Source organism: Castor canadensis, chromosome 2 (genome assembly GCF_047511655.1).
Source record: "Castor canadensis chromosome 2, mCasCan1.hap1v2, whole genome shotgun sequence".
NCBI lineage: Eukaryota > Metazoa > Chordata > Mammalia > Rodentia > Castoridae > Castor > Castor canadensis.
The window spans coordinates 7,767,574-7,837,163 of NC_133387.1; the positions used below are offsets into that span (position 1 = coordinate 7,767,574).

Sequence of the window (69,590 nt, forward strand, 5' to 3'; positions counted from 1 at the left end):
TGTGCTCCTCCGCCCCCTTTGGCTTCCAGCCCTCAGGGGGCCCACTGGGTTGTCACAACCTCCCAGCTCTCAGTGCTACACTAAGGACACGTGCTCTTCCTGCCAAGCTGGGCCGCACGAAACCTAGTCCCGTCCCGCCCATTGCACCTCCAGCCAATCGCGTCCCTAGACGTAGCCAGGCCCCGCCCCTCAGGTTCTGACCGAACGCTTTTGTTCTCTTCTGTTTTCGCATTCCGCCTGTGCGCTCCCAGCAAACCGAGTGGCAGCCACTGATTGGTGGTCGCGGCGCAGCCAATCAGAAGGGGGCACCTCACGTTAGGGCTCGGAGTTTTAACCATAGGGTGGAGGGGCGCGCGGATCCGGAGTGCTGGCACCGCGGAGTGGGTTTGGCGAGCACGGGACGCCGAGGCTCGCGCCCGGAGTTGTGCGGGGATTGGGTGACCCGCGGCTTCCTCCGCCTCCAGCCAATCGCCGGGGAGGACTTCCTGGAGGATTTTCCTGCGCTGGGGTGTAGCTCGGTCCTTAAGTACGCGGTGGCCGTTGGTGCCGGGAGACCGTGCTCTTCACCTGCAGCCATGAGGCTCCGGAAAGCCTGCCTGCTCGTCCTGCTCTTGGCGATGGCGCAGCTCCTGGTCGCGGCGAATGCCGGGGGAGCGGACGAAGGTATACGAGCGAGCGGGAGGGCCGGGGCTGGTTAGAGAGAGGGCCGCGTCCCTTCCGAGGTCTGGGTGACCGGGCGGGCTTCATGCACATCCCCTGCAGAGCTGGCAACTGGCGTCGTGCACGGAGCGGACTTGATGGAGTTTTAGAGGCGATACCGCGGGCTGATGAGCTCCTGATCGTTTTGGGGATCCCAGTAGAGGAGATCGGGTCCTCATGAGCCCCGACTCTCTGAAAGCCCCTGTTATGCAGTGTGCCTTCTTTGCAACCAGCTTCTTCACCCTCATTTGCTCAATTTTGTTTCTCTGCCCTGGAAAAGGGAGTGCAGAACTGGTTAAAACTTCCAGGCAAACGCCCTAGGAGTGGAAAAGAAGAGGGGTGCCACACTATTTTCAAAACAGGTGTCAGAGCGGGGCCGAGGGCGGGAGGACCATAGTGAGAGTTCTCCGGGCAGTCTCGGGCAGCGGGCAGTTTCTTAAAATTTAAATTTGGAAATAATTAACGCATGCATTCTGGGTTAAGAAAGAGAGGCTTGGCCTGGTTTGCTTTTTTTTAAATGGAAACCGGGGCTAGCACTCGTTCTGCCAGCGTTTATTCGGCACCTACTATCCGCCAGTTACTGCGCTGGGTCGTAGGCGTCAAGGCTGGTCAGGTGCACACTCGGTGTAGCTCTTAGGTCTTCATTCCTGCATTTTTCCTTCGAAATTAGCTAGCTGCAAACATGAGAACTTTGAAAATTAGGAAGTGCTAGCTAAAATTCCTAGAGAACATAGCACCCAGTACAGTAGTATTGGTCTTAACCTTGCTCTTCTCTGCCCTTCCTCTTAACTACCAGCTTTTTACCTTATCGAGTTATTTCCAATATAAATAAACCCTCTTTTCTAATATTAGTGCTTAGGGAGAGGTGTGAATTTTACACTCTTTCAGACAGATTAAGTAACTTCGTGTGGATCACTGATTCGAAAGTCTGCCCAAGTAAAAAAAAAGTAATAAAAACCAGCACTAGGTGGAAAAACACCTGCTAATAGAAACCAGGTATCACTGCTGCCTACAAGTGTGTCTTGGCACTTTTATCCAAATCACCTGGGTACTCATTTAAATACAGAAACCGAAAATACCGGAGTGGACCCTGCAATCTGCATTTTAAACAAGTTTTTCACAGCCAGTTAAAGTTTGAGGACCATTGTGTCTTGGTAGGTAATTTTGGAACATAGCTAAAAAGCAAAATAGCATTGTCTTGGTTTTAGTCCAGTGGTCTATTTTGGAATGAATTCTTGAGGGACCTGGGAGGGAGAGTGGCACACTTAGGTGGACTAAAAAGGCTATTGGGACCAGCCAGTTTATCCTGTGGGTCACAGGTCACTAGGGCAGTAGAGACCCTGGGAAGCAGTTGTCTCTGGAATGAGCCCAGAAATCCCTGGGAGTCCTGGCTAAGGACCGTCTTCTGGGACAAGGCTTTTTCTTCTTACCTTGACTCTTTCCCATCCCTTGGAGCATCCTTGGCTCTTCATTTTCACAGCTTTTTATGGATAACTTGACCAACAGATTTGTTTCAGGGCTGCACTATGCCTACCACAGATATTCTAAATCTTTAGCCCTTTTTATCCTCTGTCATATTTTAGGTTCAGCACCATAGTGGTGTCTGGACACCTAAATGCCCCTCTCCCTGTGTGGAAATTCACTTGTGTGTCACATTAAGAAGCTTTTAAAACTGCTTTTCTCTTTTCATTCCTAAGAAGCAATTCTTTTCAGAGCCTTAAAAGTGGAAGACCTAAATGATTACACCTAAAACTGGGCATGTTGCAAAGAAAGCCTGTGACACATAGCAGTAAGTTGTCAAGACTTCCCTTTCACTAAGTAGCTTGGAGATCCTCCAGCAGGTGACAATAGTTCCCTGGGCTTATTTTCTTCATCTGTAATCGATAGGTAATACAATTTCCTCCAAAGGTGAAGTGGTGTGTTTAAGGGCTGGGATGTAACTCTGCGGTGGAGTGCTTGCCTAGCATGTGGGAGGCTTTGGGTTTGATTCCCAGCATTGCAAAAAAAAAAAAAAAGTGTTGGGACGAGCACAGAGTTTGGCACAGTGTCCTGTCTATAGTTGATATTGTCTACAATGAGCCGATCCTTAATCAGATAGCAACTTTCTCCCTGTTTACTATTAACTGTTTAGCATTGGTCTGATGGTAGTTTGTCCAGCTGTTATGAGCCCCTCCTGGTGAGAGTTAGAGGTAGTGTGTACATCCTTAAAATAGCTGCCTGTATCTGGCTGGGCAGGGTTGCAGTGTTGTTGTCAGGTGTGTTCAGTGGGAGTATTTCAGGAGTGGGCTGAGCAATGTGGAGGTGAATGTGTGTCGCTTCACTTGTCTTCTACAGAGGAAGATTGCACCCTTTCAGAATGTGCTGGTAGGTTTTGGATTTATTTTCTTAGTGTGTCCAACTTTAAAAGTGAAGGCCAGGACTGGGGATGCGGCTCAAAAGATGCTGAATTCAATCCACCAGAAAAAGAGCAAAGCCCAGTGAAAAGCAGTGTTCTCATTAAGATCTGGGGTATTTTAAGTTGCAGGGATGTGTAGATTCTAGTGGATAAGAATAGAGAGGTAGGGGTTAGGAATATAGCACCCATGACAAAAAGGTGAGGGTGGGTGGGCATAGAGCCAGCCCCTTGTCAAATTACAGAGGAATCACCAAGGTTATTTATGAGTTGGGAGGAATAGAAAGGTAAGGCCATGTCTTAAAACGGTTGACAGTTCTTAATTTTACAGGGGATGTCCTGTCATTTAAAACTGTAATGAGAGGCCTCCTGGTGCTTACCACAGGCTGTGTTCTTACACTGACTATAGAAAGAGGAGGAAAAATAAACCCACCCTGTATGTACCTCAGCCCAGTTCTTGTGCCTGGTCAGTATTGTGAATGGGGAGAAATGGGAGAAAAAAGAAATAAAGCTGTAATGAAATTCATCTTTTTAAAGGAATATGCCTCTTGGGAACGCCCTGACCCATTTGATCAGGAGGTCTCCTTTGCTAGCAGTGTTGAGAGTCCACTTCATGCTACACGTAGGCAAGAGAACATATTTGTGCTTCCTTTTTTGTAAAATTCACCCAAGAAGGACCGTCCATGCAGCCCTGTTTTAGGTATATTCACTGTACACATAAATCTTCCACCTGTGTAACTGGGAGGACTATCAAGTTCTCCTTCCTCTCCTAGCCGTGTTTTCTAGCTTGAAGAGTGGAATGAGTCCTCTAATATCTTCTCTGTCCACGTTTCCTTATCTCCATTCTTTCCATCTGCCTGCCAATAAATTCAGTTCTCTGACTGGGCCTAGCAGCCCGGGCAGTGAGTGTGTATGGAGGGTGGTCCACAAACCCTACCTGTGGAGCACACAGAAGGAGGTGGTGTGCTGTGGCACACCATGCACCTCATTGGATCAGAGAAGCTGTGTGACATCCCTGCATCAAGCCACCAGGCCATCTAGGGGATCTCTCAAATGAGGGGTACAGTTAACCTGTGGGAAAGCCAGTCATTGCTTTTTTTCCCTGCAGGGTTACAGTGGACTGGACACCTGAGGTAGCTTCAGTAGTGAGCCCAGGGAACCAGTATTATACTCAGAGGGTGGCAAGAGAATTAAGTTCCGTGATTCTGGAGGACCAGGCCATATCGTGTAGGCTGGGAGGGGATTCAGTCTGATGGGAGTATAAAGGAGTGTAAGCCACCAGCCCTGGAACAGGAGTTAGTTACCACTGAGTAGGGTTAATGATACCAGAACAAGATACATCTTTTGTTTTCACATCGTCTTTCAAAGAATCACATCAACAGACCAGGCACCATTTTTCATAATTGTTCTATTTTTGTCATTAGTTATTACTCTCTTACTGTGCCTCATTCATTTGATAATTTGTAAAGGATTTCTTTTTGGCAGCACTGGGGTGTGAACTCAGGACCTTGTGCTTGCTAGGCGGGCTTGAGGCTGACGTCCAGACCACTAATTTTAAATTCACTGCTTGCTAGGCAGGCGTGCCATCCCTAGAGCCATACCCTCAACCTAGGCACCAGTTTTTGAGTTCCACAGAGCAGAGTTCTTTCCATTCCCAGTCAGTGATCAACAAAGATTTGAATAGGGAGGCAGTAAAACCGTGGGAATGCTGGGTTGTTCTCTGGGGTGAGGAAGCTATCTCCTATTCCTTAGATTGTTACCCAAAAGCACATGCCATGTGGGCCAACCAGGTGCTGTCACACACTCCACCAAGGGCTTAGGGTCTTCTCTGCGCCCTTCCCTTCCTGTATACCCCGGGAACCTGGCCCTTTGTTTTTTTATTATTTATTTATTTATTTTATTTATTTTATTTTTATTTATTTTTTTTCATTCATATGTGCATACTGTGTTTGGGTCATTTCTCCCCCCTTCCCCCACCCCCTCACTTACCCCAAAAATAATAGTTATTATTTTGGGGGGCTATTGGGGCTTGAACTCAGGACCTCATGCGTGCTAGGCAGATGCTCTACCACTTGAGCCACTTCACCAGTCAAACCTGGCCCTTTGTGCTCGCCCCAGCCCTGGCACCTGCGGATGGTGCCTAAGAGGGTTTCCTGCTGCCATAGGAGGTAACAAAGGGCAAGAGAGTCACAAGCTGGCTTGGTTTCTTCCCTTAAACTCATGGGCATTTTAGAGTTCTTTCTCCTGCCTTCGACAAAGGAGGGGTGGAGGGAGAACTGTGCAAGGAGGGAAGAGGTAGTGGGGAGGGAGGAATGGGAATTGAGTGATAGTGGCTAGTGGGAGGTGAAGGTGGGATTTTTGTAGGTAGTTTGCAGATTGGTAGATGTGAACGATAGTTATCAAAGCGTCCACAGAGTGCTAGAGAGGGAGTGTGATGGGGCCGTGTGCAGGGTCTCTTTGTCCCCACAGCTGCAGAGCCAACGCTGGCTTAGTACTGTTGGCAGGTCCCAGGGGCCTCAGGATCCTGAGAAGAGGTTTTTCAGGCCCTGATCACACCCTTAGCCCCAAACAGTAACTAGCAGTGTTAACTGAGCTCCTGGGAAGCAGCTTCAGAAAAGAAGAATAATTGGCCCCTTGAAACATTCTGGCTTCAGAGTTAATGAAATTATCGTGCTTACTGCACTCAGATCTGTTTGCTGCCATGACTGTAGGTGGAGAAACTGGTTAATGAGAACTGGGGGTCCATGATCACTTATGTCCGTAGTTTGGCAAAGAATTAACTTAAACTTGACAGTAGGGTAGGCTCAGTTTCTCACATTCTGGGAAGAACACTTTGCTAGGACTGCTTTCTATTATGAGTATCAGGTACATGCCACCCCCTAAAATTAGTATGTGGCCTGCAGAATGAAAAGATGAGAATTAGTCCTTGTTTCCTGGTTGTACTATTTTGGGGCCAGATAATTCATTCTGGGGAGGTTTTATGGAGGCCCTGCCTCTGGAAAGCATCCAGAGGGATGTTACCCCACGTCCATCTGGGGCATTTGAACTTTAAATTTTAGAATGGTAGTTTTCAAACATTATGAGCTCCCTTATATGGAATCCGAAGTGACCATGCAGTATGTAGAGTTGAAACAGAATTTCTGGTGAGAGGGGCACCCAGTGCTCATGACACATTTTGAGGCTTTGAGGTTCTTGCATAGTTTTAAAGAGGAGAGTCACCAGTTTCCTAAATGAGTAATTTCTGCTCAGATTCTTCTGATACAGAAAATGCCATTGAGGATGAAGATGAGGAGGAGGAGGAGGAAGACGACGAGGAAGAAGACTTGGAAGTTAAGGAAGAAAATGGTGTCTTGGTCCTAAATGATGCAAACTTTGATAATTTTGTGGCTGACAAAGATACAGTGCTACTGGAGTTCTATGCACCATGGTAAGGACCAACCTTTTAGTTCTTGTAGCTGGACAGCCTCTATACAGCATGCTGGACCCCTCAAGGTCATACAGGCCCCAGGGAGCGAGAGGGTATGGCTGCAGGAACTCCAGCTAACATCAGTCAGCCTTGAACCAGCCCTCAAAGAAGAAAGAAGCCCTCAAGGAAGAAAGAAGAAACTCAGGTTTCCATGTAGGTAGTCCAGAGTGCTTGCCCCAGGTTCAGGCTATTGGCCTGTGGGGTGTTGTTTCTTTTTTCTTTTTTTTTTCCTCTACACGTGTAAGCCCTGGGGGAAACAAGCATCACACTTCTGCCCATCCTAATGCAATATTTCTTTTCCCCTTTACTTCTCATACTACTTTGTATTTCATAACCCCTTGTTCTTTTCTCTTTCCACTCCTTCCTGTTTCACTTCTGAGACAAAATAGGTTATTATTTAAATAGTCCTTTTTAACAGGTCTATTTCTGTTTTATGGATCAGCCATTTTGATACTTTTTTGGTTGCAAGATCCCCTTAACGCTTTTAAATCAAGGACCCCAAAGAGTGTTTTATGTAGTTCAGTGTTTTTGATAAATACTTATTAATTTTTAGTGACTTCTTGTGGTATTGAAGATGGAATCCAGGGCCTTGCACATATTAGGAAAAGTTCTCTACCACTGACTATATATCCAGCCCTATTGGTTAATTTTTAAATGATAGCAGTCTCTTACATGTTAATATCAGAGTGCTGACATTCTTATAGTCAGGTAGCCTCTGGAAAACTCCACTGTATACTGAGAGTGAGTGTAAAAGAATCACTGGATGAAACTTTGGGTTGTCACTTGATGTCTGAAGGGGATTAATTCTAACCTTCCATGTCACCTACAGACAGCAAGATTCACAGATGCTTCAGCCCCTTATGTCTAATGGTATAGTAGTATTTGCATATAACCTACATATATCCTCCGTATTCTGTAATTCATTTCTTTTTGTTTGTTTTTTTGGTTTTTTTTTTTGGTGATACTGGGGTTTGAACCCAGGACCTCACACTTGCTAAGCAGGTGCTCTACCACTAGAGCCACTCCACCAGCCCCAAAATCATCTCTTGATTGTTATACCTAGTACAAGATAAATACTGTGTTAGGTAGTTGTTATAGTACACTGTTTAGGGAATAATGACAAAAAAAAAAGTCTCTGTATTCCATAGAAATGCCTTTTTCCCCCACCGTCAATGCTGGAGATCTAACCCAGGGTCTTAAACATTCTAAGCAAGCTCTCTACCACTGAGCTACGTCCTCCAGACCTTTTTTTAATTTTTTTTTTTTTTTGTGTGTGTGTGTGTGATACTAAAGTTTAAACTCAGTGTGTTGCACTTGCTAGGCAGGTGTTCTGCTGCTTGAGCCACACCTCCGGTCCTGTTTGCTCTGGTTATTTTAGAGGTAGAGTCTCTCAGGCTGGTCTACTCTGCAATCCTACTATTTTGCACTTCCCACCATAGTTGGGATGACAGACATGTGCCACCACACTTTGCTTTTGTTCAAGATATTTTTGGGCTGGGATGTGACTCAATGGTAGCATGTTTACCTGCTAGACCTGCTTGATTCAAAGCTCCTGCGGTCTTCTTCGTGGTGTTACATGATGTCTCTTTTTAAGTGCATATATTTCCCAAAGCCCCCATTTTTGTGTGAATGTTGGATTTCCGTCTCCATGAGTGCAGTTAATCTGTTTCCCTTCTCTAACCCTAATTCTTAGGTGTGGACATTGCAAGCAGTTTGCTCCAGAATATGAAAAAATTGCCAGGACCTTGAAGGACAATGATCCTCCCATTGCTGTTGCTAAGGTTGATGCAACTTCTGCATCCATGCTGGCTAGCAGGTTTGATGTGAGTGGCTACCCCACCATCAAGATCCTGAAGAAGGGACAGGCTGTTGACTATGAAGGTTCCAGGACGCAGGAAGGTGAGTCAGTATCTGAGCTGTTAAGATGTGCTTGGACCCAGGATTCCCTTCTCTGAGAACAAAAGCAAGAGGAGAGGGCCTTGGGCAGTGAAGGAAGGAAAGGCAAATGGACTTGCTTCCCCAGGAGCACAAGCTCTGCTGGGGTGCTTGGGATGACTAAGGTTGAAATCAAACTCCACCTTGGCAGGAGGGGTACCTCCAACATTTTAGACCATGTCACTAAAGATTCAGAGTAGGACTAGGAATGTGGTTCAAGTGCTAGAGCGCCTGCCTAGCAGATGCTAGACCCTGAGTTCAAACCCCAGTACTGCCCACCCACCAAAGGAAAGAGAAAGAAATGACATCAGCTGAGTAAGGTGGCTCACATCTATAATCTCATTTACTTGGGAAGCAGAGAGTGGTATGATCTCAGTTCAAGGTTAGCCCCAGCAAAAACTTAGCATGACCCCATCTTAACCCATGGTGGTACATGCCTGTTATCCCATCTACATACAAGGCACAGGTATGGTCCAGACCAGCCCAGGCAAAAATGTAAGACTATTCGAAAACCAACTGAGACAAAAAAGGGCTGGGTGCATGGGTCAAGTTAGTAGAGTACCCACCTAGCAAAGCGAAGGTCCTGAGTTCAAATCCCTGTAGTCCAAAAAGGGGAAAGAAGGATCATAGTTCTCCGTGTTCTACAGCAGTGGTTCTCCATCTTCAGCGTGCATCTAGAGGGCTCATGAAGACAAGTTCCTGAGTCCCAGCCCAGAGTTTCTGGCTCAGTAAGTTCAAGTTGGGCCACATAACTGGCATTTTTAGAAGCAGCCAGGCCTTGCCAGTGCTGTGGTGCAAAGCCATACACTGACAGCTGCAGTCCAGGGACTCTCTTGACAGCTTCTATACTCAGGTCTGTTGCCTGGCTTACATCAGGCACTGCGTAAGTTTTATTAAATGAACGAGTAAGTAAAATTGTTTCCTTTAGGCAGTGGCATATTTTTTTAGATCTGTTAAAGAAAAAAGGGGGGAGAGGCAGGAACTAGGGATTCGCGTCTGTAATCCTAGCTACTTGGGAGGCTGAGATTAGGAGAATCACAGTTTGAGGCCATCCCTGGCAAATAGTTTGCAAGACCCTAAATTCAAAATAATAGAGTGCCTGCTTTGTAAGCATGAAGCCCTGACAAACTCCAGTCCCACCATTTAAAAAAAAAATAGGGTTTAGGTTGAATCTTAATAGCTATGAGATAGGTGCATGGCCTGGACAGTGCCTTCCCCTTGCTGGGCCTCAGGTTCTCATCTGAGAGATCATTGCACATGATCTCAAAGTTCCTTTTTATGAGCCTTTAAGTAGGGGAGCCAGTTGTGGGTATCCCCCCCCCCCCAAAAAAAAAAAAGTGCTTCCATTGATGCTTAATTTCACAATGTAGATACCTGTCCACTGACTAGGGAGTATTGTTTATGTGCTTCATAATTTGCAGCAATAGATTAATTAATAGTCTTTCTACCTGACCCAGGGCGATTCAGCTCCCCTCCAGGAAGATGGCTAATGTAGTCAATGTTTTGTTTTGTTTTGTTTTTGGCAGTACTGGGGTTTGAACTCAGGACCTCACACTTGCTAGGCAGGTGCTCTACCACTTGAGCCATTCCGCCAGCAAAACGTGGTGTTTCTTTTTTTTTTTGGCATCTTCTGTAGTCTTCAAATATACTTTTTTTTGGTATGCCAAGTATGTTTGTGAATAATTTTCTTTTTTTTTTTTTTTTTTTGCACAATGGTCAGCAAATCTTGTTACTGTTCTGCACCTGTTTTTATTTAACAAATATGTCTTAGCCACACATGAGGAACTTAACCCCAAAACAGGTTGAAAATAGTGTGCATTCTTTCTAAAAAGTGAAATAGAGGTATTTGGAGGTCTACGCCATGTTAGACTGCAAAGAATCTGGCTCATTTTGGAACCTTTACAGTAGCACATGCCACAGTGTGCTTCTCAGCCCTGGCCCTCTCCTCCGGGTAAGTTTTAATACATGAGCCTCCCCTAGGTTGGCTGGCTCGGGACCTCGGGGTGTGGGCAGGGGCAGGCAGTTCATGCTGTGAGTGTGAGAGAAGTGTATTTTGTGCACCCTGCATCTTAAAGTCTGCTGCTTTTCAGGAGTGGTTGTCAGACATGATCCTGGGTGTGATCCATAGTGAAAAAGAGGGTTTGTAACCAATGGTCCTAAGAACCGCTTGGCACAGGTGTGCACGCGCTCACACCGTGGCCTCATGCATGGTAGGCAAGCATTCTGCCACTGAGCTACATCCCCAGCCCCGGCGTTTTTTTGTGAGAATACATTCTGTGTCCCCACCCCAGTTGTTGACTCCATTTCTGGGGAATGAGGCCACAAACAGGCATTTGTTAGAATGTCTTCCCAGGTGCTGCTGTAGATGGAGCAAGAAGAGCTACCGCTCCTTGTTAACATTTTTCTTGATTTTTTGCACATATTTTATGATGCATGTAATACACTAGTGCTAGGTGTGTATAGTTAAATACATACACGATCTGTACATGCTAAGGGGATGTCCCAAAATTGTATTAATAGGCATATATGATCAAAACATGGTAAATGACTGCTCAGGTTCTCCTGCAGTTAGTAAATAGTTTGGGAATAAATAAATGGTTGAAGTTACTCATCAAGTACGTTGTATACCATCTAGAGAAGGCTGCAGGTCAGGTGAGTAGAAATGCTACAGACACTTGTTGGAAACAAGGAACCCTCTGACTTAACTTTGTTCTTAAAACTTTGTGGGTGGCCCTGGTTAGAAATGCAGTCCAAGTTCAGGAACTCCCACAGTTCCTGCTCTCCTTGTGGACCCTAGCTACTTTCTCCCTGTTCTCCACCTGCTTCTGGAGTAAGGTGATGTACCGGCTAGCTCAGGTCTCCATGTGCTCAGTCTCGTTTGATGTGTCTTGTTTTGCTTCTTCAGAAATCGTTGCCAAGGTCAAAGAAATCTCCCAGCCCAACTGGACACCTCCACCTGAAGTCACACTTGTGTTGACCAAAGATAACTTTGATGAAGTTGTCAGTGATGCAGACATCATTCTGGTGGAGTTTTATGCTCCATGGTAAGATGGGGGCTCATTTAATGTTAGTAAGATACGGATTTTTCAGCACCCTGCTAGGCATAGGTGAAAGGTGGCAGAAAGGGACAGTACAGGTGGACACAAGATGAGGCTAAGGCACCAAGTCTTCTAGTAGAGAGGTGGTCATGGGGAACTGTCAGAGGAGCTGGTGTGGAAGGAAGCAGGTAATCCTTTCTTCAGGAGGAAAAGGACCCATACAGAAAGAGTGGGAGAGGGGTCCATGGAGTGACTCAAGCGTGCCTGCCTAGCAAGTGTAAGGCCCTGAGTTCAAACCTCAGTGCCACCAAAAACAAAACAAAAAATGAATAAGTAAATAAGAAAGAGTGGGGGAGAGTGCAAGTGGCTGATCTGTAAGGTTCCCAAAAGCTTGGGAACAAAGTGGCTGCCATTCTTGAACTTTTTGGGGAGAGGAGGAACATGCACAATTGCATGGAAAAGCTGGAGTTGAGAAGAGTCAAAATGGAACTTCAAAGGGAAAATAAGTGTAGCTCTAGGAGGGGCCTTCAGCCTCTCCCGGAAAGAGCCTGCAGCACCATTTTATCTTGGTGAACCTGTCACCAATCACCCAGTGGTTCTGACTCCTGAGCAGGCTTGTTGTTTGTCAGGATGGGCCATATAGACTAGAAATCAGTGAATTATGAATCAGGATTGTGACCATCAGGCTAGGAAGAGTAGCCCCAAGTTGCTATATTCTGTGGATGAGCCCCCTGGAGTCAACAAGGTGGCAAAGCATGTGAGTCTAAAATCATCCAACCAAGGCTGTTCTCACCTTCTGCATGGCAAGGGTCAGGGCATCTTGACTCTGGGCAGCGACTGGACAGTCCCAAGCTTGAGGCTCTTTGGATTCTGTAGCAAAACCTCTACAAGCTACGCACCAGTGACTCACACCTATAATCTTAGCTTACTCAGGAGGCAGAGATCAGGAGTATGGTTTAAAGTCATTCTAGGCAAATAGTTCTCGAGATCCTATCTCAAAAATACCCAACCCAAAAAAGGGCTGGTGAGGTGGCTCAAGTGGTAGAAAGCCTGCCTAGCAAGCCTGAAACCCTGAGTTCAAACCCCAGTACCACCAAAAAAAGAGAAGACAGATGCATGGTGGAAAGTAAAATTATTTCAGAGAGAAAAAAGAAAAGCAACCAGGCCCATGGCACCCTCATAACCCTCCTTCAATGCTAGAGAGATGCTAGCCCTTTTATTGCTACAGCAGGGGTCTTGGGTCTTGGTCCACAGGGTGGGAGCAATGGGAGGAGTTTAAACAGCATGATTACACCAATGGATGCTCAGCAGATTCTACTTTATGACCATTCAGGAGACATGATAGTGCTGGTTTGTCCGATTTATGATGCTAAAGAGGACAATTTTTCTTTCACTTGAAAATAGTGTACATGTTTCAGGATGTATCCTTTAATTCATTTGGATGTCCTTACACCTGAACAAGAGTGTCTTACCTTAACTGAGCATCGGAGAATGGAGGACCTATGTTGTGAGGTCCTGGCCAGGCACGAGTCACTGGGTCTTATGGAATAGATGGGCTGTTTTAAATATTGTGTGAGTATGAGCTGAGGACTGAACCTGGGCCTCGCGTATGATAAAGGCACATGCTCTACCACTGAACTACTCCAGCCCCTAGACAGGCTATGTTAAGTGAAGTAGTGTTAATCCGAGTTCTCTGACTCATGCTCATCTTCTCCTGCCCTGCGGTTTATGCAGTAAGAGATGATCACTCTGCTGTTCTCTGTGCCTTTGTTCACATTGTTACCTTGCTTATGCGCTCCTGTCTGATTGCCCCCTGTCCTCATGTCCCAGCTTAGCTGTCACCTGTCTGTGAGGTCATCCCTAATTTGTATTCTTACCAGGTCCCCAACCAAAAATATCCTCTCCCTTAGGACACTGGCTTTCTTGGCCTTTCTCATGTTTTACCTTTTACCACAGTTGTGATGCTCCTGTCTGCATGTGCACATTTTTCCTACATACAAATGCTGTGGTAGGAAGCTCAGCTTTGGCATGTCCTGGCTTGGCACCTTCACCTGGGAGAGTCTAAAGTTTGGTAAATGTAACCAAGTTGCTCAGAGACACAGAATGAGTTCCTGTACCTTGTTCAGCTGGGAGATGAGTACTCACTGGGACAGGCACCTGACAGAATTGGCTTCCTCCTGGCAGGTGTGGACACTGCAAGAAACTTGCTCCTGAGTACGAGAAGGCCGCCAAGGAGCTCAGCAAGCGTTCTCCCCCAATCCCTCTGGCCAAAGTCGATGCCACTGCAGAGACAGAACTGGCCAAGAGATTCGATGTCTCTGGTTATCCCACCTTGAAGATTTTCCGCAAGGGAAGGCCTTTTGACTACAATGGCCCTCGAGAGAAATATGGTATGACTACTCCCTTCCTCCTATCCTGTGGGTAGGAAGCAGTTAGGGAACTGCCTTGGAACAGTTGGAGCTTGAGTATCTGGGCAGCTCACAGGGCCCTCTTCAGACTTGTGCTCTGCCCTTAGGAATTGTTGACTACATGATTGAGCAGTCTGGACCTCCCTCGAAGGAGATTCTGACCCTGAAGCAGGTCCAGGAATTCCTAAAGGATGGAGATGATGTCATCATCATTGGAGTTTTCCAGGGGGACAGTGACCCAGCCTACCAACAGTATCAGGATGCTGGTAAGTACTGGCCCTCTGGGCTGAACAAAATGTGCCTGAGGCTGCTGGGAAATACGCTGTTTTGCATAAATGTCCAGGGCTGACCGTGTGAAAGTGGCTCACACCTGGAATTCTAACTGCTTGGGAGGCTGAGATCAGGAGGCTCTTGGGTCAAAGCCAACCTGGGGAAATAGTTTGCAAGACCCCATCTCCAAAATAACCAGAGTGAAATGGACTGGAGCTGTGGCATAAACAGTTGATTGACTGTTTTGCAAGGACTGGAGTTTAGTTCTGGTAGAATGCTTGCCTAGCATACATGACACACACACACACACACACACACACACACACACACACACACACACACACACACACACACACCCCCCCCCCCCCCCCTGGATTTGATTCACACACACACACTCTGCATAAAACTCCTGGGGGCGTTAGTGTAAGAGATGACTTAATAGAAGAACCAAGGTAGCATCTGTGAGAATGAGCTTTCTGGGCTGGGGCTTAGGTCATTTCCTTATCACCTGTGTTGTACATAGATGGTGCAATCACATACTCAGTGTGCAAGACTGGCTATGCCATGTGTCCTCTTCCCCTCTTCCTCCCACCCCACAGTCTTTACAGAGAAGGAAAGGGCATAGTCAATCGCCCAAGTTGTCTGTCTTCCTCCCTGCAAGAGGGAACAGCTCTAACCCCAAAGCAAAGGGCCTCTGGGTCAGGCCTGGGTTCCTGTCCTGCCTCTGCCAGATACTAGCATTGTGGTTACTGGCTGTGACTCCACTACTAGTGCCCAAGGCTTCGATCTTTCCTACTCTTGAGAGTTGTCACAGTAATCGGGATGATGTAGATGAAATGCTTAGGAGAGCCCCTGGTACTATGAGTGCACAATAAAGGCTAATCTTGCTAGTCTGAGATGTGAAGTGATTATGAACAGCTGTCAATTAGTTGTTCTGCCATGGTGGGGCAGACAGCAATAATTAAGAAATCCATTGTCTGGGGATGGGGACATGGCTTAAATGATAGAGCGCTTCAAGCGTGGCACCCTGAGTTCATTCCTAATCCCTTATCTGCCCGGGTCTGGGTTCTGATGCCTAGGGACTGGAGTGCTGGCCATCCTGGGAGGCACCTACAGAGTGAACAGAAGATGTGTTTTTAGGACCCTTGTGGTCCTTTCCATCCTTCACTTTCTTTTCAGTGAGTCTGTCGTCTGTCTCCCGTCTCCCCCACCAGTTTGATCTTCTACTTGAAGTTACTAGCTATAGTGTTTTAAATGTACTGCTTGCCACTGAGTACAGATTTCTTTAGCACAGTAACAATTGTGCATACATCAAATGTAGGTTAATGTAATAAAACTTAAGTAGAGTTAAATTTGATTCATGTTTCCTCAGTGTTATTAGACACCCTGATCATCTGTTCTTGACTATTCTGGGAGACACTTGCTGAGGGAAACCCTAGTCTACCCAGGGCTTTCCCTGAGTGTAGAAGCCTTGCATCCAGGGCTCCTGCCCACATGCAGTCAGCCCCAAACTCAGGAGGAGACTAAGCCCATATGAAGGGTGGTGGGTGTGAAACCTCAGCACAGGGATCGAACATGTGCTGCTTGGCTGTCCTCTGTGAGGTGCTTCAGTCTGAGTGTCACTGTGCTGCTCACCCTCGTAGACAGCAGGTGACAGTTGCTCCTGACAAATAATTCTAAGTTTTCTGTGAACATTCAGTTTATTTCTGACGAATTCCAAGATCAGGACTTAAACGTACTCCACACAGTTAAGCTCTAGGAATTGTCCATACTGAACTTAAAGTGGCAGTCACACTCTTCTGGACACTTGCTTTGGCCAATATGAGTAATGAATTAAACCTCAGTCATTTAAGGTATTTAATAAGTTGTGTTTAATTGTTTTGTTAACTTGTCAGCTAACAATCTGAGAGAAGATTACAAATTTCACCACACTTTCAGCACTGAAATAGCTAAGTTCTTGAAGGTCTCCCTGGGGAAGTTGGTTGTAATGCAGCCTGAGAAATTCCAGTCGAAGTATGAACCCAGGAGCAGGGTGATGGATGTGCAGGTAAGTGAAGGCTCTCCAGGGGCCTGATGTATCCTGTGCCATGCCAGTCCCTGTGTACCCAGCAAGCATGAGGGTCTGGGGTTTGAAGCATGAAGGTTTTGACCTGTCCACAGGATCTGGAGTGCCTTTCCCAGACTGTCTCCCCATCCAACTTGTAACCTTAAAGATATGGGATGGGAATACAGCCTGAAAGGGGCTCATGAACCAGGTTTGCAGGAGGGGTGGGATTGAAAGACTCACACACCTGGCAGGTCATGGGGGCCCTGCTTTGCCAAAACAGTTGCTGTCTTCCTACCTCCTGGCTGACAAGCTCCTTGGGTGCCCTTCACACTGTGCATTTGGCCTGACTGTAGCCAGGGTCTGAGCTGAGCCTCATTGGCTCAAGTGGCTCAGGTGCCTTGGCACGTGGCACCTGGCAGGTGGCTCAGGTCCTTCTGGTCCTTGGCTGTTGAGCTTGGCACATGGATTTGGCCTTTGTTTTCACTACTTCCTATATACCCTCTATCCCCAGCCTCATCCAATTAAAGTGTGTGGCACACTCAGTTCTAGAAGGACAAGCAGATGCTCTGTTCAGCTCAGTGTTCCAAGTGCTTCAATGAATAGATCTCAGGTTGAGAAGGAATCTCGAGCGATGCCTCAAAGCTTTCATTCAGCAAAGACTGGTGTGTGGAGAGTGTCTCTTGCACTGGGGCCCCACAGAAGTTAGAATCTGAGATGGAAGTGCAGATGTATCTCCCAGGCTGGGATGACCCCATGGCATCAAGGCCCTCATTGGATTGTGGGCTCTCATGGGACCTGGAAGGAAGGAAGTGAGGGTAGCACCAACGGAGCAACCATGGAGACCCCTGGAGAAACTATGACTGTCCTGAGTCTCTCTGGCCCCCTCATCTCCTTCCTCCCTCGTCGCTTAGTTCTGTTGCTCCCTCTCCCAGTCTGCATGCCTGCCCTGTCTGTTATTTACCACAAGACGCTCAGGGCTTCCTCTTCCCCCGACTTGGGGTAGTCCTTCCCTCCAGTTTCTCTTCATTTCATTCATAGACACAGATTCAGGGCCCAAAGAGGGATGTTTGTGGGGGTGCTGAGGACCCTGGGAATCAAAACATAGCTTATATGGTGTGCGTTTCCATAAGGGGTCTGTGATTTTCAATAGATTCTGAAAGGGGTCCTCAACTCCAGAAAGTTACGATTCATGTACTGTGGTCTTTCAAGCCCATCACTGCTGCTGCTCTTCTCTTGAAGAGCCTTCTCAGTGAAGCTTACTTTAGGGAAGCAGCATAATTAAAGACTCTATGTAGTCCCCTGCCACTTGGGTCTAACGTCTTAGTGCAGCTTCCAAGGCACACCTTGCCTGCTTTTCAAGCACATTCCACCCATCCAGTGCCATCAGACCAGATTTTTATGGCACCTTGCCCTGCTTCTACCCTGCTGCTTCCTCCCCTGTATGCCTCTGCTCCCTTCCCACTTGGCAAAGCTCATGTCCTTCGGTGCCACAGGGGCCATCTTCCTGGCTGCCCATGCAGACAGAAATTCTGGGCTCAGGGTTCACACACCACTTTCTAGCTGTACAGCAGAAGACCTGGCTCCAAGATGACTGAGCTCTGTAGTCCCCGTGGTAACTGCCACTGTACCCACTAGTCACAGGTGCCGTGTAAATGTCAGTGGGGTCACATGATACTAAGACACTCCACCTGGAAAGCCTTGTGAGCCAACCTTAAAGGGATTCATTGTTGAGCCTATTCAAGGATAGCCACTTGTGCCCAACTGTGTTAGTTCAACACCTCACTTCCCAGACAGGATGGACAGTCTTGGTGGTTGGTAACTCACCAGCCATGCAGCTTCTTCTGACTCCAAATTTAACCTGAAGCTACACTGTTCTCTACTACAATATGAAGGTTAAGGTGTGATTTCTTGGGGGAGAATGCAGAGCCTCACTTGCTACTTGCCAGCTGTGTGAACCTGGACCATACCCCATTACCTAGCTGAAGATGGAAAGTTCTGCCCAGTTCAGTCCAAGTTAGCAGCTGCTGTCATCCAAGAACCAGCCTGCCTTGAGTTGCTTTGCCACTGGGCTTGGTGAGCCCAGGCCAAAAGAAAGAGTCTTCCTTGCCTGAGAAGTAGTGAAGTAGTGTAGACCAGAGGGAAACGAGTCAAAAAAGACAACAGGAAGTTATTGGGGGTCTGCTTGAATTGGGGCAAGCCCAGAGTGTTTGACCCCTTGAGACTGATCCCCTTAATGTCTCCATAGTCCTTCTCGGGCGGAATCCCTTCAGAGCAAACATCTGTGCTCATTAACGGTGACAATTTAGCTAAAGCCCTTGTTTTGCTGGGTACCCTCTCACCTGTGCCCTCTCTAAAACAGGGTTCCACGGAGGCTTCAGCCATCAAGGAGCACGTGCTGAAGCATGCCCTGCCTTTAGTAGGCCACCGCAAAACCACCAACGAAGCCAAGCGGTATACCAAGCGCCCCCTAGTGGTCGTCTACTACAGTGTGGACTTCAGCTTCGATTACAGAGCTGGTGAGGGAGCCTACCAAGAGATCTGTCTGAGGTGGGGTGGGGGACTCACAAAAGTAGAAATTTCGCCCCCAGCTTGTGCAGATTAGTTGCATGGGTGTAATTATTACAGCTTCAGGATCTTCTTCTGTTTCTGTGCTGTATAATAAGTATCCTTTTTCCTTCCCTTTTTAGCAAGAGGGCAGCTTAGAATCAAGCCCAGTGCCCTGTTAGAGATGAGGTTTCAGAGCTAGGACACGACAGCCTCTGGCTAGGAGAGCACGACTCTCCTAGGGCTGCTAGGTGGGCTTCCAGCGTTGGGCCACCTGCTCACAAACAGTGATTCTACCAGAAGTGCTTGTCTCTGCAGTTGAGGTCCATTGGGACTTGTGCCTTGTCAGAGAACATTAGCGACAGAATTTTAAATTTCACCTTAGGGTCCATGCTGGGACAGTTGCTCCACACAGCTACTCAGCTCACAGCCCTTGGTCCATTTCAGCTACTCAGTTTTGGCGGAACAAAGTCCTGGAAGTGGCCAAGGACTTTCCTGAGTACACGTTTGCCATTGCTGATGAGGAGGACTATGTCACAGAGGTGAAGGATCTAGGGCTCAGTGAGAGTGGGGAGGACGTCAATGCAGCCATCCTGGACGAGAACGGGAAGAAGTTTGCCATGGAGCCAGAGGAGTTTGATTCTGACACCCTCCGGGAGTTTGTCACAGCTTTCAAAAAAGGTTAGTTGAGGTCCAGGTCTCTCCTTTGGTGGGGCACAGAATCTGGCCAGATCATGGAGGCCTCTGGTAGCCCCTTCCCCACTCATGTCCCCACTTCCACCCCCTCTCTGACTTTCTTGTCTGGGGAAGGGAGAGGTGTGGCCCCAAACCCCAGTGCAGCAAGACAATTTAGAGGGTGTTTTCAAACATTTGGGAAGATTTTTTTCACCACTTTTGGTAATTCTTCCAATTGTGTACTTTGAAAGCAAAAGTAAGATTTGGGAGTTCACTTAGGGCTTATTTAGCATCAGCCTCAAGAACTAAAATTGAGGGTTAGAGCAGGGGTACACAAAGGGGTATCTGCATCATATGCAGATCAGATAGTGCAAAGTTTGGGCACAGTTAATGCCTCTGGTGGCTTCTGAGCCCAACTCAGCTTCTTTGTTGTCAGCCCCTTGTTCTCATGAGTTGACCCTTCTTTTCTTTCCTGGACCTGAGGGATGGAGAGGGTGGAGATGGATGGAGTGTCTCAGTTTTTTTTTTGTGTGTGTTTTTGTTTTGTTTTTTGGCAGTACTGGGGTTTGAAGTCAGTGCTTTGCACTCAACAAGACAGGCACTCTACCATTTGTGCCATGCCTCCAGTCTTGTTTTTGTTTTTTGACACAGGCTTGGCTACATAGCCCAGAATTGCCTTGAACTCAATTCTATCTCAAGTGTCACAGTTGTGCATCATCACACTGAGGCTGATTTCTCTTTCTTTTTTTTTCATTTATTTATTTAGAAAAGAGGCAAATAAATCTTGGAAATTTTAAGAAGCCTTTCTTTAGGGGAAAAAAAAAAAAACAAAAAACCCAAAACTTTAAATTTGGGTTTTTGACTGAGAAATTAATTTTCATAGATGAAGAAAACCTGATTTAGGATATAAATAGTATGTTTATTGATCTTGGTTGAGCAAATCATCCATTTCCCAGAACTGGCCATACAAAGTGCCTGTTGGACTTCTTGGACTTCCCTGTGGCTCTTAGGACCTTGGTGCCAGCACTGTCAGTAACATCTCTGTACCAGTCTGTGACTTTCAGGATGACTTTGATGAACAGGGCCTGTGGCCCATTAGCCAGGGGTAGGATGGCCCTTCACCCTCTCTGGCCTTTGCAGAGATTGGAAGAGTTAACCATAGTGCCCATTGCTAGAAGAGGTTTGGGGGAACAAGGCCCTTCCTGTCCCTGGCACTGTGTAGCTCACTGCCTGGTCGAAGTAGAGCCACAAAGTCCAAGGCCTTTCAGCACTAACAGCGCCTCTCCCACCTGCTTTCCTTGGCAGGAAAACTGAAGCCAGTTGTCAAATCGCAGCCAGTACCCAAGAACAAGGGGCCAGTCAAGGTGGTGGTGGGAAAGACCTTCGATGCCATCGTTATGGATCCCAAGAAGGATGTCCTCATAGAGTTCTATGCACCATGGTGTGGGCACTGCAAACAGCTGGAGCCCGTCTACACCAGCCTGGCCAAGAAGTACAAGGGCCAGAAGAACCTGGTCATCGCTAAGATGGATGCTACCGCCAATGACATCACCAGTGAGCACTACAAGGTGGAGGGCTTCCCCACCATCTACTTCGCCCCCAGTGGGGACAAAAAGAACCCGATTAAATTTGAGGGTGGAGACAGAGACCTGGAGCACTTGAGCAAGTTTATAGATGAACATGCCACAAAGTGGAGCAGGACAAAAGAAGAACTTTGAAGACCTGGAGGTCTGCAGGAGGTGGGAGGGGCCAGACACTGTAGCCACCAGCGGCCACTGAGTGAGCCCCTGAGGGCTGAGGCCATGGGTGAAATAGCAGTATCTTGGCCTTTTTTTTTTTTTTTTTAAGCTATACTTGGGTATGTCACCTTGTGCTCTGAATACTGAATAGCCATGAATGACTCTAGTTTAGATCAAATTTTTATGGAGGATACATCTATTTTTATCATTTTGGGTCTGATTTTTTTTTTTTTTAATCTTCTTTAATATTTCTTCAAAACAGATAAGTTGAATTCTTTTGTGAGAATGTTTTCTTTTTTTAATTTAAAGTTTAAAAAGTCTTTGCCAAATCATGTGGAGTTTGCCTTTTACTTTCTCATTGTCCAAGGAACTGTTTGTTAGTTTCAGAAAACGTGACTGTTGGTACATTTTAGTTTTGGGCTTCTTCCTGGGCACACCACAGCAGTAGCATTTCCACGGTCACCATTCCACCTGCTGACACCCTGGGCCAAGGGTAGAGGAGCATGGTCCCATACCCCACACTGGAGTAGAAATGACCTCTGGCATGGTGGAAAGTTAAGGGAGGCTGTCATAATGGAATGAAAAATTTACTAAATCTTAATAACTGTTAGAAAATACCTGCTCTTTCTAGCAGTGTTACGGTTGAGTGGAAGTAATGGAGAGGCCAGGCCCCTGCCTGGTGAGTAGGCTTCTCCTCTCTCACCTGACCTAAAAGTCTTGGGAGTTGAGGAGATCATCGTGACCCAGAGTGAGGGGCTTCAGATGCAGTGACAGATTCTGTCATGATGGGAAAGAGGACAAAGCCTGACTGCTTCTATGAGGGCTCAGAGGAGGGGAAGGGGCAGAAAAGGGTGGGGCCAGCCCTGACTTGGAGGGTGCTGTAGACACCATGGGGCCTGGAGGATCAAGGTGAGTAGGAGTTCATGTCTTTTATGCTGCCCCTTCCTAACAGTGTCAGAAGACAAAGCAGCAGCTCTTTCAATAGTGGCCTTGGTATAGAGCAGGAGGAGGGTGAGGACAAGGAGTTTGTCTTTCAGGAAGGGGGCCTTTTCCAAACTGCCATAAATACGAGCCTGGCCAAGGTAGACAGAACTGAGAATGGGTCAAGGTGTTCAAATCCTCAGTCTCCAGTGTGACGGGAGTCTGCTGCCTTCATGCCTGTCTTCCATACTGAGCAGGGGCCCTGTTTTCAAACTTCCTCCCTCAGAGACTTCATGGCAGAAAGTTCATAGGAAGTACAGGTGTGGGGTACTGCTCAGAAGTGCTAGTATTCAACACTGCCAGGACAACAAAATGGTTCCTCTCCTAATGGTGCTTCTAATTCACATGAGTATGAAGGGTTAGGAAGAAGATAGCTAGCTAGTATGGCTTCATGTCATTGAGGCAAAAGTGAAGATGTATCCTCTGAAAATACAACCTGGAAACCAGGTTGTTATGGTGTCATCTCCCCATAGCAGTGTTACTATTTATAGAAAGAATGGAACAAAACCCAGGAAATAGTAGTATGTACTTTTAGCCAAGGGCCCCAGTTATGATAGCTGGGAGATGAGTCTCCAGGGGCCAGGGCTTTTGGGGTACAAGTCATTTTCACTCCCACCAAGATATTCCTGCAAGGAACTGGAGCTAGAAGAGAGAAGTTTTAAAAACCCCAAATTCCTAGTCCCCCCACCCTTACATTGGGAACCACTGCTGGTTTTAAGGAGCGAAGTGATAATGGTCAGACAGATTTTAGAGAGTAATAACATTTATGGGATACTTAGCAAAAGCCTGACTGGGTGTTAGGCAAAACTAAGTGGTCTGGGAGGGAGAGGCTGTTGTATTCGCAGGTGGAAGACAGGAAGGGGCAGAGCTAACTGGCGGGCTGTGTTTGGCAAATAGAGAGCTGGGGCTTGTGCACTGGTCCCTGTCTTGTGCTTTTGCTTCTCCTTCCTAGAAAACTTAGCCTAGTAGCCAGGGTCGTGCGCTGCCTGCAATTTGGATACAAAATGGACTCCATCGGCTATGGTGCTTGATCTCCAGGACTCTAAGGCACACCAGACATTGAGGGTCGGTGTGTGAACCTTTCTGAGAAGCTTGAAATAACTGAAATTTTTGTTGCTTAGTTTTGAAACTTTCAAGCTGTCAATTGGGTGCCTCTTAGGTGTGAAGGACTTAGGTATTATCAAAACCAAGCTGGTTCTACAGTTTAACTGTGTGACTTGGAACAAGTTACTTAACCTCCTCTTATTTGGGGTGGGGGTATTACCAGCTGACAAGAGTTTCAGATGTTCCTCTGTCCTTGGATATAGTGTTTAAGATTAGTGCAGCAGAAAAACTAGAAAGAATAGAAAGCAAAGGGTGCCCCTTGAACCTGTGGCTCACACTTGTAATCCTAGCTACTCAGGAGACAGAGTTTAGGAGGATAAAGGTTCAAGGCCAGCCCAGGCAAATAATTCATGAGACCCTGTCTTGACCTGCTCTGTTTCTGACCTGGGCTGGTTCACCCCACCTTAGGCAACCTGGTGGTCCCGGGAGGTCACCATTCAGCAAGTGAAGGTAGGAGCATAGAGAGAGCCCAGCCTGGGCTACATAGCCTATCAAAAACAAAAACATCATTCTGATAACTTGTTTACACAAAGGAAAGATTACTACCTGTGAACTTATCAAATTAAATAAGAACTACATGAACACATGAGCATATCAGGCTCTTATTAGAAAAACCTCTTTAAGTCTTGTTAATGGCATGTTCATTCTAACCGTGACAGAAGTCTGGGAAGAAAAGAGGCGGGAGGCCACTCAGAGCCAAGCACAAGGTTACTGAGCCACTTAGTTTTGTTTCTGTTGAGCTGGGGATTGAACCCAAAGGCTTTGTCCATACTAAGACATGCACTCTACCATTGAGCTGTACCAACTCCCAGGAACACTGTTAGATAAACCAACACGGAACTGTAGACCCTCTCGAGACCCAGCTTTCTCACCTTCCCAGAGGGCCCCCGAGCAGCCACTTCACACTGCTTTCTCCTTTTCACTAGCTGGGCACAAAACAAAAAAAGCATAGTTCTCCAGTTCAACTGTTCCCTTCTTAAATTACCAAGATAGTGTGGAAGAAAGAGGGGAACAAAGGACCACTTGCTCATAAATAAAGACTGAGCAGGGATCTTATGGAAAGTGGCACTGGACTTGGAGGAGGAATCATGTGGGAAAGGAGCCCTTCTATCTATTCTTCCTGAGTTTTCTCCTATATAAAAAACAGTGTGGGCTCAGCTGAGATTGAATGCTTCGATGGCTTAAGATCCGCCCTCACCTGCCACTCCAGAAGGGTCCTTATGAAGCAAAGAGAGTTAAGGCTGTTGGTACACTTTAGAAATCTTCAAGGGGGCTCTGTTTGTGGGAATTGAGGCATGCTGTCACTATTCTGATTTTTCAAGAAAAGTATTTTTATGTGAAATTTAGTATTTTTGTGGGACTGAATTTGAACTCAGAGCTTCGTGCTTGCAAATCGAACACTGTACCTCTTGAGCCACACTTCCAGCCCATTTTGCTCTGGCTATTTTGGAGATGGGGCCTCAAAAACTATTTCTCCTGGCTGGCCTGGAACCTCAATCCTACAGATCTTAGCCTCCCAAATAGCTAGGATTACAGGTGTGAACCACTAGTGCCTGGCCTGAATCTTCCTGGCCAGGAGGCAGGGTAGGTGATCCTCGATTAAAGAACCACTTAAGCCTTCGCAGGAATCTAGACCCACAGAAGCAAATGCAAGCAAGAGCCAGAGTCTCAGGTGACTGTGCAGGACAGTTTCAGCACCATCTTCAGAAGCCCTGATGCAGTGCACCAGTCAGATTCCAGGCCTCTCGCAGCTGGGTACAGAGGTCAGAGAGGCCCTCTCATCCCCATGTGGCTGTGAAAGCCCTTGGGTATCTTTTTATTTCATCTTGTGTTTCTAAATTACTATTTTTATTTTAGCAGCTCAAAGGCAAGAGGGACTCAAGTAAGTGTTCCTGAAAATTTGGTCCCCTCCCTTCACAATGCCCATTCTCAAATAATGAGAGCAGGGTTTTGAAGAAAAGGAAATAAGTTTTGTTAATATTTTCCAGACAGACAGGACAGTGAGATTCAGTCTGAAATTTCTGTCATCCTCCTTCTAAGAGAAAATATCCAGGTTTTAAGTCTTGAGGTGACAGAGGTTTACTTCTTCCTGTGGTCAGAGAGAGGTAAGGGTGGGAGGGGAAGATTGCCTGAGTTAGTTGAAGGAGTGTTAACTCTGGGCTTCCCACCATGGGGAAGAGAGAAAGGGGGGAAAAAAGCCAGATTGAATTCCTGAATAAGACACACAGCAAACTGACCAGAAACTCAAACTAGCTGCAACTGAAAGCCTCTCCCCAACCTTACTTTTGTGGTTCCAGTTCCAGATGGAGGTTTCGGTTTAATTATCAGGTGAGTCACAAGGAAGAACCCTGACTTCCTTGTAGCCATTTTTGGTATTCTCCACGTTTGTGTGTGGTGGGGGCGTCCCATGTCTGTTTGTGGTAAAATAGGAGGTAAAGAGTAGCTCAGACACAAGAAGGTAAGAGTCATGCCACCATTGCATTCTGAAACCCCATGAATGATGTTTGTCTTGAACAGAGTTTTGTCCTCCTTCCCACAAGGGAAATTAGCTGTGTCCTGAACCTGGGCAAGTGTCCCTACGGTGGGATTGGGATATTGTCCAAGGCAGACTGAGGGTGGAGGCAATGAAACCCCAGCAATGTCCCTCAAAGACCACTCAGACACTTGGGTCAATGCAACATTTATTTCACACTTCAAATGCATACTTAGAAGGTCCAAGAGGGAGTCACTGGCACACAGTTGGTCACCTCGCAAGGCACCATGGCAGGTAAGGCTTGTGCTCCACAAGGGAGGCTCACCAAGCTGTCAGGCTGAGTTTGCTGGGAGCTCGATCTGCATGGGAGGCAGAGCTACCACACAGCAAGACCTCTCTTACTCATGAGAGGAAGCTCTTCTGGCAAGGAGAGAGTCCCTTGATGCTAGTACGTAGTGAGTATCAGAGGACGTTGGAAAGTGCATTCTGCTGGGACCTCAGCAGGCACCCTTTTTATATGTCTTTTTTCCTCAGGGTGTTCCCCTCTTATGTTATTTAGTCCTCTGTTGATTGGTTACACCCTTGAGTATGATCCAGGTGGGTGTCTGTGGCAGGCTGCTCTAGACATCATCACGTCTTAGCATGAGTGTTGCCATATTGGATGCCATACTGGGCATTTCTTGGCTGCATGCCTTTTCAGTCCTGTCCATATAGGTGGTGTCCTGGTGTTGGTGGCAGCTGTTTATCTATAGTTCAGAGATCTAGTAGCTCACTGATTCTAAACTGCAATATGCCCAAAGTACAGACAAACTTGGCAGCTTGTTAAGTAAGACTTTATGTACCCTGCTCCCCAGCCTCAGGAATGCCAAGGCTTGGCACTTTGTAAAACCTAGGAGGTGACTTGAGAAACCACCCAGACTCCAGAGGAAACTGGGAACATGTGTGGCAGTGACCACAGGCCCTGACCATTGCATACCAGGACAAATGGCCTCAGATTGCGGTCTGCAAGATCTGACAAAAAAGGGCTCACCACAGGTAAATTTTGAAAGGACAGAAAAGATTGTGGGAATGTCACTAAGGCAGGAAGGATACATAAATGGGGAAAAAAGGACCTCTTAAAGCCAGGCATGGTGGTCTATGCCTGTAATCCCAGCCCTAGGGAGGCTGAAGCAAGAGGATGGTGAGTTGGAAGCCAGCCTGAGCTATATAACCAGACCCTGTTCCAAACAAAACTTTGAGAGTTTTGGGGAGGGGATTTTTTTTAATGATAAAATCAGGAGAAAATCCCATTTCTTTGCCCTGGGTTAAAAAACAGATTAGACTTTCAGACTATCAGAAAGATTTTTCAACCACAGTACCTCCATCATCTACTTAAGACAGCTTTAAAAAGCAACTCCGGTCACCCACAGCAGCCTTGTCCTCTCCTCTTTATTTACCAGGATTTGGTACCTGGGAAGGAGCAGTGCCACCCTTGCTGTATCACAGGGTTTTCTGTGATTGAACATATGCACAAGTCCAAGGGTCAAGGGAGCATGACCTTGGCCCCACAGTCCTCTTGGTCTCCTCTATAGGGCCATCTACCATGGCCACAGGACCCCCTATACCCACCCACCCAGAGCCAGCAGGGCTATTAAAGACAAAAAAAAGAAAAAAGAAATTGAGATGGAATCTAGTAGCTTTTAAAAATTCAGTTTTTAAGTGTACAGTTCAGGGGCATTCTCAAAGTTGTGCAACTTCCTAATTCCAAGTCATTTTCACCCACAAAGGAAACCATGTACCCATCTTTTTTTTGTTTTTTTCTTTCTGTACTGGGATTTGAGCTCAGGGCCTTGCACTTGCAAAGCAGATGCTCTGCGGCTGGGGCCACACCTCCAGTCCTGTATCCATGTATTTATAGTGTGCCACTCTCCCATTAATTCCAAGTTGGTTCCCAATAGATAACTGCCTTGTTCTTAATCCATTCTGGAATTTTGCTAGAGAGCAATGTTAATTTAGAGATTGTCGTTTACGTAAAAACTTACTCTCATTTCCCCCCATCTGTTGAAAGTAAAGACATTTACCTATGCCTGTTTTTCTGGGTTGGCATATAGCCTTAATCTCGTTCATTCATTCCCTCAACACATTTATTGAGCCCCTGCCATGGATTGGAGGGTCTATAATTCTACTTTCCCATCAGCTTGGGGTTCTCAGGGGACACTTTGCTTGGACCTGGAGATCTGAGACACCAAAGGCAGCTGCCCATCTTCCTTGCCCACCTACTGCTGGGCAGCTCACAGCAGAAGGAACATTCCTGCCTTCGTTGCTCCAATCACATGGATTGCTGCTGTTCCTTTTGCTGTTTTTTGCATGTGGGTGAACATCAGATCCTTCAGAACTGTGCCTCTGACACTTTTGTAGGAATAGACTCCACCTGCCTTTTGTTTCTGACCCTCTGCTGTCTTTGCTCAGGTCAAGTCTGAAGTCCTCAGGAGCATCCCTGGGTCCTGGTGTTGTGCCTTCTGTTTGGTTTGGCTTTTATCAGTTGGGGTTTGGGGAGGAGGTAGGGCAGTGGGGGAGGCAGTTCTGTTCTGAGGGGAGGACACCATGACACGGGAAAGCTTCCAGGTCACACAGTTCTGCTTGGGTTTACAGAGGCAGAAAGCACAAGACAAAAGAGGTCAGCACCGATTGGCAGCGCTCTCACACACTGTGGTGACTCATCCACTCAGGGCTCACAGGAGAGAGACGCCCTGGTGACGAGATGCTAAATTTGCATGTTTTGGTTCCCAGGATGCTCAGTAAGAGTCAGCAGATTCTGATTATTATTATTGAATACATTCATCCTACTTATTGATGACTAGATCTTTGGGAAGTTCTTAGAGGATGTTTGGCATTGAGACGATAAATGTAGTCAGTGCTACATTACAGCTAGTGGGACACCCTAAGGTAAAAGTGTAAAGATATTTGGCCTTTAACTACTTTAAGCCGTAGCCACAGCTCTTGGCTGGTCCGAAGGTAGTGAGTTATCTCAATTGATTGTTCACAGTCAGTTACAGATTGAACTCCTTGTTCTACACTTTCCCCCCTTCTCACTACTGCACTTGACTAGTCTTTTGCAAATCAACCCTTTCCAGGTATTCTATTCTTGGTTTTATCTTAATTTAAAACTTTTGAAAATCAACACCACCCAGTAGCAATACTGTAATTTGTATCAGTGAGTTAAGAGGTGGAAATATAGAAAAAGGAAACTACTGTACAGTTTTTTCCCACTAGGAACTAACAATGGACTTGGGAAAACCCATTAAGACCAAAGTAAATGCATAAGTAAAAACCTGATAATATATGCTAAATAGATAGCATACGTCCTAAGAGATCAAAGGAAACAAATGGGGGGGGAACTTTTTTCTTCCATTTTTTAATATATAAGTCATTTTATTTAATTTCTATATTTGCTAAATGAGAAGCAAAAAGAAATAAAGGGAAAAGCGTTAGTAGACATATAAGGATTTTAAACCATTTTAATATCAGTCTGAGTGAAGACTGATATTTGAAAATATTCACAATATGCAATAGAAAAAACTAGAAGACACTTCAAAGTTAACAATACTTTTTCTTTTTTTGGTGTGACTGGAGTTTGAACTCAGGACTTTGCACTTGCAAAGCAGGCACCTCTACCACTGGGGCCATACCTCTAAGTTCATTTTGTTCTGGTTATTTTGGAGATTGTGGGGTGGTGTGTGTCTTGTGAACTGTTTGCCTGGGCTGGCTGGAACTGAGATCTTCCTGATCTCAGTCTTCCAACAGCTAAGATTACAAGTGTGAATCATCACACCCACTTTTCTTTGTATGTTTGTTTGTTTTGTTTTGCTTTTGGACATAGGGTCTGGATATGTAGCCCAGCTTGGCCTCAAACTTGATCCTTCTGCCTCTGTCTCCTGTTATGTGTTAAAGATAGAGCTATGAACACCCTCAGAGAGAAAGCATTTTGGAGGAAGAAAAATCAAATCCAAGACAATGAAAACAAAGAACATATGAGCTGAGTGTCTGGCTCAAGCCATGGTGGAGTACCTGCCTAGCAAGTGTGAGACCCTGATCTCAAACCCTAGTACCTCCAAAAGGGAGGGGGGAGAACATGTGATGTGATGGGGCACAGGTCATTGTGGGACACCCAGTTGAGGTCTCAGAGGAGATTTTCCTTCCTTCCTTCCTTCCTTCCTTCCTCTCTTTCTTCCTTTCTTTCTTTTTCTGAGGTTCTGGGGTTTGAACTCAGGGCCTACACTTTGAGCCACTCCACCACCCTTTTTTTGTGAAGGGATTTTTTGAGATAGGATCTTGCAAACTTGCAATCCTCTTGATTTCTGCCTTCTGAGTAGCTAGGATTTCACAGGCGTGAGCCACTGGCACCCAGCTCAGAGAAGTTTTCTGATCCTTTTTCTGCCCATAGGTTCTTGTTCTATCCTGAAAAACTCATTTGGTTGCCTGATCTGAAATTGGGGGTCATCACACTGATCTTCTTTTCCTTTTTGTACATGGAATGTACATTCCTTACAGCCTCAGAGGCAAGGCGTTGTGAGATAAACTTATGCAGATGTCCAAGGATCCTATGACTGCCACAAATATATATATATATAACAAAATAAAAATCTTTAGTTTGTCCTTAATGGTGCAGGCGACCCAGGCACCTTGAGAGAACTTTTGGGCTTTCCAAATGTTTCCATGGGGTCCTCCTCTTTCAGTCTTCAGGTACCCTAAAGACAGAGGGCTCATTAGGAGCACCACTCTCAGGAAGCCAAGACTTGGAGCACCCAAGAGCTCCCCAGAACTCTTCTCGACTTATCCCCCATGCCCTTTCCTGTACACCTCACAGCTTCCTTAGTGATAGATATACCCTGACAAGGGGAACCAGCTGAATTACAGTTCAAACCAAGTGGAACTTCTATGAGCTCACACCAGCAATTAACACAGGACTGTTGTTGCCCAGGAATAATGGCAATACATAATATGCAAGAGAGTAATTGTTTATCAGCCATCATCAATATTTGCCAAAGAAAAATCATGTTCTTATTGGTTTTTTATAAGTTGCAAAGTATTTTTTTATTATTTCTTTCATCTACTATTCATTGCAACCTGGTCAAGTTAATAGGACAGACAATACTCTTTTACAAATGAAGAAACTGAGGTTCTGAGAGATGGCTTGGGCAGTGGGTTTACTTGCAGAGCCAGAATAACCTCTTGTCTTCCATAGCACTCTGCTCCCCACAATGAGAACTCAGCAAAAAATAAACAAAGGTAATATACCCGTGAAATCAATGGCTGAGGTGCCCCAGGCTCCAGAAACATTGCAAAAAAAAAAAACAAAAACCTAAAGCATAAATATAAATAGGTAGATTGCTGACAAACACAGACACAGAGACAGAAAGACAGAGAGGTATTTGATCATGAGATAACATTAATGTGGCCATCCAGAAACTAAGAACCATGAAAAGCTGTGAATTTCGGTGACTTTAGGAAGATCTTATTCCACAGGTAATGGGAGTGCACAATTCCATCCATCTTGATATACATATCCTATCTCCAGAAGATTCCTAATTAGATAATAATATCTACAAAGCAATAATGAATGCCCAATGAAACAATGGAGGGCAGCCCAAAGTAGTATAATAACTCTAGAGAGAAAATAATTTGGAGTTGGTTCTTTCTGAAGATATGTTTAACTAAGATAGGGTCTCCAGATAAAATATAGGATCTCTAGTTGTCTTAGTCTGTTTTGTGCTGCTATAACACAATACCCCAGATTAGGGAATTTATAATGAACAGAAATTTATTTTCTAACAGTTCTAGAGTCTGAGAAGTCTAAAATGAAGGCACAGTCAACTAATAAGGACTTTCTTTCTGTGTCCTCGAACAGCAGCAGGTGGAAGAGCAAAACAAACATGGCATAACAGCCGAAGAAAGGACTTGCAAGCCCTTTGAATCCACTCATGAAGGTTCTCTCGACACAAACATCTCCCATAAGCTCCACCAGTTCAACACTCTATTTTTTTTTTTTGTGATTCTGAGGATTGAAACCAGGGTCTTGCTGGTGTTAGGCAAGTGCTCTACCACTAACCTACATTTGTAGATCAGTTTCCAGTGCTTTTGCATTGTTTTTGGAGACAGGGTCTGGCATTTAGGGAGACACAGTTAGACTAATTAAGACTAAATTTCAGATAACAGTAAATATCATCTTAGTACAATTTTGCCCCAGATGTTTCATGGAAGGTCTTTTGATTATTGCATACACAATAGTTGAAGCCAAAATAATTCTGATTTGCAAAATCCATTTCATATCAGAAATGGGGATTTTCTTCCATATCAAAATCTGTACCTTTTAAGAGAAAAGAAGAGCTTGGAGAAGTAGATCTTAGAGTCAATACCAAGAAATTTGGTGTCTGAGAAATGCATAAAGAACTGTGAAGAGTTTTCATCCACTCACAAAGGAAGATAGCATCATTTCTAGGTAACAGCCGTGTGCTTTCCTTCCTTCAAACTTATGCACAAAATACAAGGGTTTTTGTTCTGTAGAGTGAAGCACAATCTTAATGTACAAATTTCTGTTACCTACGCTGTCTCTTGCTGTCTTTTCCTGTCTGACACCTTGACAAGGAGGGGCATGGGTATAGTTCATTCCTTATGTTACCTAAACCTAGGGATCTTCATGGTGGAGTTGCATAATGAGTTTTCTGATGTGTTTAAAAACTCTGTTAGACAACCTAGTGCTGTCCAAGAGGAAAAACACAAGCCAAATAAACAGATGTTCTTCTGCTTTCACCCAGCAAAAGGCTGGTCAAGTGAAGCAGTGGGAGTGGAGAAGGAACAAAGAAATCTGTAACTGGTTGTGATCAATTAGTTGTGAACACCACTGCTTTCGGACCAGCCAGAAGCAAAGGATAAGCAGTGTAATATATAAGAGGCAAAAAAGAAAAAGCTTTTACACTTACAGTGAGGATTAAAAAAAAATTTTTTTTTATAATGTACAAATGTACCTATTAAACAAAGATATAATTCAAACTAAAACAAAAAAACACACTGACTATACTAAAAATAAATGCTTTATATAACAACGAATTTGAAGGAGATTAAAAAAAAAAAATTGGCTCGGAGGATTCTGGGTGATTTACATGCAAAACAGCAGCGCCCTACAGTACTGCAAGAACTCCCAAGGTAGGCGGTGGAAGATCTGAAAGGGTGAAGAAGTGACAGGATTTGTTTTAACCTCAGAAGGTTCAGAGAGTATGGCTACCCAAAAAGAGGACGATCCAAAAGCAGCATCGCAGGACGGGCCGGAATTCGCCTCTCTGGATTTGGTGTACAATGGGACACCGAAAATTGAAGATGGTTCTGGAACGTGCAACAAACCATGGGTTACCCGCGATATAGGAAAGAAGTCGAACAGCCCATGAAACAATAGGGATGAAACCGAAGGGTGCACTCCTTTCTGACTCCCATACCACGGACGAAAACAATATGAACAACAACAACCGCCCCCACACATCCTCAAGTTACCTCTGCATATTTGCTCCATGTTTAGAGAACTTGGCAGTTGAGGAGCGGAAACGACATCATGTATTCACTATTAAGCTTCTTAACTATGTTTAGGCACCGACACAGAAAGACTTCAAGCTATGGACGGAATCCGTCCACCAGAGAAGCGCACAAAGGTATACAGAATTTGTTAAAATAATAATAATTACAATAATAAATAAATAGAAAGCATAAAACGGTAAGTATAATTCCACAAAAACAATATGAACCGCCAGGACAACAATGCAAAAGAAATCCTAGATATATATTCTAAAACCGAGGGCAAAACACCGTGAAGAGAATTACCAGACAATGGGCCCAAAGAAGCGCAAGGGAGGCCGGCTTGCGTCAGCAGCCTCGAGTAGCTGTTTTGCCGAAGCGTTGAGCGCCGGTCGTGGTGGCGCACGCCGGTAATCAACGAGGCGAAGAGAATGAGGCAGGAGGATCACGAGTTCGAGGCCAGCCTGGGCTACACTTTCTTTCTTTTCCTTTTTCCTCTTCGCTTGCCCGCCGCCCCAGCCGACACACCCCTACTCCACTCTCAACTCCCTAGCCCGCACTCAACACTCGCACGCCCCCTTCAGACACAAGCCTCCCGGACAACCTACCCGCCTACCCTGCTCCGCCTCGCCCGGACCTCCGGCCCGCCCAGCCGCCGCCCAGCGCTCGCACCCTCCAACCCTGCACGCGCCCCGCTGCCAAGCGCCCACTCACCCCCCTGCTCACGCGACCCTGCCCTCACAGCCCCGTCCCCACCGACGGACAGCGCCAGCGCCGGGCCCGGCTGCCCGGACCATCCTCTCTCTCGGGAACAACCACCTTAGCCTCGCCTCACACCTCTTTGCTCCCTCCTTCCTTCACTTCACTTCACTTCACTTCACTTCTCTTCCCCCAACAAGCGGCCCGCCACCGACATCACAAGCCACTCCCGTCTCCATGGGCTCGCCCCTCCCCTTCACGCCTCGCTCGCGACTGGCACCTGACACAGGACAAGCGCCGCACCCCTGGCCACCTCGCTGTCTGCTACTTCCCTGCCCTAAACCCTCTCGGCCTTCATTGCCCTTGCACTGCGCTGCTCTGCAACACCCCGCAGCGCCCTGCACGGCAGTGCCCTGCACCCCGGGAACCACGCGAGGCGAGGCCGGCAAGGCAACGCGACCCCAGGCCAGGCGAGGCGAGGCAACGCACCCACCGCACTGCCTGGCCGCGCCTGGCCTGGCCTCGCCTCGCCTGGCCTCGCATCGCGTTGCACTGCGCTGCACTGGGTCGTGCGATGCTGCCTTGGGTCGGGACGGCTTCCCTAGGGCTGTGTGGGCTACATTGCCTTCCACCGGCTTGGCCTGGGCGAGAGTGCGTGGCCTTGGGCCGCCTTGGGTTGCAATCCTTTCCTAGGGCTCGCCTGGGAATGCCTTACGCTGGCTTGTACCGCATCTGCCCTCTTGGTACCTCCTCCACGGCTCCTTTCCTCACTTAGTTATCCTGAGGCTGTGGGAGTCAGGGGCTCTCCTGGAAGCAGCCTTCCTGCTTTCACCTCCCAAGCCCTGGGATCGGACGCTGCACCACCAGGCCCAATTCACTTCTCATGACACCGGCCTTGAATCCGTGAGGCACCTGACGTGCCTTTCTTTGATGAGCACCATTCGACAGCTCAGTTAAGTTACTTCATTTCATTCCTTCGGCACAGTGCCCACCTTGCGGCCTCGACTGCCCCCAAGTCAATATCCCCCAGCCCACCCTCCCCTTCGGCCTCAGGAGCCTTGGAGGGACGGTCAGCCGATCCCCACGCTCAATATGCGATTTCCTTTGAATCCAGAGAACTTTGCAAAGGGTGACGTAAAATGACAGGCACAACGGCACTCAACTTCTGTTTCTCTCTGAGGGCTGGTGGTTCGGTGGTTCTGTGTGAGTGTGCGTGTCCGTGTCGGTGTCCGTGTGTGTGTGTGTGTGTGTGTGTGTGTGTGTGTGTGGTGTGGTGTGAGTGTGTGTAGAGGGCATTCAGTGGGGGGGTGGCTTAGGCGTTCTTGTGGCGGTTGTGTTCCGTACTGTTTTTCACCGCGGACAGGGGCACACGGCAGACGGGGAGCCCACAGGCTTCCATTGGCGTCACCCTCGGCCCCACACCCTCCAGCCGCCCCACAGATTTGTGCCAGCCCGAGTGCGGCTCCTTTCCCTTTGCCGCGGCTCCTCGGGTCTGCATCCCATAGGAGAGCTTGCCTTTTCTTTCCGTCCTTCTCCGGGCTGTGTCCTATGGCAGAGTGTGCACGGAGCACCTTTCCTTCAGCCCTTGGTCCACCCAAGGTCACTTGGTCGCTTCTACCTTTTGGCTATCGTGAAGCCACAGGCAAAGAACGGGAGGCCCACGACAGGCCAGAGATCTGTTCAAGTCCCTGCCTCCGCTCCTTTTGGGCAGATAGCCCGGGCCTGATCTCGTGATCACTCTCCACGTTCCTTCCTCCACGCGGCCGTGGCCGTGCGTGCCTCCATCCACCTCCCGAACTCTCTCTGAGGAGGAAGCAACGCACCGATTGCCACAGGAGCCGCACCGTCCTACACTCTCCTGGGAGCGGCTCTCCCGGGATGGTTCTACTGGGTCCACAGCGTTGAGTGCCTCGGGGAAGCCTGCCCGCTTTCCCCGTGGGCCGCAAACCTCCGTCCGCCACCCGGTCGGGGCTGATGGGGGCACGTGGGCACGAGGGACAAGAGCTGGGGTCCGAGGCGAGGCGTTCCCAAAACGCTCAGAAACGACGAGTGCCGTGTGCCAGGGGGGTGGGTGGCCAGCCCCCCGACGGCACAAGGTGAGCTGATCGCAGCCGCCGCTCCGGGAGGAGAGTGTCCTGGCCGTGGAGAGGTTGCTCTTGGCAGGGACGAGCTCCTGGGCCGCCAGACTGTGTCAAGCCGTGACCGTCAAATGGCTTGGCACAAGTCTGTCCCCGGGAGGCTCCCGCCCCAGGCCAGAGCCACGGGGGCCCGCAGGGCCCACCCGCAGACCCTAAAGAGGTGCCCTTTGAGTCCCGGGCAAGCTGGAGCTGCCACCCTAGGGCCGTGGGAGACCCAGGCCGTCCAGGAGGTGCAAATGGCAGTGTTTCCCACCTCCTCGTGGTAGAGGGAGGGGAATTGGGGCCATGGCCCACAGTGGAGACTCCGGGGCCACTGTGACCATCCGTGCCAAGCAGCGCTTTAGGGACAACTGGGTCTCCCGGGTTCAACCTGGAGGCGGCAAGCTTTGCCAGGGAACAGGCCTTTCCCTGTTGTGCAGCCATGTGCACGGCAACATCATCCAGCCCAGCCCAAGGGCCCCTGGTCCTCTCAGGCCCTAGACTCAGGGATGGAGGAAGAGCGCGTGCTCACCTGTCCCTCCTCCGCCCCCGCGGCTTTCCTTCCACCACCACCACCATGAGCCACTTGCGTCGGGGGGGGGGGGGGGGAGCCGAGGGGGAGCCTTAGAGAAACAAAACCAAAACCAAGTGTGCACCTGGGAGCGAGACTCCTTTTCCCAAGCTTTCCCTAGGACAACCCCGGGAACCTCACCGCGTGGGGGCCGGCAAGTGCCAAGCCACATCTTGCTCGCCAGGCCGGGGGTGGAGAGCAGCACTGTGTCAGCAGGAACGGATGCATGGATGCATGCATCCAGAGACGGATGGATGGGTGGATGGATGGATGGATGACCCAAATGAGGCCTCTGGCTTCCCTAAGAAAGCAACCCTAGTGGGCCATGTCACGGGAAGACCGGGATGACGGGCCCAGGGCCTGAGCGTGGAGGACTGGGCTGTCGGGCCTTCAGTCTGGGGAGAAGAGAAAGTCCTCGGTTTCTTGGTCAGCCCAGGCTGAAGCGACTGACCGCCGGGGAACGGCACACTCAGGTCCCCCGGCTGCGCAGACCCGGGTCAGTTGCCACAGAGGGGAGCAGAGGTCCCGAGGCCTTGCCCGTGCCGGGCTGTGCGTACCCTACAGTGAGGCTTCCCAAAGGCCCTGGCCCCATCCCTGCGGAAGACCTTGAACTCGGCTGCCCTCGTGGACCCTGGCCGGCCTCGGGCGGCCCTCCCTCCTCCGCTTTCCGGCACCCGTCCAGCACCCTCCCAGAAGAGATCCGGGCCAGAGGCCTGAGGCGAACTTGGGCCTGCTGGACTCAAGCAGGTCTTCCCCACTCGCGTCCCAAGCAGAGGCACGGGAGAACGCGCGTGTCTTCTCGGCAACGCCATTCGCCGCAGCCAAAGAGCAGAAGTCTCCAGATGTCTCTGAAGAGAGGGAGGGGCGGGCAGGTGGGCAGATGGATGAGTGGATGGATGGAGACGTGGATGGATGCATGGAGGGATGGATGGATGGAGAGACGATGGATGGACGGATGGAGACACGATGGATGGATGCGTGGATGGATGGAGAGACGATGGATGCATGCCTGGATGGATGGAGACGTGGACGGATGGATGGATAGATGCATGGAGGGATGGGTGGATGGATGGATGGGTGGGTGGATGATGGATGGAGAGACGATGGATGGATGCATGGATGGATGGATGCATGCGTGCATGCCTGCAGAGATGGAGAGATGGACAGAAGGGTGGATGGATGGACGGATGGGCAGGTTGAGCGGGGAGGGGGGGCAGGGGTAGGGAGCGAGGGAAGGAGGGAGGCAGACCATGAGACCTCTGCCGTGCCTGAGGATTCCAGAGGGGGTCAAGTCCTAGAGCAAAGAGAAGGGGGCTGGGGGTGGAAGTTTCGGACAGGGCGCGGGAGAGGCGCCTCCTCCAGCCGCCCGAGCAAAGCCTTTCTTTCCCGTGAGGAGGATGTCCTCCGGTGCCCAGTAAGCCCAGCACACCCGAAGTCAGGTGCAAGCAGGCGCCCATGGGCCCACAGCCTGCGTCCCCTGCCAAGGGGCCTGCCCCGGTGACCCTGGAGGGATCCTCCCGGGACTGCAGCCCCAAGGTTCCTGAAGGTTCCCATGGGGTGGGTGCTCCCCTCCCCGCAGCCCCAGGGCTCCTGGAGGCAGGTGTGCCGACTCGAACCAGGGAGAAGAGAGGGAGGGCCGGTCCACAGGAGGCGGCCACGTGCACTCCATTCGGGGAGCCCTGCGCCAGGCAGCAGCAACCGATCTGCCCACAGCCCACCCGACCCGGCAGGCCAGCCTCTGCTGGCTGGAGACACGGGCTGGGACCTGGGTGTCAGAAGCGAGCGAGGCCAGGCGTCCTAGGCCAGCCCCAGCACGAGCAGGGGCCCGTGTGAGTCGCTGGGCTCTCCTTGCTGATTGGGCTGGCACCAACCCAGGCGGTGCCTGGAGGAGAGGACAGGTGGCCGCCGTCCTCAGTGCTGGCGGGCTGGGAGGCCCTTGACAAGAACGGAGGAGACGGACGAGGGCCAAAGGCCTCCTTCCCACAAATGGACAGTTGGAGACTTTTTTCCCCAAGTTGGTCTCCCAAGTGAGGCAGCACAGTGGAGAGGGAGGGACAAAGGGCAGAGGTGAAGGTGCAGGCTGGTGGCAGTCAGTCAGTCAGTCAGTCAGTCAGTCCCTGCGACGTGGGCCGCGTGCGAGGGCCGTGCGAGGAAGAGTAGAGCGGTGAAGAGCAGGGGCTGAATGGAACGGAGGGCAGAGAGCTGGCGGGCCGGCGGGCCAGAGCTGGGGTGGGAGGGGGCCCGCAAGGCCAGGCCTGGGCCAGGCCTCCCAGGAGAGCGGGAGGCGGCGCAGGTTGCGCTTCCCGAAGTGACCGTGAGGGCGCGCTCGGGCGCAGAAGGGTCCCGGGCGGGCGGGCGGGTGTGTTCCGGGCCGTGCCGAGCGAGTCGGCGGGGGAGGGGGGAGCCGGTCCTGGGCAGTCGTGGGGCGTGCGTGTGCGTGTGCGTGTGTGTTGGGGAGGAGTGCAGCGCGCGAGGGGTGGGTGGGGGCTTTGGGGAGAGGCGGTTGCGCGGGCGGCGGCGCGCTGGCGGTGGAGAAGGGCTGGCGGGCGGGGCGGTGTGGAGGAGCGGGCCCCGCCCCCTGCGGCCCCGCCCGCGGGAGCGCCGGGGAGGCCGGCTGGCGTCAGCAGCCTCGAGTAGCTGTTTTGCCGAGGCGTTGAGCGCCGGTCGTGGTGGCGCACGCCGGTAATCAACGAGGCGAAGAGGATGAGGCAGGAGGATCACGAGTTCGAGGCCAGCCTGGGCTACACTTTTTTTTTTTTTCCTTTTTCCTCTTCGCTTGCCCGCGGCCCCAGCCGACACACCCCTACTCCACTCTCAACTCCCTAGCCCGCACGCAACACTCGCACGCCCCCTTCAGACACAAGCCTCCCGGACAACCTACCCGCCTACCCTGCTCCGCCTCGCCCGGACCTCCGGCCCGCCCAGCCGCCGCCCAGCGCTCGCACCCTCCAACCCCGCACGCGCCCCGCTGCCAAGCGCCCACTCACCCCCCTGCTCACGCGACCCTGCCCTCACAGCCCCGTCCCCACCGACGGACAGCGCCAGCGCCGGGCCCGGCTGCCCGGACCATCCTCTCTCTCGGGAACAGCCACCTTAGCCTCGCCTCACACCTCTTTGCTCCCTCCTTCCTTCACTTCACTTCACTTCACTTCACTTCACTTCTCTTCCCCCAACAAGCGGCCCGCCACCGACATCACAAGCCACTCCCGTCTCCATGGGCTCGCCCCTCTCCTTCACGCCTCGCTCGCGACTGGCACCTGACACAGGACAAGCGCCGCACCCCTGGCCACCTCGCTGTCTGCTACTTCCCTGCCCTAAACCCTCTCGGCCTTCATTGCCCTTGCACTGCGCTGCTCTGCAACACCCCGCAGCGCCCTGCACGGCAGTGCCCTGCACCCCGGGAACCACGCGAGGCGAGGCCGGCAAGGCAACGCGACCCCAGGCCAGGCGAGGCGAGGCAACGCACCCACCGCACTGCCTGGCCGCGCCTGGCCTGGCCTGGCCTCGCCTGGCCTCGCATCGCGTTGCACTGCGCTGCACTGGGTCGTGCGATGCTGCCTTGGGTCGGGACGGCTTCCCTAGGGCTGTGTGGGCTACATTGCCTTCCACCGGCTTGGCCTGGGCGAGAGTGCGTGGCCTTGGGCCGCCTTGGGTTGCAATCCTTTCCTAGGGCTCGCCTGGGAATGCCTTACGCTGGCTTGCACCGCATCTGCCCTCTTGGTACCTCCTCCACGGCTCCTTTCCTCACTTAGTTATCCTGAGGCTGTGGGAGTCAGGGGCTCTCCTGGAAGCAGCCTTCCTGCTTTCACCTCCCAAGCCCTGGGATCGGACGCTGCACCACCAGGCCCAATTCACTTCTCATGACACCGGCCTTGAATCCGTGAGGCACCTGACGTGCCTTTCTTTGATGAGCACCATTCGACAGCTCAGTTAAGTTACTTCATTTCATTCCTTCGGCACAGTGCCCACCTTGCGGCCTCGACTGCCCCCAAGTCAATATCCCCCAGCCCACCCTCCCCTTCGGCCTCAGGAGCCTTGGAGGGACGGTCAGCCGATCCCCACGCTCAATATGCGATTTCCTTTGAATCCAGAGAACTTTGCAAAGGGTGACGTAAAATGACAGGCACAACGGCACTCAACTTCTGTTTCTCTCTGAGGGCTGGTGGTTCGGTGGTTCTGTGTGAGTGTGCGTGTCCGTGTCGGTGTCCGTGTGTGTGTGTGTGTGTGTGTGTGTGGTGTGGTGTGAGTGTGTGTAGAGGGCATTCAGTGGGGGGGTGGCTTAGGCGTTCTTGTGGCGGTTGTGTTCCGTACTGTTTTTCACCGCGGACAGGGGCACACGGCAGACGGGGAGCCCACAGGCTTCCATTGGCATCACCCTCGGCCCCACACCCTCCAGCCGCCCCACAGATTTGTGCCAGCCCGAGTGCGGCTCCTTTCTCTTTGCCGCGGCTCCTCGGGTCTGCATCCCATAGGAGAGCTTGCCTTTTCTTTCCATCCTTCTCCGGGCTGTGTCCTATGGCAGAGTGTGCACGGAGCACCTTTCCTTCAGCCCTTGGTCCACCCAAGGTCACTTGGTCGCTTCTACCTTTTGGCTATCGTGAAGCCACAGGCAAAGAACGGGAGGCCCACGACAGGCCAGAGATCTGTTCAAGTCCCTGCCTCCGCTCCTTTTGGGCAGATAGCCCGGGCCTGATCTCGTGATCACTCTCCACGTTCCTTCCTCCACGCGGCCGTGGCCGTGCGTGCCTCCATCCACCTCCCGAACTCTCTCTGAGGAGGAAGCAACGCACCGATTGCCACAGGAGCCGCACCGTCCTACACTCTCCTGGGAGCGGCTCTCCCGGGATGGTTCTACTGGGTCCACAGCGTTGAGTGCCTCGGGGAAGCCTGCCCGCTTTCCCCGTGGGCCGCAAACCTCCGTCCGCCACCCGGTCGGGGCTGATGGGGGCACGTGGGCACGAGGGACAAGAGCTGGGGTCCGAGGCGAGGCGTTCCCAAAACGCTCAGAAACGACGAGTGCCGTGTGCCAGGGGGGTGGGTGGCCAGCCCCCCGACGGCACAAGGTGAGCTGATCGCAGCCGCCGCTCCGGGAGGAGAGTGTCCTGGCCGTGGAGAGGTTGCTCTTGGCAGGGACGAGCTCCCGGGCCGCCAGACTGTGTCAAGCCGTGACCGTCAAATGGCTTGGCACAAGTCTGTCCCCGGGAGGCTCCCGCCCCAGGCCAGAGCCACGGGGGCCCGCAGGGCCCACCCGCAGACCCTAAAGAGGTGCCCTTTGAGTCCCGGGCAAGCTGGAGCTGCCACCCTAGGGCCGTGGGAGACCCAGGCCGTCCAGGAGGTGCAAATGGCAGTGTTTCCCACCTCCTCGTGGTAGAGGGAGGGGAATTGGGGCCATGGCCCACAGTGGAGACTCCGGGGCCAGTGTGACCATCCGTGCCAAGCAGCGCTTTAGGGACAACTGGGTCTCCCGGGTTCAACCTGGAGGCGGCAAGCTTTGCCAGGGAACAGGCCTTTCCCTGTTGTGCAGCCATGTGCACGGCAACATCATCCAGCCCAGCCCAAGGGCCCCTGGTCCTCTCAGGCCCTAGACTCAGGGATGGAGGAAGAGCGCGTGCTCACCTGTCCCTCCTCCGCCCCCGCGGCTTTCCTTCCACCACCACCACCATGAGCCACATGCGTCGGGGGGGGGGGGAGCCGAGGGGGAGCCTTAGAGAAACAAAACCAAAACCAAGTGTGCACCTGGGAGCGAGACTCCTTTTCCCAAGCTTTCCCTAGGACAACCCCGGGAACCTCACCGCGTGGGGGCCGGCAAGTGCCAAGCCACATCTTGCTCGCCAGGCCGGGGGTGGAGAGCAGCACTGTGTCAGCAGGAACGGATGCATGGATGCATGCATCCAGAGACGGATGGATGGGTGGATGGATGGATGGATGACCCAAATGAGGCCTCTGGCTTCCCTAAGAAAGCAACCCTAGTGGGCCATGTCACGGGAAGACCGGGATGACGGGCCCAGGGCCTGAGCGTGGAGGACTGGGCTGTCGGGCCTTCAGTCTGGGGAGAAGAGAAAGTCCTCGGTTTCTTGGTCAGCCCAGGCTGAAGCGACTGACCGCCGGGGAACGGCACACTCAGGTCCCCCGGCTGCGCAGACCCGGGTCAGTTGCCACAGAGGGGAGCAGAGGTCCCGAGGCCTTGCCCGTGCCGGGCTGTGCGTACCCTACAGTGAGGCTTCCCAAAGGCCCTGGCCCCATCCCTGCGGAAGACCTTGAACTCGGCTGCCCTCGTGGACCCTGGCCGGCCTCGGGCGGCCCTCCCTCCTCCGCTTTCCGGCACCCTTCCAGCACCCTCCCAGAAGAGATCCGGGCCAGAGGCCTGAGGCGAACTTGGGCCTGCTGGACTCAAGCAGGTCTTCCCCACTCGCGTCCCAAGCAGAGGCACGGGAGAACGCGCGTGTCTTCTCGGCAACGCCATTCGCCGCAGCCAAAGAGCAGAAGTCTCCAGATGTCTCTGAAGAGAGGGAGGGGCGGGCAGGTGGGCAGATGGATGAGTGGATGGATGGAGACGTGGATGGATGCATGGAGGGATGGATGGATGGAGAGACGATGGATGGACGGATGGAGACACGATGGATGGATGCGTGGATGGATGGAGAGACGATGGATGCATGCCTGGATGGATGGAGACGTGGACGGATGGATGGATAGATGCATGGAGGGATGGGTGGATGGATGGATGGGTGGGTGGATGATGGATGGAGAGACGATGGATGGATGCATGGATGGATGGATGCATGCGTGCATGCCTGCAGAGATGGAGAGATGGACAGAAGGGTGGATGGATGGACGGATGGGCAGGTTGAGCGGGGAGGGGGGGCAGGGGTAGGGAGCGAGGGAAGGAGGGAGGCAGACCATGAGACCTCTGCCGTGCCTGAGGATTCCAGAGGGGGTCAAGTCCTAGAGCAAAGAGAAGGGGGCTGGGGGTGGAAGTTTCGGACAGGGCGCGGGAGAGGCGCCTCCTCCAGCCGCCCGAGCAAAGCCTTTCTTTCCCGTGAGGAGGATGTCCTCCGGTGCCCAGTAAGCCCAGCACACCCGAAGTCAGGTGCAAGCAGGCGCCCATGGGCCCACAGCCTGCGTCCCCTGCCAAGGGGCCTGCCCCGGTGACCCTGGAGGGATCCTCCCGGGACTGCAGCCCCAAGGTTCCTGAAGGTTCCCATGGGGTGGGTGCTCCCCTCCCCGCAGCCCCAGGGCTCCTGGAGGCAGGTGTGCCGACTCGAACCAGGGAGAAGAGAGGGAGGGCCGGTCCACAGGAGGCGGCCACGTGCACTCCATTCGGGGAGCCCTGCGCCAGGCAGCAGCAACCGATCTGCCCACAGCCCACCCGACCCGGCAGGCCAGCCTCTGCTGGCTGGAGACACGGGCTGGGACCTGGGTGTCAGAAGCGAGCGAGGCCAGGCGTCCTAGGCCAGCCCCAGCACGAGCAGGGGCCCGTGTGAGTCGCTGGGCTCTCCTTGCTGATTGGGCTGGCACCAACCCAGGCGGTGCCTGGAGGAGAGGACAGGTGGCCGCCGTCCTCAGTGCTGGCGGGCTGGGAGGCCCTTGACAAGAACGGAGGAGACGGACGAGGGCCAAAGGCCTCCTTCCCACAAATGGACAGTTGGAGACTTTTTTCCCCAAGTTGGTCTCCCAAGTGAGGCAGCACAGTGGAGAGGGAGGGACAAAGGGCAGAGGTGAAGGTGCAGGCTGGTGGCAGTCAGTCAGTCAGTCAGTCAGTCAGTCCCTGCGACGTGGGCCGCGTGCGAGGGCCGTGCGAGGAAGAGTAGAGCGGTGAAGAGCAGGGGCTGAATGGAACGGAGGGCAGAGAGCTGGCGGGCCGGCGGGCCAGAGCTGGGGTGGGAGGGGGCCCGCAAGGCCAGGCCTGGGCCAGGCCTCCCAGGAGAGCGGGAGGCGGCGCAGGTTGCGCTTCCCGAAGTGACCGTGAGGGCGCGCTCGGGCGCAGAAGGGTCCCGGGCGGGCGGGCGGGTGTGTTCCGGGCCGTGCCGAGCGAGTCGGCGGGGGAGGGGGGAGCCGGTCCTGGGCAGTCGTGGGGCGTGCGTGTGCGTGTGCGTGTGTGTTGGGGAGGAGTGCAGCGCGCGAGGGGTGGGTGGGGGCTTTGGGGAGAGGCGGTTGCGCGGGCGGCGGCGCGCTGGCGGTGGAGAAGGGCTGGCGGGCGGGGCGGTGTGGAGGAGCGGGCCCCGCCCCCTGCGGCCCCGCCCGCGGGAGCGCCGGGGAGGCCGGCTGGCGTCAGCAGCCTCGAGTAGCTGTTTTGCCGAGGCGTTGAGCGCCGGTCGTGGTGGCGCACGCCGGTAATCAACGAGGCGAAGAGGATGAGGCAGGAGGATCACGAGTTCGAGGCCAGCCTGGGCTACACTTTTTTTTTTTTTCCTTTTTCCTCTTCGCTTGCCCGCGGCCCCAGCCGACACACCCCTACTCCACTCTCAACTCCCTAGCCCGCACGCAACACTCGCACGCCCCCTTCAGACACAAGCCTCCCGGACAACCTACCCGCCTACCCTGCTCCGCCTCGCCCGGACCTCCGGCCCGCCCAGCCGCCGCCCAGCGCTCGCACCCTCCAACCCCGCACGCGCCCCGCTGCCAAGCGCCCACTCACCCCCCTGCTCACGCGACCCTGCCCTCACAGCCCCGTCCCCACCGACGGACAGCGCCAGCGCCGGGCCCGGCTGCCCGGACCATCCTCTCTCTCGGGAACAGCCACCTTAGCCTCGCCTCACACCTCTTTGCTCCCTCCTTCCTTCACTTCACTTCACTTCACTTCACTTCACTTCTCTTCCCCCAACAAGCGGCCCGCCACCGACATCACAAGCCACTCCCGTCTCCATGGGCTCGCCCCTCTCCTTCACGCCTCGCTCGCGACTGGCACCTGACACAGGACAAGCGCCGCACCCCTGGCCACCTCGCTGTCTGCTACTTCCCTGCCCTAAACCCTCTCGGCCTTCATTGCCCTTGCACTGCGCTGCTCTGCAACACCCCGCAGCGCCCTGCACGGCAGTGCCCTGCACCCCGGGAACCACGCGAGGCGAGGCCGGCAAGGCAACGCGACCCCAGGCCAGGCGAGGCGAGGCAACGCACCCACCGCACTGCCTGGCCGCGCCTGGCCTGGCCTGGCCTCGCCTGGCCTCGCATCGCGTTGCACTGCGCTGCACTGGGTCGTGCGATGCTGCCTTGGGTCGGGACGGCTTCCCTAGGGCTGTGTGGGCTACATTGCCTTCCACCGGCTTGGCCTGGGCGAGAGTGCGTGGCCTTGGGCCGCCTTGGGTTGCAATCCTTTCCTAGGGCTCGCCTGGGAATGCCTTACGCTGGCTTGCACCGCATCTGCCCTCTTGGTACCTCCTCCACGGCTCCTTTCCTCACTTAGTTATCCTGAGGCTGTGGGAGTCAGGGGCTCTCCTGGAAGCAGCCTTCCTGCTTTCACCTCCCAAGCCCTGGGATCGGACGCTGCACCACCAGGCCCAATTCACTTCTCATGACACCGGCCTTGAATCCGTGAGGCACCTGACGTGCCTTTCTTTGATGAGCACCATTCGACAGCTCAGTTAAGTTACTTCATTTCATTCCTTCGGCACAGTGCCCACCTTGCGGCCTCGACTGCCCCCAAGTCAATATCCCCCAGCCCACCCTCCCCTTCGGCCTCAGGAGCCTTGGAGGGACGGTCAGCCGATCCCCACGCTCAATATGCGATTTCCTTTGAATCCAGAGAACTTTGCAAAGGGTGACGTAAAATGACAGGCACAACGGCACTCAACTTCTGTTTCTCTCTGAGGGCTGGTGGTTCGGTGGTTCTGTGTGAGTGTGCGTGTCCGTGTCGGTGTCCGTGTGTGTGTGTGTGTGTGTGTGTGTGTGTGTGTGTGTGTGTGTGGTGTGGTGTGAGTGTGTGTAGAGGGCATTCAGTGGGGGGGTGGCTTAGGCGTTCTTGTGGCGGTTGTGTTCCGTACTGTTTTTCACCGCGGACAGGGGCACACGGCAGACGGGGAGCCCACAGGCTTCCATTGGCGTCACCCTCGGCCCCACACCCTCCAGCCGCCCCACAGATTTGTGCCAGCCCGAGTGCGGCTCCTTTCTCTTTGCCGCGGCTCCTCGGGTCTGCATCCCATAGGAGAGCTTGCCTTTTCTTTCCGTCCTTCTCCGGGCTGTGTCCTATGGCAGAGTGTGCACGGAGCACCTTTCCTTCAGCCCTTGGTCCACCCAAGGTCACTTGGTCGCTTCTACCTTTTGGCTATCGTGAAGCCACAGGCAAAGAACGGGAGGCCCACGACAGGCCAGAGATCTGTTCAAGTCCCTGCCTCCGATCCTCTTGGGCAGATAGCCCGGGCCTGATCTCGTGATCACTCTCCACGTTCCTTCCTCCACGCGGCCGTGGCCGTGCGTGCCTCCATCCACCTCCCGAACTCTCTCTGAGGAGGAAGCAACGCACCGATTGCCACAGGAGCCGCACCGTCCTACACTCTCCTGGGAGCGGCTCTCCCGGGATGGTTCTACTGGGTCCACAGCGTTGAGTGCCTCGGGGAAGCCTGCCCGCTTTCCCCGTGGGCCGCAAACCTCCGTCCGCCACCCGGTCGGGGCTGATGGGGGCACGTGGGCACGAGGGACAAGAGCTGGGGTCCGAGGCGAGGCGTTCCCAAAACGCTCAGAAACGACGAGTGCCGTGTGCCAGGGGGGTGGGTGGCCAGCCCCCCGACGGCACAAGGTGAGCTGATCGCAGCCGCCGCTCCGGGAGGAGAGTGTCCTGGCCGTGGAGAGGTTGCTCTTGGCAGGGACGAGCTCCTGGGCCGCCAGACTGTGTCAAGCCGTGACCGTCAAATGGCTTGGCACAAGTCTGTCCCCGGGAGGCTCCCGCCCCAGGCCAGAGCCACGGGGGCCCGCAGGGCCCACCCGCAGACCCTAAAGAGGTGCCCTTTGAGTCCCGGGCAAGCTGGAGCTGCCACCCTAGGGCCGTGGGAGACCCAGGCCGTCCAGGAGGTGCAAATGGCAGTGTTTCCCACCTCCTCGTGGTAGAGGGAGGGGAATTGGGGCCATGGCCCACAGTGGAGACTCCGGGGCCACTGTGACCATCCGTGCCAAGCAGCGCTTTAGGGACAACTGGGTCTCCCGGGTTCAACCTGGAGGCGGCAAGCTTTGCCAGGGAACAGGCCTTTCCCTGTTGTGCAGCCATGTGCACGGCAACATCATCCAGCCCAGCCCAAGGGCCCCTGGTCCTCTCAGGCCCTAGACTCAGGGATGGAGGAAGAGCGCGTGCTCACCTGTCCCTCCTCCGCCCCCGCGGCTTTCCTTCCACCACCACCACCATGAGCCACTTGCGTCGGGGGGGGGGGGGAGCCGAGGGGGAGCCTTAGAGAAACAAAACCAAAACCAAGTGTGCACCTGGGAGCGAGACTCCTTTTCCCAAGCTTTCCCTAGGACAACCCCGGGAACCTCACCGCGTGGGGGCCGGCAAGTGCCAAGCCACATCTTGCTCGCCAGGCCGGGGGTGGAGAGCAGCACTGTGTCAGCAGGAACGGATGCATGGATGCATGCATCCAGAGACGGATGGATGGGTGGATGGATGGATGGATGACCCAAATGAGGCCTCTGGCTTCCCTAAGAAAGCAACCCTAGTGGGCCATGTCACGGGAAGACCGGGATGACGGGCCCAGGGCCTGAGCGTGGAGGACTGGGCTGTCGGGCCTTCAGTCTGGGGAGAAGAGAAAGTCCTCGGTTTCTTGGTCAGCCCAGGCTGAAGCGACTGACCGCCGGGGAACGGCACACTCAGGTCCCCCGGCTGCGCAGACCCGGGTCAGTTGCCACAGAGGGGAGCAGAGGTCCCGAGGCCTTGCCCGTGCCGGGCTGTGCGTACCCTACAGTGAGGCTTCCCAAAGGCCCTGGCCCCATCCCTGCGGAAGACCTTGAACTCGGCTGCCCTCGTGGACCCTGGCCGGCCTCGGGCGGCCCTCCCTCCTCCGCTTTCCGGCACCCGTCCAGCACCCTCCCAGAAGAGATCCGGGCCAGAGGCCTGAGGCGAACTTGGGCCTGCTGGACTCAAGCAGGTCTTCCCCACTCGCGTCCCAAGCAGAGGCACGGGAGAACGCGCGTGTCTTCTCGGCAACGCCATTCGCCGCAGCCAAAGAGCAGAAGTCTCCAGATGTCTCTGAAGAGAGGGAGGGGCGGGCAGGTGGGCAGATGGATGAGTGGATGGATGGAGACGTGGATGGATGCATGGAGGGATGGATGGATGGAGAGACGATGGATGGACGGATGGAGACACGATGGATGGATGCGTGGATGGATGGAGAGACGATGGATGCATGCCTGGATGGATGGAGACGTGGACGGATGGATGGATAGATGCATGGAGGGATGGGTGGATGGATGGATGGGTGGGTGGATGATGGATGGAGAGACGATGGATGGATGCATGGATGGATGGATGCATGCGTGCATGCCTGCAGAGATGGAGAGATGGACAGAAGGGTGGATGGATGGACGGATGGGCAGGTTGAGCGGGGAGGGGGGGCAGGGGTAGGGAGCGAGGGAAGGAGGGAGGCAGACCATGAGACCTCTGCCGTGCCTGAGGATTCCAGAGGGGGTCAAGTCCTAGAGCAAAGAGAAGGGGGCTGGGGGTGGAAGTTTCGGACAGGGCGCGGGAGAGGCGCCTCCTCCAGCCGCCCGAGCAAAGCCTTTCTTTCCCGTGAGGAGGATGTCCTCCGGTGCCCAGTAAGCCCAGCACACCCGAAGTCAGGTGCAAGCAGGCGCCCATGGGCCCACAGCCTGCGTCCCCTGCCAAGGGGCCTGCCCCGGTGACCCTGGAGGGATCCTCCCGGGACTGCAGCCCCAAGGTTCCTGAAGGTTCCCATGGGGTGGGTGCTCCCCTCCCCGCAGCCCCAGGGCTCCTGGAGGCAGGTGTGCCGACTCGAACCAGGGAGAAGAGAGGGAGGGCCGGTCCACAGGAGGCGGCCACGTGCACTCCATTCGGGGAGCCCTGCGCCAGGCAGCAGCAACCGATCTGCCCACAGCCCACCCGACCCGGCAGGCCAGCCTCTGCTGGCTGGAGACACGGGCTGGGACCTGGGTGTCAGAAGCGAGCGAGGCCAGGCGTCCTAGGCCAGCCCCAGCACGAGCAGGGGCCCGTGTGAGTCGCTGGGCTCTCCTTGCTGATTGGGCTGGCACCAACCCAGGCGGTGCCTGGAGGAGAGGACAGGTGGCCGCCGTCCTCAGTGCTGGCGGGCTGGGAGGCCCTTGACAAGAACGGAGGAGACGGACGAGGGCCAAAGGCCTCCTTCCCACAAATGGACAGTTGGAGACTTTTTTCCCCAAGTTGGTCTCCCAAGTGAGGCAGCACAGTGGAGAGGGAGGGACAAAGGGCAGAGGTGAAGGTGCAGGCTGGTGGCAGTCAGTCAGTCAGTCAGTCAGTCAGTCCCTGCGACGTGGGCCGCGTGCGAGGGCCGTGCGAGGAAGAGTAGAGCGGTGAAGAGCAGGGGCTGAATGGAACGGAGGGCAGAGAGCTGGCGGGCCGGCGGGCCAGAGCTGGGGTGGGAGGGGGCCCGCAAGGCCAGGCCTGGGCCAGGCCTCCCAGGAGAGCGGGAGGCGGCGCAGGTTGCGCTTCCCGAAGTGACCGTGAGGGCGCGCTCGGGCGCAGAAGGGTCCCGGGCGGGCGGGCGGGTGTGTTCCGGGCCGTGCCGAGCGAGTCGGCGGGGGAGGGGGGAGCCGGTCCTGGGCAGTCGTGGGGCGTGCGTGTGCGTGTGCGTGTGTGTTGGGGAGGAGTGCAGCGCGCGAGGGGTGGGTGGGGGCTTTGGGGAGAGGCGGTTGCGCGGGCGGCGGCGCGCTGGCGGTGGAGAAGGGCTGGCGGGCGGGGCGGTGTGGAGGAGCGGGCCCCGCCCCCTGCGGCCCCGCCCGCGGGAGCGCCGGGGAGGCCGGCTGGCGTCAGCAGCCTCGAGTAGCTGTTTTGCCGAGGCGTTGAGCGCCGGTCGTGGTGGCGCACGCCGGTAATCAACGAGGCGAAGAGGATGAGGCAGGAGGATCACGAGTTCGAGGCCAGCCTGGGCTACACTTTTTTTTTTTTTCCTTTTTCCTCTTCGCTTGCCCGCGGCCCCAGCCGACACACCCCTACTCCACTCTCAACTCCCTAGCCCGCACGCAACACTCGCACGCCCCCTTCAGACACAAGCCTCCCGGACAACCTACCCGCCTACCCTGCTCCGCCTCGCCCGGACCTCCGGCCCGCCCAGCCGCCGCCCAGCGCTCGCACCCTCCAACCCCGCACGCGCCCCGCTGCCAAGCGCCCACTCACCCCCCTGCTCACGCGACCCTGCCCTCACAGCCCCGTCCCCACCGACGGACAGCGCCAGCGCCGGGCCCGGCTGCCCGGACCATCCTCTCTCTCGGGAACAGCCACCTTAGCCTCGCCTCACACCTCTTTGCTCCCTCCTTCCTTCACTTCACTTCACTTCACTTCACTTCACTTCTCTTCCCCCAACAAGCGGCCCGCCACCGACATCACAAGCCACTCCCGTCTCCATGGGCTCGCCCCTCTCCTTCACGCCTCGCTCGCGACTGGCACCTGACACAGGACAAGCGCCGCACCCCTGGCCACCTCGCTGTCTGCTACTTCCCTGCCCTAAACCCTCTCGGCCTTCATTGCCCTTGCACTGCGCTGCTCTGCAACACCCCGCAGCGCCCTGCACGGCAGTGCCCTGCACCCCGGGAACCACGCGAGGCGAGGCCGGCAAGGCAACGCGACCCCAGGCCAGGCGAGGCGAGGCAACGCACCCACCGCACTGCCTGGCCGCGCCTGGCCTGGCCTGGCCTCGCCTGGCCTCGCATCGCGTTGCACTGCGCTGCACTGGGTCGTGCGATGCTGCCTTGGGTCGGGACGGCTTCCCTAGGGCTGTGTGGGCTACATTGCCTTCCACCGGCTTGGCCTGGGCGAGAGTGCGTGGCCTTGGGCCGCCTTGGGTTGCAATCCTTTCCTAGGGCTCGCCTGGGAATGCCTTACGCTGGCTTGCACCGCATCTGCCCTCTTGGTACCTCCTCCACGGCTCCTTTCCTCACTTAGTTATCCTGAGGCTGTGGGAGTCAGGGGCTCTCCTGGAAGCAGCCTTCCTGCTTTCACCTCCCAAGCCCTGGGATCGGACGCTGCACCACCAGGCCCAATTCACTTCTCATGACACCGGCCTTGAATCCGTGAGGCACCTGACGTGCCTTTCTTTGATGAGCACCATTCGACAGCTCAGTTAAGTTACTTCATTTCATTCCTTCGGCACAGTGCCCACCTTGCGGCCTCGACTGCCCCCAAGTCAATATCCCCCAGCCCACCCTCCCCTTCGGCCTCAGGAGCCTTGGAGGGACGGTCAGCCGATCCCCACGCTCAATATGCGATTTCCTTTGAATCCAGAGAACTTTGCAAAGGGTGACGTAAAATGACAGGCACAACGGCACTCAACTTCTGTTTCTCTCTGAGGGCTGGTGGTTCGGTGGTTCTGTGTGAGTGTGCGTGTCCGTGTCGGTGTCTGTGTGTGTGTGTGTGTGTGGTGTGGTGTGAGTGTGTGTAGAGGGCATTCAGTGGGGGGGTGGCTTAGGCGTTCTTGTGGCGGTTGTGTTCCGTACTGTTTTTCACCGCGGACAGGGGCACACGGCAGACGGGGAGCCCACAGGCTTCCATTGGCGTCACCCTCGGCCCCACACCCTCCAGCCGCCCCACAGATTTGTGCCAGCCCGAGTGCGGCTCCTTTCTCTTTGCCGCGGCTCCTCGGGTCTGCATCCCATAGGAGAGCTTGCCTTTTCTTTCCGTCCTTCTCCGGGCTGTGTCCTATGGCAGAGTGTGCACGGAGCACCTTTCCTTCAGCCCTTGGTCCACCCAAGGTCACTTGGTCGCTTCTACCTTTTGGCTATCGTGAAGCCACAGGCAAAGAACGGGAGGCCCACGACAGGCCAGAGATCTGTTCAAGTCCCTGCCTCCGATCCTCTTGGGCAGATAGCCCGGGCCTGATCTCGTGATCACTCTCCACGTTCCTTCCTCCACGCGGCCGTGGCCGTGCGTGCCTCCATCCACCTCCCGAACTCTCTCTGAGGAGGAAGCAACGCACCGATTGCCACAGGAGCCGCACCGTCCTACACTCTCCTGGGAGCGGCTCTCCCGGGATGGTTCTACTGGGTCCACAGCGTTGAGTGCCTCGGGGAAGCCTGCCCGCTTTCCCCGTGGGCCGCAAACCTCCGTCCGCCACCCGGTCGGGGCTGATGGGGGCACGTGGGCACGAGGGACAAGAGCTGGGGTCCGAGGCGAGGCGTTCCCAAAACGCTCAGAAACGACGAGTGCCGTGTGCCAGGGGGGTGGGTGGCCAGCCCCCCGACGGCACAAGGTGAGCTGATCGCAGCCGCCGCTCCGGGAGGAGAGTGTCCTGGCCGTGGAGAGGTTGCTCTTGGCAGGGACGAGCTCCTGGGCCGCCAGACTGTGTCAAGCCGTGACCGTCAAATGGCTTGGCACAAGTCTGTCCCCGGGAGGCTCCCGCCCCAGGCCAGAGCCACGGGGGCCCGCAGGGCCCACCCGCAGACCCTAAAGAGGTGCCCTTTGAGTCCCGGGCAAGCTGGAGCTGCCACCCTAGGGCCGTGGGAGACCCAGGCCGTCCAGGAGGTGCAAATGGCAGTGTTTCCCACCTCCTCGTGGTAGAGGGAGGGGAATTGGGGCCATGGCCCACAGTGGAGACTCCGGGGCCACTGTGACCATCCGTGCCAAGCAGCGCTTTAGGGACAACTGGGTCTCCCGGGTTCAACCTGGAGGCGGCAAGCTTTGCCAGGGAACAGGCCTTTCCCTGTTGTGCAGCCATGTGCACGGCAACATCATCCAGCCCAGCCCAAGGGCCCCTGGTCCTCTCAGGCCCTAGACTCAGGGATGGAGGAAGAGCGCGTGCTCACCTGTCCCTCCTCCGCCCCCGCGGCTTTCCTTCCACCACCACCACCATGAGCCACTTGCGTCGGGGGGGGGGGGGGAGCCGAGGGGGAGCCTTAGAGAAACAAAACCAAAACCAAGTGTGCACCTGGGAGCGAGACTCCTTTTCCCAAGCTTTCCCTAGGACAACCCCGGGAACCTCACCGCGTGGGGGCCGGCAAGTGCCAAGCCACATCTTGCTCGCCAGGCCGGGGGTGGAGAGCAGCACTGTGTCAGCAGGAACGGATGCATGGATGCATGCATCCAGAGACGGATGGATGGGTGGATGGATGGATGGATGACCCAAATGAGGCCTCTGGCTTCCCTAAGAAAGCAACCCTAGTGGGCCATGTCACGGGAAGACCGGGATGACGGGCCCAGGGCCTGAGCGTGGAGGACTGGGCTGTCGGGCCTTCAGTCTGGGGAGAAGAGAAAGTCCTCGGTTTCTTGGTCAGCCCAGGCTGAAGCGACTGACCGCCGGGGAACGGCACACTCAGGTCCCCCGGCTGCGCAGACCCGGGTCAGTTGCCACAGAGGGGAGCAGAGGTCCCGAGGCCTTGCCCGTGCCGGGCTGTGCGTACCCTACAGTGAGGCTTCCCAAAGGCCCTGGCCCCATCCCTGCGGAAGACCTTGAACTCGGCTGCCCTCGTGGACCCTGGCCGGCCTCGGGCGGCCCTCCCTCCTCCGCTTTCCGGCACCCGTCCAGCACCCTCCCAGAAGAGATCCGGGCCAGAGGCCTGAGGCGAACTTGGGCCTGCTGGACTCAAGCAGGTCTTCCCCACTCGCGTCCCAAGCAGAGGCACGGGAGAACGCGCGTGTCTTCTCGGCAACGCCATTCGCCGCAGCCAAAGAGCAGAAGTCTCCAGATGTCTCTGAAGAGAGGGAGGGGCGGGCAGGTGGGCAGATGGATGAGTGGATGGATGGAGACGTGGATGGATGCATGGAGGGATGGATGGATGGAGAGACGATGGATGGACGGATGGAGACACGATGGATGGATGCGTGGATGGATGGAGAGACGATGGATGCATGCCTGGATGGATGGAGACGTGGACGGATGGATGGATAGATGCATGGAGGGATGGGTGGATGGATGGATGGGTGGGTGGATGATGGATGGAGAGACGATGGATGGATGCATGGATGGATGGATGCATGCGTGCATGCCTGCAGAGATGGAGAGATGGACAGAAGGGTGGATGGATGGACGGATGGGCAGGTTGAGCGGGGAGGGGGGGCAGGGGTAGGGAGCGAGGGAAGGAGGGAGGCAGACCATGAGACCTCTGCCGTGCCTGAGGATTCCAGAGGGGGTCAAGTCCTAGAGCAAAGAGAAGGGGGCTGGGGGTGGAAGTTTCGGACAGGGCGCGGGAGAGGCGCCTCCTCCAGCCGCCCGAGCAAAGCCTTTCTTTCCCGTGAGGAGGATGTCCTCCGGTGCCCAGTAAGCCCAGCACACCCGAAGTCAGGTGCAAGCAGGCGCCCATGGGCCCACAGCCTGCGTCCCCTGCCAAGGGGCCTGCCCCGGTGACCCTGGAGGGATCCTCCCGGGACTGCAGCCCCAAGGTTCCTGAAGGTTCCCATGGGGTGGGTGCTCCCCTCCCCGCAGCCCCAGGGCTCCTGGAGGCAGGTGTGCCGACTCGAACCAGGGAGAAGAGAGGGAGGGCCGGTCCACAGGAGGCGGCCACGTGCACTCCATTCGGGGAGCCCTGCGCCAGGCAGCAGCAACCGATCTGCCCACAGCCCACCCGACCCGGCAGGCCAGCCTCTGCTGGCTGGAGACACGGGCTGGGACCTGGGTGTCAGAAGCGAGCGAGGCCAGGCGTCCTAGGCCAGCCCCAGCACGAGCAGGGGCCCGTGTGAGTCGCTGGGCTCTCCTTGCTGATTGGGCTGGCACCAACCCAGGCGGTGCCTGGAGGAGAGGACAGGTGGCCGCCGTCCTCAGTGCTGGCGGGCTGGGAGGCCCTTGACAAGAACGGAGGAGACGGACGAGGGCCAAAGGCCTCCTTCCCACAAATGGACAGTTGGAGACTTTTTTCCCCAAGTTGGTCTCCCAAGTGAGGCAGCACAGTGGAGAGGGAGGGACAAAGGGCAGAGGTGAAGGTGCAGGCTGGTGGCAGTCAGTCAGTCAGTCAGTCAGTCAGTCCCTGCGACGTGGGCCGCGTGCGAGGGCCGTGCGAGGAAGAGTAGAGCGGTGAAGAGCAGGGGCTGAATGGAACGGAGGGCAGAGAGCTGGCGGGCCGGCGGGCCAGAGCTGGGGTGGGAGGGGGCCCGCAAGGCCAGGCCTGGGCCAGGCCTCCCAGGAGAGCGGGAGGCGGCGCAGGTTGCGCTTCCCGAAGTGACCGTGAGGGCGCGCTCGGGCGCAGAAGGGTCCCGGGCGGGCGGGCGGGTGTGTTCCGGGCCGTGCCGAGCGAGTCGGCGGGGGAGGGGGGAGCCGGTCCTGGGCAGTCGTGGGGCGTGCGTGTGCGTGTGCGTGTGTGTTGGGGAGGAGTGCAGCGCGCGAGGGGTGGGTGGGGGCTTTGGGGAGAGGCGGTTGCGCGGGCGGCGGCGCGCTGGCGGTGGAGAAGGGCTGGCGGGCGGGGCGGTGTGGAGGAGCGGGCCCCGCCCCCTGCGGCCCCGCCCGCGGGAGCGCCGGGGAGGCCGGCTGGCGTCAGCAGCCTCGAGTAGCTGTTTTGCCGAGGCGTTGAGCGCCGGTCGTGGTGGCGCACGCCGGTAATCAACGAGGCGAAGAGGATGAGGCAGGAGGATCACGAGTTCGAGGCCAGCCTGGGCTACACTTTTTTTTTTTTCCTTTTTCCTCTTCGCTTGCCCGCCGCCCCAGCCGACACACCCCTACTCCACTCTCAACTCCCTAGCCCGCACGCAACACTCGCACGCCCCCTTCAGACACAAGCCTCCCGGACAACCTACCCGCCTACCCTGCTCCGCCTCGCCCGGACCTCCGGCCCGCCCAGCCGCCGCCCAGCGCTCGCACCCTCCAACCCCGCACGCGCCCCGCTGCCAAGCGCCCACTCACCCCCCTGCTCACGCGACCCTGCCCTCACAGCCCCGTCCCCACCGACGGACAGCGCCAGCGCCGGGCCCGGCTGCCCGGACCATCCTCTCTCTCGGGAACAGCCACCTTAGCCTCGCCTCACACCTCTTTGCTCCCTCCTTCCTTCACTTCACTTCACTTCACTTCACTTCTCTTCCCCCAACAAGCGGCCCGCCACCGACATCACAAGCCACTCCCGTCTCCATGGGCTCGCCCCTCCCCTTCACGCCTCGCTCGCGACTGGCACCTGACACAGGACAAGCGCCGCACCCCTGGCCACCTCGCTGTCTGCTACTTCCCTGCCCTAAACCCTCTCGGCCTTCATTGCCCTTGCACTGCGCTGCTCTGCAACACCCCGCAGCGCCCTGCACGGCAGTGCCCTGCACCCCGGGAACCACGCGAGGCGAGGCCGGCAAGGCAACGCGACCCCAGGCCAGGCGAGGCGAGGCAACGCACCCACCGCACTGCCTGGCCGCGCCTGGCCTGGCCTCGCCTCGCCTGGCCTCGCATCGCGTTGCACTGCGCTGCACTGGGTCGTGCGATGCTGCCTTGGGTCGGGACGGCTTCCCTAGGGCTGTGTGGGCTACATTGCCTTCCACCGGCTTGGCCTGGGCGAGAGTGCGTGGCCTTGGGCCGCCTTGGGTTGCAATCCTTTCCTAGGGCTCGCCTGGGAATGCCTTACGCTGGCTTGCACCGCATCTGCCCTCTTGGTACCTCCTCCACGGCTCCTTTCCTCACTTAGTTATCCTGAGGCTGTGGGAGTCAGGGGCTCTCCTGGAAGCAGCCTTCCTGCTTTCACCTCCCAAGCCCTGGGATCGGACGCTGCACCACCAGGCCCAATTCACTTCTCATGACACCGGCCTTGAATCCGTGAGGCACCTGACGTGCCTTTCTTTGATGAGCACCATTCGACAGCTCAGTTAAGTTACTTCATTTCATTCCTTCGGCACAGTGCCCACCTTGCGGCCTCGACTGCCCCCAAGTCAATATCCCCCAGCCCACCCTCCCCTTCGGCCTCAGGAGCCTTGGAGGGACGGTCAGCCGATCCCCACGCTCAATATGCGATTTCCTTTGAATCCAGAGAACTTTGCAAAGGGTGACGTAAAATGACAGGCACAACGGCACTCAACTTCTGTTTCTCTCTGAGGGCTGGTGGTTCGGTGGTTCTGTGTGAGTGTGCGTGTCCGTGTCGGTGTCCGTGTGTGTGTGTGTGTGTGTGTGTGTGTGTGTGTGTGTGTGTGGTGTGGTGTGAGTGTGTGTAGAGGGCATTCAGTGGGGGGGTGGCTTAGGCGTTCTTGTGGCGGTTGTGTTCCGTACTGTTTTTCACCGCGGACAGGGGCACACGGCAGACGGGGAGCCCACAGGCTTCCATTGGCGTCACCCTCGGCCCCACACCCTCCAGCCGCCCCACAGATTTGTGCCAGCCCGAGTGCGGCTCCTTTCTCTTTGCCGCGGCTCCTCGGGTCTGCATCCCATAGGAGAGCTTGCCTTTTCTTTCCGTCCTTCTCCGGGCTGTGTCCTATGGCAGAGTGTGCACGGAGCACCTTTCCTTCAGCCCTTGGTCCACCCAAGGTCACTTGGTCGCTTCTACCTTTTGGCTATCGTGAAGCCACAGGCAAAGAACGGGAGGCCCACGACAGGCCAGAGATCTGTTCAAGTCCCTGCCTCCGATCCTCTTGGGCAGATAGCCCGGGCCTGATCTCGTGATCACTCTCCACGTTCCTTCCTCCACGCGGCCGTGGCCGTGCGTGCCTCCATCCACCTCCCGAACTCTCTCTGAGGAGGAAGCAACGCACCGATTGCCACAGGAGCCGCACCGTCCTACACTCTCCTGGGAGCGGCTCTCCCGGGATGGTTCTACTGGGTCCACAGCGTTGAGTGCCTCGGGGAAGCCTGCCCGCTTTCCCCGTGGGCCGCAAACCTCCGTCCGCCACCCGGTCGGGGCTGATGGGGGCACGTGGGCACGAGGGACAAGAGCTGGGGTCCGAGGCGAGGCGTTCCCAAAACGCTCAGAAACGACGAGTGCCGTGTGCCAGGGGGGTGGGTGGCCAGCCCCCCGACGGCACAAGGTGAGCTGATCGCAGCCGCCGCTCCGGGAGGAGAGTGTCCTGGCCGTGGAGAGGTTGCTCTTGGCAGGGACGAGCTCCCGGGCCGCCAGACTGTGTCAAGCCGTGACCGTCAAATGGCTTGGCACAAGTCTGTCCCCGGGAGGCTCCCGCCCCAGGCCAGAGCCACGGGGGCCCGCAGGGCCCACCCGCAGACCCTAAAGAGGTGCCCTTTGAGTCCCGGGCAAGCTGGAGCTGCCACCCTAGGGCCGTGGGAGACCCAGGCCGTCCAGGAGGTGCAAATGGCAGTGTTTCCCACCTCCTCGTGGTAGAGGGAGGGGAATTGGGGCCATGGCCCACAGTGGAGACTCCGGGGCCAGTGTGACCATCCGTGCCAAGCAGCGCTTTAGGGACAACTGGGTCTCCCGGGTTCAACCTGGAGGCGGCAAGCTTTGCCAGGGAACAGGCCTTTCCCTGTTGTGCAGCCATGTGCACGGCAACATCATCCAGCCCAGCCCAAGGGCCCCTGGTCCTCTCAGGCCCTAGACTCAGGGATGGAGGAAGAGCGCGTGCTCACCTGTCCCTCCTCCGCCCCCGCGGCTTTCCTTCCACCACCACCACCATGAGCCACTTGCGTCGGGGGGGGGGGGGGAGCCGAGGGGGAGCCTTAGAGAAACAAAACCAAAACCAAGTGTGCACCTGGGAGCGAGACTCCTTTTCCCAAGCTTTCCCTAGGACAACCCCGGGAACCTCACCGCGTGGGGGCCGGCAAGTGCCAAGCCACATCTTGCTCGCCAGGCCGGGGGTGGAGAGCAGCACTGTGTCAGCAGGAACGGATGCATGGATGCATGCATCCAGAGACGGATGGATGGGTGGATGGATGGATGGATGACCCAAATGAGGCCTCTGGCTTCCCTAAGAAAGCAACCCTAGTGGGCCATGTCACGGGAAGACCGGGATGACGGGCCCAGGGCCTGAGCGTGGAGGACTGGGCTGTCGGGCCTTCAGTCTGGGGAGAAGAGAAAGTCCTCGGTTTCTTGGTCAGCCCAGGCTGAAGCGACTGACCGCCGGGGAACGGCACACTCAGGTCCCCCGGCTGCGCAGACCCGGGTCAGTTGCCACAGAGGGGAGCAGAGGTCCCGAGGCCTTGCCCGTGCCGGGCTGTGCGTACCCTACAGTGAGGCTTCCCAAAGGCCCTGGCCCCATCCCTGCGGAAGACCTTGAACTCGGCTGCCCTCGTGGACCCTGGCCGGCCTCGGGCGGCCCTCCCTCCTCCGCTTTCCGGCACCCGTCCAGCACCCTCCCAGAAGAGATCCGGGCCAGAGGCCTGAGGCGAACTTGGGCCTGCTGGACTCAAGCAGGTCTTCCCCACTCGCGTCCCAAGCAGAGGCACGGGAGAACGCGCGTGTCTTCTCGGCAACGCCATTCGCCGCAGCCAAAGAGCAGAAGTCTCCAGATGTCTCTGAAGAGAGGGAGGGGCGGGCAGGTGGGCAGATGGATGAGTGGATGGATGGAGACGTGGATGGATGCATGGAGGGATGGATGGATGGAGAGACGATGGATGGACGGATGGAGACACGATGGATGGATGCGTGGATGGATGGAGAGACGATGGATGCATGCCTGGATGGATGGAGACGTGGACGGATGGATGGATAGATGCATGGAGGGATGGGTGGATGGATGGATGGGTGGGTGGATGATGGATGGAGAGACGATGGATGGATGCATGGATGGATGGATGCATGCGTGCATGCCTGCAGAGATGGAGAGATGGACAGAAGGGTGGATGGATGGACGGATGGGCAGGTTGAGCGGGGAGGGGGGGCAGGGGTAGGGAGCGAGGGAAGGAGGGAGGCAGACCATGAGACCTCTGCCGTGCCTGAGGATTCCAGAGGGGGTCAAGTCCTAGAGCAAAGAGAAGGGGGCTGGGGGTGGAAGTTTCGGACAGGGCGCGGGAGAGGCGCCTCCTCCAGCCGCCCGAGCAAAGCCTTTCTTTCCCGTGAGGAGGATGTCCTCCGGTGCCCAGTAAGCCCAGCACACCCGAAGTCAGGTGCAAGCAGGCGCCCATGGGCCCACAGCCTGCGTCCCCTGCCAAGGGGCCTGCCCCGGTGACCCTGGAGGGATCCTCCCGGGACTGCAGCCCCAAGGTTCCTGAAGGTTCCCATGGGGTGGGTGCTCCCCTCCCCGCAGCCCCAGGGCTCCTGGAGGCAGGTGTGCCGACTCGAACCAGGGAGAAGAGAGGGAGGGCCGGTCCACAGGAGGCGGCCACGTGCACTCCATTCGGGGAGCCCTGCGCCAGGCAGCAGCAACCGATCTGCCCACAGCCCACCCGACCCGGCAGGCCAGCCTCTGCTGGCTGGAGACACGGGCTGGGACCTGGGTGTCAGAAGCGAGCGAGGCCAGGCGTCCTAGGCCAGCCCCAGCACGAGCAGGGGCCCGTGTGAGTCGCTGGGCTCTCCTTGCTGATTGGGCTGGCACCAACCCAGGCGGTGCCTGGAGGAGAGGACAGGTGGCCGCCGTCCTCAGTGCTGGCGGGCTGGGAGGCCCTTGACAAGAACGGAGGAGACGGACGAGGGCCAAAGGCCTCCTTCCCACAAATGGACAGTTGGAGACTTTTTTCCCCAAGTTGGTCTCCCAAGTGAGGCAGCACAGTGGAGAGGGAGGGACAAAGGGCAGAGGTGAAGGTGCAGGCTGGTGGCAGTCAGTCAGTCAGTCAGTCAGTCAGTCCCTGCGACGTGGGCCGCGTGCGAGGGCCGTGCGAGGAAGAGTAGAGCGGTGAAGAGCAGGGGCTGAATGGAACGGAGGGCAGAGAGCTGGCGGGCCGGCGGGCCAGAGCTGGGGTGGGAGGGGGCCCGCAAGGCCAGGCCTGGGCCAGGCCTCCCAGGAGAGCGGGAGGCGGCGCAGGTTGCGCTTCCCGAAGTGACCGTGAGGGCGCGCTCGGGCGCAGAAGGGTCCCGGGCGGGCGGGCGGGTGTGTTCCGGGCCGTGCCGAGCGAGTCGGCGGGGGAGGGGGGAGCCGGTCCTGGGCAGTCGTGGGGCGTGCGTGTGCGTGTGCGTGTGTGTTGGGGAGGAGTGCAGCGCGCGAGGGGTGGGTGGGGGCTTTGGGGAGAGGCGGTTGCGCGGGCGGCGGCGCGCTGGCGGTGGAGAAGGGCTGGCGGGCGGGGCGGTGTGGAGGAGCGGGCCCCGCCCCCTGCGGCCCCGCCCGCGGGAGCGCCGGGGAGGCCGGCTGGCGTCAGCAGCCTCGAGTAGCTGTTTTGCCGAGGCGTTGAGCGCCGGTCGTGGTGGCGCACGCCGGTAATCAACGAGGCGAAGAGGATGAGGCAGGAGGATCACGAGTTCGAGGCCAGCCTGGGCTACACTTTTTTTTTTTTCCTTTTTCCTCTTCGCTTGCCCGCCGCCCCAGCCGACACACCCCTACTCCACTCTCAACTCCCTAGCCCGCACGCAACACTCGCACGCCCCCTTCAGACACAAGCCTCCCGGACAACCTACCCGCCTACCCTGCTCCGCCTCGCCCGGACCTCCGGCCCGCCCAGCCGCCGCCCAGCGCTCGCACCCTCCAACCCCGCACGCGCCCCGCTGCCAAGCGCCCACTCACCCCCCTGCTCACGCGACCCTGCCCTCACAGCCCCGTCCCCACCGACGGACAGCGCCAGCGCCGGGCCCGGCTGCCCGGACCATCCTCTCTCTCGGGAACAGCCACCTTAGCCTCGCCTCACACCTCTTTGCTCCCTCCTTCCTTCACTTCACTTCACTTCACTTCACTTCTCTTCCCCCAACAAGCGGCCCGCCACCGACATCACAAGCCACTCCCGTCTCCATGGGCTCGCCCCTCCCCTTCACGCCTCGCTCGCGACTGGCACCTGACACAGGACAAGCGCCGCACCCCTGGCCACCTCGCTGTCTGCTACTTCCCTGCCCTAAACCCTCTCGGCCTTCATTGCCCTTGCACTGCGCTGCTCTGCAACACCCCGCAGCGCCCTGCACGGCAGTGCCCTGCACCCCGGGAACCACGCGAGGCGAGGCCGGCAAGGCAACGCGACCCCAGGCCAGGCGAGGCGAGGCAACGCACCCACCGCACTGCCTGGCCGCGCCTGGCCTGGCCTCGCCTCGCCTGGCCTCGCATCGCGTTGCACTGCGCTGCACTGGGTCGTGCGATGCTGCCTTGGGTCGGGACGGCTTCCCTAGGGCTGTGTGGGCTACATTGCCTTCCACCGGCTTGGCCTGGGCGAGAGTGCGTGGCCTTGGGCCGCCTTGGGTTGCAATCCTTTCCTAGGGCTCGCCTGGGAATGCCTTACGCTGGCTTGCACCGCATCTGCCCTCTTGGTACCTCCTCCACGGCTCCTTTCCTCACTTAGTTATCCTGAGGCTGTGGGAGTCAGGGGCTCTCCTGGAAGCAGCCTTCCTGCTTTCACCTCCCAAGCCCTGGGATCGGACGCTGCACCACCAGGCCCAATTCACTTCTCATGACACCGGCCTTGAATCCGTGAGGCACCTGACGTGCCTTTCTTTGATGAGCACCATTCGACAGCTCAGTTAAGTTACTTCATTTCATTCCTTCGGCACAGTGCCCACCTTGCGGCCTCGACTGCCCCCAAGTCAATATCCCCCAGCCCACCCTCCCCTTCGGCCTCAGGAGCCTTGGAGGGACGGTCAGCCGATCCCCACGCTCAATATGCGATTTCCTTTGAATCCAGAGAACTTTGCAAAGGGTGACGTAAAATGACAGGCACAACGGCACTCAACTTCTGTTTCTCTCTGAGGGCTGGTGGTTCGGTGGTTCTGTGTGAGTGTGCGTGTCCGTGTCGGTGTCCGTGTGTGTGTGTGTGCGTGTGCGTGTGTGTGTGTGGTGTGGTGTGAGTGTGTGTAGAGGGCATTCAGTGGGGGGGTGGCTTAGGCGTTCTTGTGGCGGTTGTGTTCCGTACTGTTTTTCACCGCGGACAGGGGCACACGGCAGACGGGGAGCCCACAGGCTTCCATTGGCGTCACCCTCGGCCCCACACCCTCCAGCCGCCCCACAGATTTGTGCCAGCCCGAGTGCGGCTCCTTTCTCTTTGCCGCGGCTCCTCGGGTCTGCATCCCATAGGAGAGCTTGCCTTTTCTTTCCGTCCTTCTCCGGGCTGTGTCCTATGGCAGAGTGTGCACGGAGCACCTTTCCTTCAGCCCTTGGTCCACCCAAGGTCACTTGGTCGCTTCTACCTTTTGGCTATCGTGAAGCCACAGGCAAAGAACGGGAGGCCCACGACAGGCCAGAGATCTGTTCAAGTCCCTGCCTCCGCTCCTCTTGGGCAGATAGCCCGGGCCTGATCTCGTGATCACTCTCCACGTTCCTTCCTCCACGCGGCCGTGGCCGTGCATGCCTCCATCCACCTCCCGAACTCTCTCTGAGGAGGAAGCAACGCACCGATTGCCACAGGAGCCGCACCGTCCTACACTCTCCTGGGAGCGGCTGTCCCGGGATGGTTCTACTGGGTCCACAGCGTTGAGTGCCTCGGGGAAGCCTGCCCGCTTTCCCCGTGGGCCGCAAACCTCCGTCCGCCACCCGGTCGGGGCTGATGGGGGCACGTGGGCACGAGGGACAAGAGCTGGGGTCCGAGGCGAGGCGTTCCCAAAACGCTCAGAAACGACGAGTGCCGTGTGCCAGGGGGGTGGGTGGCCAGCCCCCCGACGGCACAAGGTGAGCTGATCGCAGCCGCCGCTCCGGGAGGAGAGTGTCCTGGCCGTGGAGAGGTTGCTCTTGGCAGGGACGAGCTCCCGGGCCGCCAGACTGTGTCAAGCCGTGACCGTCAAATGGCTTGGCACAAGTCTGTCCCCGGGAGGCTCCCGCCCCAGGCCAGAGCCACGGGGGCCCGCAGGGCCCACCCGCAGACCCTAAAGAGGTGCCCTTTGAGTCCCGGGCAAGCTGGAGCTGCCACCCTAGGGCCGTGGGAGACCCAGGCCGTCCAGGAGGTGCAAATGGCAGTGTTTCCCACCTCCTCGTGGTAGAGGGAGGGGAATTGGGGCCATGGCCCACAGTGGAGACTCCGGGGCCAGTGTGACCATCCGTGCCAAGCAGCGCTTTAGGGACAACTGGGTCTCCCGGGTTCAACCTGGAGGCGGCAAGCTTTGCCAGGGAACAGGCCTTTCCCTGTTGTGCAGCCATGTGCACGGCAACATCATCCAGCCCAGCCCAAGGGCCCCTGGTCCTCTCAGGCCCTAGACTCAGGGATGGAGGAAGAGCGCGTGCTCACCTGTCCCTCCTCCGCCCCCGCGGCTTTCCTTCCACCACCACCACCATGAGCCACTTGCGTCGGGGGGGGGGGGGGGGGGGAGCCGAGGGCGAGCCTTAGAGAAACAAAACCAAAACCAAGTGTGCACCTGGGAGCGAGACTCCTTTTCCCAAGCTTTCCCTAGGACAACCCCGGGAACCTCACCGCGTGGGGGCCGGCAAGTGCCAAGCCACATCTTGCTCGCCAGGCCGGGGGTGGAGAGCAGCACTGTGTCAGCAGGAACGGATGCATGGATGCATGCATCCAGAGACGGATGGATGGGTGGATGGATGGATGGATGACCCAAATGAGGCCTCTGGCTTCCCTAAGAAAGCAACCCTAGTGGGCCATGTCACGGGAAGACCGGGATGACGGGCCCAGGGCCTGAGCGTGGAGGACTGGGCTGTCGGGCCTTCAGTCTGGGGAGAAGAGAAAGTCCTCGGTTTCTTGGTCAGCCCAGGCTGAAGCGACTGACCGCCGGGGAACGGCACACTCAGGTCCCCCGGCTGCGCAGACCCGGGTCAGTTGCCACAGAGGGGAGCAGAGGTCCCGAGGCCTTGCCCGTGCCGGGCTGTGCGTACCCTACAGTGAGGCTTCCCAAAGGCCCTGGCCCCATCCCTGCGGAAGACCTTGAACTCGGCTGCCCTCGTGGACCCTGGCCGGCCTCGGGCGGCCCTCCCTCCTCCGCTTTCCGGCACCCGTCCAGCACCCTCCCAGAAGAGATCCGGGCCAGAGGCCTGAGGCGAACTTGGGCCTGCTGGACTCAAGCAGGTCTTCCCCACTCGCGTCCCAAGCAGAGGCACGGGAGAACGCGCGTGTCTTCTCGGCAACGCCATTCGCCGCAGCCAAAGAGCAGAAGTCTCCAGATGTCTCTGAAGAGAGGGAGGGGCGGGCAGGTGGGCAGATGGATGAGTGGATGGATGGAGACGTGGATGGATGCATGGAGGGATGGATGGATGGAGAGACGATGGATGGACGGATGGAGACACGATGGATGGATGCGTGGATGGATGGAGAGACGATGGATGCATGCCTGGATGGATGGAGACGTGGACGGATGGATGGATAGATGCATGGAGGGATGGGTGGATGGATGGATGGGTGGGTGGATGATGGATGGAGAGACGATGGATGGATGCATGGATGGATGGATGCATGCGTGCATGCCTGCAGAGATGGAGAGATGGACAGAAGGGTGGATGGATGGACGGATGGGCAGGTTGAGCGGGGAGGGGGGGCAGGGGTAGGGAGCGAGGGAAGGAGGGAGGCAGACCATGAGACCTCTGCCGTGCCTGAGGATTCCAGAGGGGGTCAAGTCCTAGAGCAAAGAGAAGGGGGCTGGGGGTGGAAGTTTCGGACAGGGCGCGGGAGAGGCGCCTCCTCCAGCCGCCCGAGCAAAGCCTTTCTTTCCCGTGAGGAGGATGTCCTCCGGTGCCCAGTAAGCCCAGCACACCCGAAGTCAGGTGCAAGCAGGCGCCCATGGGCCCACAGCCTGCGTCCCCTGCCAAGGGGCCTGCCCCGGTGACCCTGGAGGGATCCTCCCGGGACTGCAGCCCCAAGGTTCCTGAAGGTTCCCATGGGGTGGGTGCTCCCCTCCCCGCAGCCCCAGGGCTCCTGGAGGCAGGTGTGCCGACTCGAACCAGGGAGAAGAGAGGGAGGGCCGGTCCACAGGAGGCGGCCACGTGCACTCCATTCGGGGAGCCCTGCGCCAGGCAGCAGCAACCGATCTGCCCACAGCCCACCCGACCCGGCAGGCCAGCCTCTGCTGGCTGGAGACACGGGCTGGGACCTGGGTGTCAGAAGCGAGCGAGGCCAGGCGTCCTAGGCCAGCCCCAGCACGAGCAGGGGCCCGTGTGAGTCGCTGGGCTCTCCTTGCTGATTGGGCTGGCACCAACCCAGGCGGTGCCTGGAGGAGAGGACAGGTGGCCGCCGTCCTCAGTGCTGGCGGGCTGGGAGGCCCTTGACAAGAACGGAGGAGACGGACGAGGGCCAAAGGCCTCCTTCCCACAAATGGACAGTTGGAGACTTTTTTCCCCAAGTTGGTCTCCCAAGTGAGGCAGCACAGTGGAGAGGGAGGGACAAAGGGCAGAGGTGAAGGTGCAGGCTGGTGGCAGTCAGTCAGTCAGTCAGTCAGTCAGTCCCTGCGACGTGGGCCGCGTGCGAGGGCCGTGCGAGGAAGAGTAGAGCGGTGAAGAGCAGGGGCTGAATGGAACGGAGGGCAGAGAGCTGGCGGGCCGGCGGGCCAGAGCTGGGGTGGGAGGGGGCCCGCAAGGCCAGGCCTGGGCCAGGCCTCCCAGGAGAGCGGGAGGCGGCGCAGGTTGCGCTTCCCGAAGTGACCGTGAGGGCGCGCTCGGGCGCAGAAGGGTCCCGGGCGGGCGGGCGGGTGTGTTCCGGGCCGTGCCGAGCGAGTCGGCGGGGGAGGGGGGAGCCGGTCCTGGGCAGTCGTGGGGCGTGCGTGTGCGTGTGCGTGTGTGTTGGGGAGGAGTGCAGCGCGCGAGGGGTGGGTGGGGGCTTTGGGGAGAGGCGGTTGCGCGGGCGGCGGCGCGCTGGCGGTGGAGAAGGGCTGGCGGGCGGGGCGGTGTGGAGGAGCGGGCCCCGCCCCCTGCGGCCCCGCCCGCGGGAGCGCCGGGGAGGCCGGCTGGCGTCAGCAGCCTCGAGTAGCTGTTTTGCCGAGGCGTTGAGCGCCGGTCGTGGTGGCGCACGCCGGTAATCAACGAGGCGAAGAGGATGAGGCAGGAGGATCACGAGTTCGAGGCCAGCCTGGGCTACACTTTTTTTTTTTTCCTTTTTCCTCTTCGCTTGCCCGCCGCCCCAGCCGACACACCCCTACTCCACTCTCAACTCCCTAGCCCGCACGCAACACTCGCACGCCCCCTTCAGACACAAGCCTCCCGGACAACCTACCCGCCTACCCTGCTCCGCCTCGCCCGGACCTCCGGCCCGCCCAGCCGCCGCCCAGCGCTCGCACCCTCCAACCCCGCACGCGCCCCGCTGCCAAGCGCCCACTCACCCCCCTGCTCACGCGACCCTGCCCTCACAGCCCCGTCCCCACCGACGGACAGCGCCAGCGCCGGGCCCGGCTGCCCGGACCATCCTCTCTCTCGGGAACAGCCACCTTAGCCTCGCCTCACACCTCTTTGCTCCCTCCTTCCTTCACTTCACTTCACTTCACTTCACTTCTCTTCCCCCAACAAGCGGCCCGCCACCGACATCACAAGCCACTCCCGTCTCCATGGGCTCGCCCCTCCCCTTCACGCCTCGCTCGCGACTGGCACCTGACACAGGACAAGCGCCGCACCCCTGGCCACCTCGCTGTCTGCTACTTCCCTGCCCTAAACCCTCTCGGCCTTCATTGCCCTTGCACTGCGCTGCTCTGCAACACCCCGCAGCGCCCTGCACGGCAGTGCCCTGCACCCCGGGAACCACGCGAGGCGAGGCCGGCAAGGCAACGCGACCCCAGGCCAGGCGAGGCGAGGCAACGCACCCACCGCACTGCCTGGCCGCGCCTGGCCTGGCCTCGCCTCGCCTGGCCTCGCATCGCGTTGCACTGCGCTGCACTGGGTCGTGCGATGCTGCCTTGGGTCGGGACGGCTTCCCTAGGGCTGTGTGGGCTACATTGCCTTCCACCGGCTTGGCCTGGGCGAGAGTGCGTGGCCTTGGGCCGCCTTGGGTTGCAATCCTTTCCTAGGGCTCGCCTGGGAATGCCTTACGCTGGCTTGCACCGCATCTGCCCTCTTGGTACCTCCTCCACGGCTCCTTTCCTCACTTAGTTATCCTGAGGCTGTGGGAGTCAGGGGCTCTCCTGGAAGCAGCCTTCCTGCTTTCACCTCCCAAGCCCTGGGATCGGACGCTGCACCACCAGGCCCAATTCACTTCTCATGACACCGGCCTTGAATCCGTGAGGCACCTGACGTGCCTTTCTTTGATGAGCACCATTCGACAGCTCAGTTAAGTTACTTCATTTCATTCCTTCGGCACAGTGCCCACCTTGCGGCCTCGACTGCCCCCAAGTCAATATCCCCCAGCCCACCCTCCCCTTCGGCCTCAGGAGCCTTGGAGGGACGGTCAGCCGATCCCCACGCTCAATATGCGATTTCCTTTGAATCCAGAGAACTTTGCAAAGGGTGACGTAAAATGACAGGCACAACGGCACTCAACTTCTGTTTCTCTCTGAGGGCTGGTGGTTCGGTGGTTCTGTGTGAGTGTGCGTGTCCGTGTCGGTGTCCGTGTGTGTGTGTGTGTGCGTGTGCGTGTGTGTGTGTGGTGTGGTGTGAGTGTGTGTAGAGGGCATTCAGTGGGGGGGTGGCTTAGGCGTTCTTGTGGCGGTTGTGTTCCGTACTGTTTTTCACCGCGGACAGGGGCACACGGCAGACGGGGAGCCCACAGGCTTCCATTGGCGTCACCCTCGGCCCCACACCCTCCAGCCGCCCCACAGATTTGTGCCAGCCCGAGTGCGGCTCCTTTCTCTTTGCCGCGGCTCCTCGGGTCTGCATCCCATAGGAGAGCTTGCCTTTTCTTTCCGTCCTTCTCCGGGCTGTGTCCTATGGCAGAGTGTGCACGGAGCACCTTTCCTTCAGCCCTTGGTCCACCCAAGGTCACTTGGTCGCTTCTACCTTTTGGCTATC

The 69,590-nt window shown here is 55.7% G+C and overlaps 1 protein-coding gene and 1 non-coding gene across 4 annotated transcripts; both read left to right on the top strand.

Moving 5' to 3' along the window:
* The first annotated feature begins 290 nt into the window (after positions 1–290).
* Pdia4 (protein disulfide isomerase family A member 4) lies at positions 291–21,545 on the top strand. 3 transcript variants are annotated; one of them, XM_074061246.1, is made up of 10 exons: positions 291–663; positions 6,341–6,518; positions 8,251–8,456; positions 11,398–11,535; positions 13,700–13,835; positions 14,044–14,204; positions 16,104–16,255; positions 18,615–18,771; positions 19,247–19,480; positions 20,780–21,545. In XM_074061246.1, exons 1-10 carry the CDS (start codon positions 576–578, stop codon positions 21,190–21,192), a joined length of 1,863 nt encoding a protein of 620 aa, XP_073917347.1. In that variant the 5' UTR covers positions 291–575; the 3' UTR covers positions 21,193–21,545. The 3 variants fall into 3 exon arrangements, with proteins under 3 accessions (XP_073917347.1, XP_020041674.1, XP_020041673.1); XM_020186085.2 differs by having other exon boundaries at positions 307–663; positions 6,356–6,518; positions 11,398–11,536; positions 13,715–13,920; positions 14,046–14,204; XM_020186084.2 differs by having other exon boundaries at positions 313–663; positions 11,398–11,536; positions 13,715–13,920; positions 14,046–14,204.
* LOC141421130 (small nucleolar RNA SNORA51) lies at positions 3,455–3,584 on the top strand. The gene has a single exon (XR_012445804.1). It is a non-coding gene; the product is annotated as a small nucleolar RNA SNORA51 (small nucleolar RNA).
* Positions 21,546–69,590: the final 48,045 nt, after the last annotated feature.

Coding starts and splice junctions, on each gene's coding strand:
- Pdia4 (XM_020186084.2), top strand. CDS start 576: ATGAGGCTCCGGAAAGCCTGCCTGCTCGTCCTGCTCTTGGCGATGGCG. Junction 664..6,340: donor TGCCGGGGGAGCGGACGAAG/GTATACGAGCGA, acceptor ATTTCTGCTCAG/ATTCTTCTGATACAGAAAAT. Junction 13,921..14,045: donor TGGCCCTCGAGAGAAATATG/GTATGACTACTC, acceptor CTCTGCCCTTAG/GAATTGTTGACTACATGATT.